This window comes from Lycium barbarum, chromosome 1 (assembly GCF_019175385.1).
Source record: "Lycium barbarum isolate Lr01 chromosome 1, ASM1917538v2, whole genome shotgun sequence".
NCBI classification, from domain to species: Eukaryota; Viridiplantae; Streptophyta; class Magnoliopsida; order Solanales; family Solanaceae; genus Lycium; species Lycium barbarum.
The window spans coordinates 157,571,380-157,643,468 of NC_083337.1; the positions used below are offsets into that span (position 1 = coordinate 157,571,380).

General features: G+C 33.8%; 4 protein-coding genes and 1 non-coding gene across 5 annotated transcripts; 2 read left to right on the plus strand and 3 right to left on the minus strand.

Annotated features, from left to right (window-relative positions):
- The first annotated feature begins 305 nt into the window (after nucleotides 1–305).
- TRNAD-GUC (transfer RNA aspartic acid (anticodon GUC)) lies at nucleotides 306–377 on the plus strand. The gene has a single exon. It is a non-coding gene; the product is annotated as a tRNA-Asp (tRNA).
- Nucleotides 378–747: 370 nt separating this feature from the next.
- LOC132600033 (protein ASPARTIC PROTEASE IN GUARD CELL 1-like) lies at nucleotides 748–2,962 on the minus strand. Its single transcript, XM_060313171.1, has 2 exons — nucleotides 2,013–2,962; nucleotides 748–1,394 (listed from the first exon to the last, which is right to left on the minus strand). The coding sequence occupies exons 1-2, from the start codon at nucleotides 2,922–2,924 to the stop codon at nucleotides 882–884; spliced, it is 1,425 nt and encodes a 474-aa protein (XP_060169154.1). The 5' UTR covers nucleotides 2,925–2,962; the 3' UTR covers nucleotides 748–881.
- A 3,108-nt stretch (nucleotides 2,963–6,070) lies between these two features.
- LOC132600044 (transcription factor SRM1-like) lies at nucleotides 6,071–8,227 on the minus strand. The gene is made up of 2 exons (XM_060313179.1): nucleotides 7,678–8,227; nucleotides 6,071–6,463 (listed from the first exon to the last, which is right to left on the minus strand). The coding sequence occupies exons 1-2, from the start codon at nucleotides 8,010–8,012 to the stop codon at nucleotides 6,286–6,288; spliced, it is 513 nt and encodes a 170-aa protein (XP_060169162.1). The 5' UTR covers nucleotides 8,013–8,227; the 3' UTR covers nucleotides 6,071–6,285.
- An 805-nt stretch (nucleotides 8,228–9,032) lies between these two features.
- LOC132600055 (DNA mismatch repair protein MSH2) lies at nucleotides 9,033–18,265 on the minus strand. The gene is made up of 13 exons (XM_060313190.1): nucleotides 18,114–18,265; nucleotides 17,882–17,931; nucleotides 17,746–17,778; nucleotides 15,342–16,415; nucleotides 14,625–15,179; nucleotides 14,427–14,537; nucleotides 14,246–14,335; nucleotides 14,090–14,161; nucleotides 13,690–13,800; nucleotides 13,098–13,224; nucleotides 11,402–11,598; nucleotides 10,010–10,159; nucleotides 9,033–9,430 (listed from the first exon to the last, which is right to left on the minus strand). The coding sequence occupies exons 1-13, from the start codon at nucleotides 18,160–18,162 to the stop codon at nucleotides 9,218–9,220; spliced, it is 2,832 nt and encodes a 943-aa protein (XP_060169173.1). The 5' UTR covers nucleotides 18,163–18,265; the 3' UTR covers nucleotides 9,033–9,217.
- A 25,258-nt stretch (nucleotides 18,266–43,523) lies between these two features.
- LOC132600066 (transcription factor DICHOTOMA-like) lies at nucleotides 43,524–45,516 on the plus strand. Its single transcript, XM_060313200.1, has 2 exons — nucleotides 43,524–45,190; nucleotides 45,289–45,516. The coding sequence occupies exons 1-2, from the start codon at nucleotides 44,153–44,155 to the stop codon at nucleotides 45,334–45,336; spliced, it is 1,086 nt and encodes a 361-aa protein (XP_060169183.1). The 5' UTR covers nucleotides 43,524–44,152; the 3' UTR covers nucleotides 45,337–45,516.
- The last annotated feature ends 26,573 nt before the right edge of the window (nucleotides 45,517–72,089 follow it).

The following is a 72,089-nucleotide window of genomic DNA, read 5'->3' on the forward strand; positions in this document are numbered from 1 at the left end:
TCCCAATGTATGGTTCTCCCAAAGTTCTTTCCAAGAGAAATTTCCATGGAACAAACACTCATATTTCATGCTACATGACATTTGATCGGATGTTGAGTTTAAGGTATTATTTGATAATAATAATAATAATAATAATAATAATAATAATAATAATAGTTGTCTAGTTTAATAGAGAAATTATGTCAAAATTAAAATATCAATCAGTGATTGTGGTTCTTGGAATTTAGAAGCTACTATACGGATTTTCGTTGTTGTCGGTCAAACTGAGTAATTTGTAGAAACACAACAGAAGTTTGAGCAAGCAAGTCGTTGTAGTATAGTGGTAAGTATTCCCGCCTGTCACGCGGGTGACCCGGGTTCGATCCCCGGCAACGGCGTTCTCTTTTTTTCCTTTTGCTTCTATTTTCGACGACTTCAACTATTCCAAGATTTATGAGGCTAATTAGTCAAAGGACCATTCCCTGCATCCAGCTTAACCCCTTCGCCTATCTTGGCTAACAATTACTGTCAATCAGCCATACATATACTCTCTCTATCTCAAATTATCCGTTTAATTCTCTTTTTTTACACATTCCTTAAGAAAAATTCATTAGTCGGAGTGACTATTTTACCCTAAGTTGTTGCATTCATTAGAAGAAGTTATAGAAGTCTCACATGTAATATACATTTTCCTACGCGTTGAAGTTCATCACACCATTCAGATGATAATAATTACTCCTACTACTCTATATAAACGAAAAATAACCATTATAGTAAATAAATTCATTATAGCATACCAATATTTTATTGGATCTGTTCTTTTCTATATAAAGTCTTTTTTAATTTAATGCAGCTAATGCCACTATAAATTTCATCTCCACTATAATCCTTCAAAATACAAACTAACATTTATCAGGACTAAATCCAACAAGGTTATTAGTCAAATCATAACTAACCCTTGTCCCCTGCTGTTGTGAATTCCCAATAATTGCTAGTGATCCATCCGTAGGAGCAAACGCTAAACAGAACTTCCCCTCCGAGTCTATCGGAACAAGTGTATTCTTCGGGTGCAATGACAACTTTTTATCACCTGAAAAATGAAATGCTACTGTCGGAACATTCGCTGTTTTCATCGACGATAAATCAAAGCAAGTATCGAATAACATAAATCCATCAGTTGACGGCAATTTATCCTGAGCGTATTTTACGAATGTGTCACGTAAAGAATTGTAAACGGTGGTTTGTAGACGAGTTACTGCTGTTCCTGAATCTACGATGATTCCTCCGTGTCCAGTTTCGTCTACCTGGAAAATGTTTGCTGGAATTGGTAACATCTCGCCGCCAACACTGATTCCTTCCAGACCCACGTAGAAAAAAGTGTTCCTCTTTGAGTTACGTAGCAATGGTGCAAATACCTGTTGAAAAAAAAAAATCAAAGTTGTAGGAAATTAGAATTAGTCAGTATTTGATATTTTAATTCCTGTCTAATTAGGATTTATAGCAAATTTATATAGGAATATGTTATAGTCAAATTTATATAGGAATAGATTTTCTTATTTTGAGAGTGTTTAACCAAACTTCTTAAATCAGTTTATTTTATAAAGATCTTTTTACAAAAGTACTTTTGGTGAGAAACAGTACCTGTTATTTTAAAAATCATTTTTGAGCAATAATTAGTGTTTGACAAATTTTAAAAAGTATTCTTGGGGAAAAACTATTTTTTTTTTAGTTTCTGAAAAATAATTTTGCTACTCACCAAAAAACTTATTTTCTCTCAAAAGCTTGACCAAATACCTCAAATTTTTAAAATAAGTAGTTTTGGCCTCCTAAAGCCTTGGCCAAGCAGGCTAAAATAGGTTTTCCCCAAAATAACTTTTTTTAAAAATTACTTTTGAGAAAACTCACTTAATAACACTTTTTAAAAATTTGATCAAATAATAATCGGTGCTCGAGTGTATTTTATAAACTAAATGGTCAAACACAAAGTGAAAATACTTTTCAGCTAAGTCTTAAAATCTTTTTCCTTTCATTACCGCGTCACTAGGTCCAGCAGAATTGAATTCCAACGTGGATGAAGAATCAGAATTCTTGTCCACAAGGCAGTACGAAAACGACGTTGCATTAATTTGAGATGGAAGAGATAACGAACCACCACCAAGACCCATCAATCCAGCTGAACCAACAAACAACCCTTCATTATCATGTCCACAACCTATAGCAACATTATTAAACGAACCAGAATTCCCAAACGACACCCTTTCAGTAGCTAATTCTCCAGCAGTAAACGACCCATCTCCATACGAGACCTGATACAGACACGTGTCGGACGTGGAACAATCCGAGACATCAAGGGATGAGCATTCGGATGAGTCACATGTGACCCGGTTGTATGTTGAGGATTCGGACGGGTTGAAAATCGGGTCGGTTTGTTGGTAACATTCGGAGCAAGGTTCACATTGAAGCCAGTTGATATCACTTCCAGTGTCTATAGCCATGTAGAATTCTTTAGCAGGTTGCCCTACACCTAGCTTAGCGAAATATTCGCCACTTCCTTGACTTATTCCAGATGTAATCGGGGTTTGAATTTCTTCGGGTCGGATCATGGTTCGACCCGGTTTGGTTAGTGAGGAAACTCGGGCAGAGTCACGAGCGAGTCTTGAGAGAGTGAGAGATGTGTAGTTATTGTGTTGGGGTTTTATAAGTGAAGAACGAGGGTATATTGCTACAGAGAATGTTGAAGGAGATGAAGGATAAAGGGTTTGTTGTTGGAGAGACTTGGAGTTTTGAGAGAGGACTTGAAGGGTGCTTTGAATGGATTTTGCAACGTTGAAGGTTTGTGAGTGTCGAAGTGAAGGAATTGGTGAGCGAGATAGAGAAAAAGGAAGGAAAGAAAGAGAGATGATGATGAGAATAAAGAAGAAATTGGAGAATGATGAGGTTGCCATTGTGTAAAGAGAAATGATGAATGGAAGAAGTGAAGGTGGGAGTGGGATATAAATAGGAGGTAGAAAAGAGAAATGGAAGGAGCTAACGTCAAGCTTGTAGTATAAGGTTTGAATAACAAACAATGCATTAATGGAGGGAAAGAAGCTTTCATACATAGCAGTATAGCACTCATCGGTAAATGTTTTATCTACTTTAATAAATGTTGGTATACCTACACTTCTATATCACTTAATTATTGGTCAATTAATGCCTTTTTTTACTTTATTAAATTATTTAATCATGATAAGTTTAAATTGATTTTATGTAAAAGATATGATGCAGCTAAGTATTTATCTCATTCTATATTTATGTGAGAGATTTGGAGTATGATGGTCAAAATACTTAATTTTAACCATAAATTTAGATATAGATTCTTTAAAAAAAATTAAAAAAAAAATAAACTGCACAAAAAGTACTATTATTCATTTTAACAAATCAAGATGGATTTATTATTTTCTTCTGATATTACCTTTATCATTAATTAGTAATTACGTAACATACTGCTAATCAAGCATAGGCTTCTAAAGCATAGTTAATATAGGTAATATTTGTAAAATAAACTCGCAATAAATAATTTCTTAAGATGAATGTCAAATCAATAGAGGACTAATAAAAGTGAATGGAAGGAGTTCAAGTCAACTTAGCTAATGATTCAAAATGTTTAAAAAAGTTTCAGAAAATTGTAGTTGTTTCACTTCCCAAGCAGTAACACATTCATATAAAATGAGATGAGGGTGTAATTAGCATTACACTACCTTCGAGCTCTAAAATTGACTACTAGTATTTAAATTAGTTTGGTCAATGATTACTTTATGTTTGGGTAAAGTTGAAAAGAAAATTAATTTCTCTCAATCTGCTAAAACGGACAAATAAATAGAAATTTATTTTTAATATATTTTACAAGTAAAAGAAAACGGAGGGAGTTATTGCTATCATTACCAGTAATTCTCCAGTAATTATTCATCTATGTAAATTCTTTTATCCATATTGCGGTGAAAATAGAATAAATGCAGATAAGAGTATGTCATTAACATTTGTTTGTAAGGGAGAAATGATGAATACTCTCTTAAAGCTAGTCAAAATTACACCAAATAATTCTATCTGTAATCATCTGCTCTAATATTTAGGGAAGAATTAATATTATGGTCTTCATCTTTGTTCATTCTTTATTATTATAAAAAGAATGATACTTTCATATATATTTTTTATAAAAAAATATATAGCCACATAAAGGTATGACATGTTTTAAGATCATAAATTTTAAAAAATGTATATTCATGTAAATGTTATGATCTATTTAAGATCATAAATTTCAAAAATCACCATTTCTTTATTAAAATTTGAGGTAAGTCGAACTTCAAACTATTTTCTTAATTCACATGACGAGTATTTTCTTCAATGTTTATTTGGTCTTGGCTCAATAAACGCTCTTAAACATCCATGACAAGAACAAGATAATCTGTTAATTTCCTACCTAATTTTCAACAAGGTGTATTAATGACCTTTTTTTCTGTTTAAGTCACGGACATTTCTATTTCAATCAGACATTTTCTTTTACTATGTACTCCTTAGTAGTTGTAAGATTTAATCGCGTTATTATATAATCCAGATTTTTTTTGTCACATAATCTTTTCTTCTCCTTTTGCTTTTCCTATCTTCTTTCTCGTCCACTATCTTTTCATTCACAAAGGGCATTTCTTGAGTTCAACTGTTCAAGAAAGGATCTTTTATTTTCCTGCCCTGTATTTACTCGTTGTTTTAAGACGAGTGGTGTCCAAGTAGACCAGCTTTAGTTATTGATTTACTGATTAATAGTAGGATGTAGTTCAATATAAAAAGGAGAAAAAGTTTAAAAAAACACACACATTTGACCCACCAATCAAACTTGTAAGAGTTCAGACAGATATATTTGTTTGGTTAGTTTGAGAATTAATTACCAGCCTATATATGGTATTGGTGGGTAGTTAGAGCAATAATGTAGATTTGAGCTGCACTTAAATTCTAATGGTTCCAGGTGCAACATATACTTAAATAACAGTAGAAAAATGACTTTCTTTTTTCTCTGTTTTCTTGTTTGTTTGTGTGAGTTCAATGTTTATCCATTTATTCAACTACCAGTCCAATTTATGTCCTCTCTATAATTGTTTTCAGAGAGGTTCTGTTCCAAGTATCAGAGTTTACCTTCCATATGCTTAAATTTTTGTGCAAACAAGAAAGGAGAAAAGAGGATTTTAAAAAATTTCTACATTAAATTGAAGATACCATCTCGAGTACTTATTACTCCATATGCTTCTATACAGACAAATTGATAATCAAGACTTTGGAATTTGCTTACCAAGTGCATAGTATTTGACCCAAATTGGCCATACATATCACATTGCATATATGTGTGCATGTGGCTTTCAGCATGCTAAATGTGTGCCTTCTGCAACTACATTGCACTTATTTTGGTTAATTATGAGAAGAGCTCAGTTGACCGTTCCAGTAGATAAGCAGTAAGCTAAAACTTTGAGTGTTCTCGAGAAGTGCAGGCATAGTTGGGTTTATATCGAATAGACAAGCAGTTAGGGACCGTTCCATTTCAATTGTCGTTTTAGCTGTTTTCATGTCCATTAAGAAAAACCATAAGTTCAAGGTTTACTTTACTATATTACCACTATTTACTAGCTATTTTTTAGAATTGAGTAACATTAAAGGACTACTTCTTTAATGTTAAAGGATCGGAAACAATTGTCAACTTTGGTCTTGCTTTTTTAAAGTGACACTTATTTTGTGGCAAATTTTTTAAGTTAAAGCAACCGTTAGAATGAGACTAAGGAAGTATTACTTTTATTATGTATATTTGTGTTGTGCTATAAGGTTCTGACATATTATCTGTCTTATAAGGTTCTTACATATTATCTGTCTTATAAGGTTTTTGCATACACTCCTTGAAGAGATATTATTTAATAGCGCCAATCATAAGAATATTTGTCAAAATATTTTCTCTCTCTCTTAAATATCTTAGGAGTATTTAAATAACACTTCACTAATCATAAGCTGTCTCATCTGATATTGGTCTATTTTGCTAGAGTTAGATGTGAATCACATCATGTGACAGATGTGATTGGATCGCAAACATTCTTGAGGCTAGCAATACAAAGACTTGATTCTTTTAGATTAAGAACACATGAGCTAAAAGTAGTAGGCGTGTCAAGCCTGAGTTTGGATTAAAAAAGAAAAGCTAAATTTTAACGTAAAAACCATGATCCTTTAACTTCAAGATGCTTTTTAATTTTATGTGAAGTCCAAAAAACATTTTCACAATAGATCTCCACTAATTTAAATAGTAATGTCATGGATGCTGGATCTTCTTCTACCGCTATTGTTGGAGTACAAACGGTTAAAGTACTTTTGGGCATGGCTAGCCACTTGGGATGGTGTCCTCGATATCACAAAGTTCCTTGAAATGCTTCTCCAATCTCCTTTTCCGTACGTGTTTAAACCAAGCAAGAATAACCTACAGTATAACAGTGTAAAAGTTAGGTCAATAGAGTAATTTTCCTTTCCCTTACACTTTCAGCAGGTAAATTCAACAATGCTACATGGTCTACCCCATGGAGGATTGAAGATGTTAAAGAAATTAGATATTTTTAGGAGTCATGTTATCTGACTATCTTCATCAGACACTGCTTTAGGGAGGCAAATTAAGTTACAAAAATGACCTCCTTAAGTCATAATTTTGACGAAATGCACATAGATACTCTTTTCAACAGGACTCTGCCAAAACATGTTAAAGGCCTTCTCAGCATGGATAGATGGCAATTACCCTTTTTCCAAGTTAAGAAGAGAAAATCAAGCTTGTTGGTTTTTGGACTAACTTGAACTCTCTTCTTTTTGTCAAATTTTTTTGCTTTTTTGTTAGATGAGATATGCAAATGCAATTCTCAAATTAGCAAACCTGCTAAGCAGTTTCTCTCTTTTTTGTACAAAGAAAGCTAGGTTATCCCCTCCTCCTTCAATGTGGTTTTTGCACCCATGATAATAAAATTGTGACTCAATTTAGAGAGAAAAAAATCCAACAAGCCGTGGTTTGATGAGAGCTAGTTAGCTAGTTCACCAAAACAACTGAAGTTACTCACTTTTGGCTTGGAATTAAGTATGAGTAACTTGTGCGCACTCAGATATAGTGGCAAGGTGCGAGGAGGGGGTGAGCGTTGTGTTGAGAACTGGGAAGAGACCGTCACTGTGGTAGACACTTATGAATTAGTTACCTCCATAAAAACTAAAAATTAGAAAATTGAAAAATATCTCTCATTCATACCAAACACATCCTTCATTGGTTATGCATATAGCTTAAGGAGCCTTTTGGTTAAAGACAAGTTATGCTGGGACAAAAATTATAATGCCGTATTAAAAATGCGAGGATCGTATAATGCATGATTAGTAATGTACGATTGTATACTGTGGAGATTACTTGTTAAATAGTTTGAGATATTAAACTATTCAAAGGATAATTTAAAATATTTCTTACCACTTTGACATTTTAATTCATGTATTACCTATATTTTTACTTCACATACTACCCCGCATATTTTGAGGAAAACACAAATAATAACCTCAAATATTGTATAATATACTGCTGGATTTTATGTGAGAATTAAATCTCAACCAAATGTTGTATAAATTAATGCTGAGTGATTTTTAATCCCCTAAAACTACTCTACTGGTTACCTGTGCTCTTCTTCAGTCCATGGCATCCCTTTTCGTCTCTCTTGGTACTGGGCTGTGCCTCCAAGCCCATTTCCGTTCGACTGCCAACCAGAAACTCTAGAATAGCCATGGCCTACAGTGTAATTGGGAATTGGAACATACCCATATTCAATGGCGGTTACATCATCCACTAACAATTGGTAATGTCTCTTCAGCTCTTCAGTGGTTTTACTTGGGACCATCAAAGCAATATTCTCCCATTGCTCTTTGGAGTCATCAATACAGTGCAAGGCAATGGCATTCTCAAAGGCTATTTCTTCCTCTTTGCTCCACACTACTGAAGTTAGGATTGACATGTTTTTTTGTGTAGATTTATAGTCTGTTTGGCCAAACTTCTAAAAATAGCTTATTTTAAAAAGTGTTTTTTTCAAAAAAGTATTTTTGGCTAAAAATAGTTTGTGTTTGGTCAATTAATTTAAAAGTACTTTTGAGCAGCAATTAGTGTTTGATCAAGCTTTTAAAAAGTATTTTATGTGTATTTTTTTCAAAAGTGCTTTTGAACAAAAGCTATTTTTTTTTAGCTTCTGAAAAACTATTTTTGCTACTCCTCAAAAGCACTTATTTTCCTTCAAAAGCTTGGCCAAACACCTCACTTTTTTTTAAATAAGCACTTATTGAAAAAATAAATATTAAAAAAATAAGTACTTTTAAGGGAAAAATAAACTTGATCAAATAGGCTATTAGGAGCACAGAAAAGAAAGGGGATAAGAGAGGTATTAGAGAGAAGAAAGAGTGCAATATATGAATGGGGTTCCAATATACAAATGGGCTGTCGTGTTTGTAGGACTAGTACTTATCCAACTGCTCGTATAATTCATGCTGCTACTGCGGACATTTCGGCATTACAACTCATTCATATGACTCTGGTACCTGTTTCAAAGAACTTAGTCGTACTAGGTGTCTTTTGATGTAGGACTTTCTCAAATTAACTTGTACCTAGTGCTAGTATGAGAAAAAAAAAATCACAAGGCATTTGGCTTTTAGTTCTCATTTTCTCGTAATTTCATCATCATCCCTTTGGTAAGAGGCTAATCCAAAAGAATTACGTTAAGCTAACAACATTGGCAGATTACATTGACACCACCCTCTAGGAAATAAAGGAAAAGGACCCAAAAAAGGATGAAATTTGTTTAAGGTATAGTTTGCAAATCATTTTTTTAAACCATGCTAATTCAATAGAACCAATACACACATTATTTTAACAAAGTGTAGTACAGAAAGGGAAGCTTTTGTGTTTTCTAGTTTTGCATTTAGGCTTTTGGGGGAGGGGAGAGGTTGTCATTGCAGAGGAACATTTCAATAGACTACTACCAGTGTTAGTCTGCTAGATGACCATAACATAACGTTTAATATAATCACAGGATGCATACAAAAATAATTACAGCGGATCATGTTCGGGGTAAGGATTTGAATGAAACTTCAAAATTTGGCCTAAGTTATATCCACAAAAAACCACCAGTGTCATTCTCCCACCCCAAGCTTCACAGAGTAGAAGATAGTTCTAATCTGAAGAACTAAAGAATTGCTGGAGCCACTGGCTGTCAACTGCATCCTTCTCCAGGTTGGTCTTCATTTTGCTCAACTGTTGCAAGGCCTGCTTTAGATCCATCTTATCCAGTGGCAGCTGAGTGAAATCCTGTAAGAATTGACGAGCTCGGGCAGTACCTCTAGACACATCATTGGGGTCAAATTCTCTCTTCCGTTTTGAAGCTGCCTGGAAGAATAACAAAATCATTTATATATCCACGATAACTAAAAGTTTGAGGGTAGTACTATCGAATGGTATTTGAGCTAAAATGTTCTGATTACATGTCCCCTCCCTCAAAGAATACGTGGGGAAGTCAACAAGCAGCGGGGTTAAGACAAGGGGAAAACAGAGTAGCAATGGCTGCTTCAATTACAGGTAACTTCGCGACTATATTGGTTTCTAAGAAGGCAGTAGAGCATGCAATTGCTAAGTGCACCCTAATACACACCCAGAAAGCAATAAGGAGCAGATCAAGATGTCAAAAAAATTTACCATATGACACCATTGACCATTCATAAGTATCAAATAGTATTTGAATGATTAAGATTACCCAACACTTAAATAACAAAACGTCCACTTTTACATTACAGCCTATAGCTAGACTCATTTAGTAATCTTGCATATGATTTTAAAACAAACGAGATTTTAACAATGCCTCCAGACGGTGTGCCAACTGCCAAACATGACCCTAAATTTAAAATGGAAGGAAGCAGAATTTTTAATGATACTTGTGATGAGCATAGGAAAGTAACCAAAGGAAAATACCTCTTTACAGTCATTTGGAATCATGGCATTAGGAGAGAAATCCTCCAATTCAGATGCCTTTTCTCTGGCCAGGGCCACAACACTCTGTGGAAAATTGGCAAACTCTGCGACGTGAATACCAAAACTTTGATCACAAGCACCTGGTTGAACCTGGAAAGGTACAATGGTTAGATGCTGAGCAACTGCTCACATTCTTTTTTTTTTTTTTGATGACATGGGAATCCGCAGCCGCTACCCTTCGGGTGCGCACAAGGTAAACCCAGCTCCTGTGTAATAGCTCGCAAACCACACGAGAGAGGTAACCCGCACTAGGCAAGCCCCGTGTGACGAGCTCGACCCAAAAGGCAAATCCCCTGCTGTCGTAGGCAGGAGGTTTCGAACCTGAGACCTCCATTATGAGAGGTCCATGCTCAACCAAGTGAGCCACCCTTGAGGGTAACTGCTCACATTCTAAAAAGCATAAGAAACTAGTTTTCCAGTCGGTGTTTACAAAGTTCAACAATTTTAGAACTTGTGAAATCAACTAATTCAAGTGATGTTTTGATTGATTGGTGCGCTCACCAAAATAAACTTCAGATTGCATGCGAAGCCCTAACTCATAAAACAGATTCTGACATAAATAGGATACTGCAATATACTAACTAAGCACTTAACAGGAAGTGCTCACTGATCACCATAAGATGAATTCAGTGAGCTTTTAAGCAGCATTGTCAGATCACATGTTAATAAAATGTCACAAGTGTTCTTTTTATCATTTTTCTGATCAATAATATCTGCACTTAAATATTATTGATATAATTTGTGTTAGTGTTGATTCATGATACCTAATTATGAGCATACAGGTAGATGATGCCAAAATAAAAGCACTATATTGCTCCCTAATACAAAGTCACCTGATTCTACCAGTATCGACAGAAACAATCATCCCTACTACCATCAGATATCAGTGTCAACCACACTGCCTGACTGCCATATCTATCCTAGTTAAATTTGAATTTCTTTAAGCTGAAGCATCCTGTCAACTAGTATATGTATTCTCTTCATTCTTGCTCTGTTTATCTGGAAAGTATCCAAGCACAGAAAGGCTCATATCATATCAGTGTACTTGGTTGTATCAGTCCAAGTACATGAGTGCATGTAAGATCGATCTTTCTGATATCCATATAAGCTGCCACTCCACTTATGTGAGTGGTACAAAAGTTCTCTTATTATATATTAATATCATCCTAAATAAAGATCAAACTTTCTCAAACCTGGCTGTTACAAGCTAATCAGGAATGAAACTGTTTTTACAAGTAAATTAGGAAATAAACTACTTATAGCACTTTAAAATTACTGGCAGATAACGAGAATGAGTCAGAAGTAGCCAGAAAGAGAGGAAGATAAGCATACCTTGTAAAGCATAGTTAGCTTGCGACTAGAAGAGTCAATGTGTGCACTGACATGAAAATTTGCTACACCAGCAATTTGCTTATGCCCATTGCTTGCATTCCCAGTGGCCAACGCAGTCAGCTCATGAAAGTGAGTGGCAAACAATGTTGGTGCTTTAATTTCTCCAACAATGTGCTCACAAATAGCCCAAGCTAAACCTGATAATGTGAGTAAAATACACGAAAACAGTTATGAAGTAGTGGAAAAACAACCAGATGACATAACAGAGTTGCCAAAGAAATAACTCTAGCTCAGCAAGGTTCACGCTCAAAAAGAGAACCCTCAAAAGTTAAAAAAAGACATAACATTCTTTCCAGTGCCTGCAAATATTTTAGGATGCAAACAAGGAGGGGTTTAGATTAGTATGGTTCCAAGCTGATTGTATAATATTTGAAACCCTAATCTCATACAGTGGAAAAAATGGAAGAGAACTAACTGCTCCATGGTAAAATGATTGAAAGGCTTAGGTCAACAATTTTTTCGGCACTTGAATATTTGACTAGCCCATTCTGCCTTCATTACACTCAAATAGTTTGCCATGACGCTGAGTTAAATCTGGCTTTTACAAGCCTGTGTAGGCCTAGGTTATGGAAGAATAGGCATCAAAATAATCATCATGCTTTATCACTAATTTCATTGATCTTGTTGGTAGTAGAGAGTACAATAGTTAATTCATACGCCATGACATAATACAATAAGCATGCCAACCGAAATAAATCATCCTATTTCATTTTCAATGATAGAAGGGTAATCTTATATCTAATAAAAAGGCAGACTTATGTGAAAGGTAGCATGGAATGGTTCATTCCGAGTCACGTGGGAAACAAAGGTATGAACCCACTTCCAGAGTGAAACTCGCTTGCAGAACCAGAGACCGAAATTAATCGTATATGAAGAAAAACAAAATGACAAGAACCCCAAAGACAAAAAATAAAGGTGATCATGTGAGGTCTTCATTCTGCTCATTAGCTTGTGCTTTCATTTTTTTTGCATTATCAAGTCTTTGAGCCCTTTACAAACACACCTTGCAGAAACATATATACTAGAATAAGGTGAAACTCTGAGCATTTGACTCCGTAGGAGTTTGTTTCCTACTTAGTTTAGATGTTTGCAAGACAATAAAGAGCAGAGCATAGCCTTTGCAGAGCTTATGACAATTGCCAGTTACTTTCATGTATACTCTGTTCACAGCAATCAGTAAATGTCAAATTTTCCTTAAGTAGTCCTACTATTTCAAATGTTTGCCTGCATTGCCTTTGCTAACATGCATTAGATAGCCCAAAATCACATTTTAGTATAACTCGCTTTAAACTTCATCAAATCACCAAATTATAGATTTAGCGAGAAACATCATGAGTAATACCGTTATTCCGTGACAAGAATATTTACCAGAAACCATATAAGGAGAAGGCACATATAACGGTTTTTTACTCTGCTAGTGTTTTCTTTCCTGTGTGGAAAAGAATGTTTGAACAAAAAATCTCACACCAATTAAATTAACTCAAGTATCAGCAGAAGCTTCAAATGGATTACATGACGGGTCCTGGACATCTATATTATGTAATGATGCAATACAAGAGAGCAAACCAAGTCAAGCAATCCGAGGATTGAAATTTTAAGAAAAGATATTTACATAAATTCACAAATCAAAACTTACCAAAGCCATCATAAGTCGATGTCCCACGGCCCAACTCATCAATTATAATCAATGATCTATCAGTGGCTCCTTTCAAGATCGATGCAGTCTCAAGCATCTCTTGCATAAAAGTAGAAACTCCCCTCAGCTGATTCAAAGAGGAGGAAGGAGAAACACAAGCCTCTTAGTTCCTTTCATTATTAAGGAAATCAACAGAACTAATAAATAAACAAACAATTTATTTGGGGCAAATGGCAGATTAGATGAAAACCAATTTCTAGCACACGATGAATAAGCCAGTAAGATGAAAGAAAACCAATTTCTAGCACACGATGAATAAGCCCAGTAAGATGAAACTTATTCAAGCTAATTTGACATGTACATTAACTATGTATCGGAAAATGAGACACTTACAGAAGTAAAAGGGGGTGGACTTTTACGACATCAGCATATAGTTATTTATAGGCTGGATCAATCAATCATGCTTCAATGCCAAACTAGTTGGATGAACCCCAAAAAATATGAAGGGCTAGCAAGTTATGTATCGACAGGCACCTTATTGAGCAATTAGATACTTAAATTCTAGATATGCAACAAGAATATGTTGTCTCACCTGGCAATCTCCAGCGCCAACACGAGCAAAAATGCAATCACGAATAGAAATGGTAGCATTGTCACACGGAACAAAGGAGCCAACTTGGGCCATCAGGACATTCACACCAACCTGTTAGTGCAAATTTGCCAAACAATTCAGACTTTTTTTAGAGAGACAGTTCTAATATAGGAATAATGCATGATTACAGGAAAATACTGGAATGCAAATAAAATCAGATCTTCAAGCAACTGATTATGAATTCTGTGAATAACTGAATATACAGGATCAGCCTCACAAGCAGGAATAGCCAAAAAGCAATTCTCAGTTACATTTATATGATAAGACATCTTGTCCCTCACATACCTAGTGAGATTGTAAACAAGGCAAGAATAACTTTCAGCAAAACAATAACTCACACCTGCCGAATGTAGGTCGATTTTCCACCCATGTTAGGGCCTGTAATAATCTGAAACCAACTCTCTCCCCTGACCTGGGAAGATCAAAGAGGTAGGTTATAAGCCCCTCCAGACAAAATATCAGAGACCAGAACGTTTCAACATTACAGAACACATACTAGTCTACAGTCATTAGGGATGAAGTTAACCCAGTCTTGAGCTTCCACACAAGGATGCCTACACCCTTCAAGTATAATATCTCCCGTATCCTATATGGCAACATCACCAAATTAGCTGTATATAATTTACTTAACATGACATCAGTAGCATGTTACACGAGAAGAGAAAAAATGTCCCTACTGGAGGAGTGATACTTGGTCTTGCATAGGCAGTTGGGCAACTGGAAGCCAAATCCGCAAAACTCAGTAGCACATCCAACTCAGAAAGTGAACCAGCTAGACCTTCAAACACCTGGAAAGCCAATACTTGGTAAACCCAAATAAATGGGCTAGGCAAGAAGAGGAGGCTCAACCAAAATATATCAAATAATATACATACCTCGGAGAAACTCACAACTGTTTGAACTACACGAGCTACCAGTTCTTTCTGACAGCTCTTATACTCTTCTACGATCTTCTGGTACCGATCTCCTAGTTTTTTGAGTTTTGTATTGGTAAATTTTACTCCATCCTTACGTGTTTCAAGAACAATGTAGTGAGAATTTAGCTGCTTCCTCACTTTTGGTTCTTCTTTCTTGGTAATTCTGAAGACATGTCCAAATTGTGTTCCTTTATCTAGTTTAAGAGACTTATCGATAGGTAGATCAAGATCATTGGCAGTTTGTTTGTGCAAATTATGAATCTGTCCCTCCAATGTCTCTTGCTCATCCTTCAGAGCAGATAAACTTGGGTCATATGCAGCAGAAATCATGTATTCTCCATTCTCAAGTTGATCAAGGTCAACAGCAGTTTCCACAAGAGCAATGAACTTATTCAGGTGATTATCATCACTCCATTTCTCAAGAGGATCAATATACCTTTCCCTGATAAGTGTGGCAAATTGCCCATCATAACGTTCCAAAACGCTTTTGATAAATGGTATTCTGATGCTTGACTGCACATGAAGAAAAGAAAAGTTAAGCCAGGACCAGTGTATTATTTAGCTAAGAAAGAAGGGATTAAAGTCAGTTGTACTTCTCAATGTATAGTTGATTGAAATCTACGGAGTCTAGGCTAAAAAGAGAGGGATAAGGGAAAAGGAGAAAAGAAAAAGAACCTGATAGAGTTTTACAACGTGCAGTAAACTGGCTCTTTTCCTCTCAAGATTGCGTGTCAGCCGCTCAATATCTGAAATTCTTTTCAGATGCTGCCTCAGATCTTGGCGAAGTGCAGCATCCTCCACAAATGCTTGAACTAAATCCAGTCTACAGTTAATCTCATCTACATCTAATAACGGCTGTTTCAGCCACATGTGCAATAACCTTTTACCCATACCAGCAGTACAGGTTCTATTCATGAGACCGAACAAGCTAAAGTTTTTGTTAGCATCTGATTTGCTCTCCATGACATTCAGTGCTCTCATAGCAGCAGAATCTAATCTCATGTAACTATTGAGGTTGTATTGTTTGACTCTGTAGTTTCCATAATTGCTCTCATCTGCAAGTAGTTCTGCATAGGAAAGTATGCACCCTAAAGCACCTGCTGCAAATTCGAAACCAGAGACTAAATCACGAACAGGTTCTACTGAACCCTTGACGAGCCTACCAAGATCCTGTACCAAATCCCTCCCTTTAAATTCAGTTTTCTTTCTTTCAGTTACCATCACGCCACATCTCGATATTGCATCATACAGAGGTCTGTATTCACTGGATTTCCCAGTCTCTGTTGGTACAAGACATTCTCTGCAACCAAGAGCAACCAAAGCAGACTCCAAATTGGTGAAGTGGCTATCGTCTAGAAATTCTGCTAAACCAAGGACTCTCTTAGTAATATCAACATAGCCTAACCCAACTGTACAGCCGTTCTGATCAAAGTTTGGAGCAAGAGCAACAATCGCCGGAGAATCTTGCATTTCATTATTAGCAAACAGAATATCCTCAAAACTTCCAAAATTTCCAGGAGTTCCACTTTTGACCAGTCTCCAGTTTGAGCCACTGCCCTCATATAATTCAAGAGTACGATCCATTCTCTCCAAGAGAATGTCACGAGCTATTGTTTCAAACATATTTCTACTCACACTAACACTGGAAAGAGCACCAACTCCATTACCCAACTGTCGTAAAGCAGTTGTTGTATGGTAATATGTCTTTGCAATGAAAGTTGCATCATCTCCATGAGCAGTATAATAGTCCTAAAAGGAGAGGAATAGAGGATACATTTAATACTCTACAAAAGAAGAGCTGCACGCTGGTACCAGAACAAAAAAGGATTTCTGGTCAAACCATGAAGGACCAATTGATCACAAATACATGAACTTTCAGACTTCAGAGAGCAGATTTCAAACTAATAGCACCCAATAACCAGACAAAAAATAAGACACAGAGACAGAAAGAAATTTCAACAGGCTATTCGACCAGCCAACAATAAGGTGCCGTTTGGCCATAAAAATTATTCACTTTTTTCTGGAATTTTTTTTCACTTTTTTTCGAAATCAGCGTTTGGCCATGAAAATTCCGAATACAACTTGAAGTTATATTCCGGAATACCAAAAACTCAAAAAACTTGTTTTTCATCACTTTTTTCACTTTTTTACAACTACATTTCACCAAAAACTACAATTTCAAAAACTATGGCCAAACACAACTCCAACTCCAACTCCAAAATTCCCAAAAAAAAAAAAAGTGAATTTTTTTTTGGTATCTATGGACAAACGGGGCCTAAATATAGGTGCGGGAAAGACAAAACGTCTGGCTCTGCTGCCCCACCTTAAAGGCAGCATGACAAACAAAATAAAAAGGAAATAACTATCAATTAATGGACTTCAGAGAAAAAACTGAGACCTACCTATTTCAGACAGAACTACAAGCTTAAACAAAAGGCGTAGTATGACAAGCATAAAAGAATGTAGTCATTCATTCAAGAATCTCAAATAGCACTTTAAAGAAAACAAAATAACTATCCATAAATGTAGCTGCGAAGACAAATAATAATGGCAAGTGCAAAGGCCCCCAAGATTGCGTTCCCGGGGTCAATAAAGTTGGAACAAAGACCACGAGAGACCAGGGTTAGAATCCCCACAGAGCCAAAAAAGAGCTAGGCATTTCATTTCATCTTCCTAAATCTTGGTGGGCAAAATAACCCGAACCTTGGACGTGCAAGTTGGTGCGGATACCACAGCTATTACAAAAAAAAAAAAAAATACTCCCTCCATCCATTTTTACTTCTCCATGTTTGACTTGGCACACCCCGTATGGAGCAATAATTAAAACAACATTTTTACTATATCACCCCTAATTATTATAAATCATCTAAATAATTGAAATCAATCAAACATACTTCAAAAGTTGTGCAGTCACCAACAATTCCTTTAAGTTTCCAATCCGATAATTAATGATAAGGGTGAAATAGTTATAAAATGATAAATTATCACTTGATTTTTCAAACTGAACAAGTAAAAGAGAACATGTATTTTTAGTATACTGGACAAGTAAAAATGGACAGAGGGAAAAGAGAATGCTCACCCGACGATCGAAGAGACGAACTGCCCTAGGGTCCTGCAACACAATAAAATTAAGCGAACCCTCTTAACATTTTTCACTATAAGTGTGGGTGAGCATACTATTTGAATAGAATAAGTTTTTTTAATGAATAGCTTACCTTGGGTAGGGTTTTGAAGAATGAGAGAAACCCTTGAGCTTGCCTAGCATCTAAAAGGAAACCATTCACAATTAACAAATATCAATTAATCGAACAAAACTAAATCCCAACCGCTAATATGTATACTCAATATCCATTTACTAAAATCTGATGAGAAAAAAACATAAAAAGTTAGAGGTAGCGAAAGACTTGTGAGAATAAAATAGAACATTTAATGGATTAGGGGTTTTACCAAGTTTAAGCTCGGGAAGCTTGCCTTGTTCCTCAAACTTTTCATCCATTTCTTCTTTCACCTTTTTTTTTTTTTTTTTTTTTTTGGACAAAGGACTACACACTGTAATGAGGAGATAGGGGATGTGGATTGGCGGGAAATATAATGGCGAGTATCTTGTATTCCTTTGAGATTCTTGATTCTTGTGCTAGGAGTATGTATGGGCCTATTGTATTGTGTCGAGGCCAGAGCTAGGAAGAGGGCCCCCAAATAATCGGTTGGACTGGACTTCCCTTTTCGCCTGGGCTGTAGTGTACATTTGGGACGAAGTGCACACACATCCGATTCAAGACCACCGTTTAAGTCATATCGCTTAAGAAATTGCATGTTTTGTCCACTTTTGAACAACTTCTATGCAGTGTTTAGGGTCATTTGCACTTTTGTCTCTATTTTTCGCTAGTCTTTAATTATTGTCTCTCATAATAAATAACTTTTTTGCGGCCGTAAGTTTTTATTTTTACATTATAATATTTCATAAGTTATGTTCCGTGCTCTTAAATAATTTATGCCCCGCTAGAAATAAGTTCAATTTTGAAGGACAAAAATTAAAGACCAGTTGATATGAAGGACAAACCATGCAATTTCGTGGTGTTTGAAATTAGGGTTGACAAAAGCCAATTTCAGACAAAACTCTGAAGTTGTGTATGGATGAATTTCAGGCACATAAGGCTAAAGTTTAATTATTTTTGCTTGAACTTCAGCCATGTGCAACTGAATTCAGTCATTTTTTTATCTAAAATTTCAGTCATTTTTGTCGAAGCCATGCACATATGACTGAAGTACATCAATTTTGCCTGAACTTCAGCCATATGAAATTTCATAAACTGCATGTATGAAATTGGTCCGAAGCAAATAGATGTACAAAAAGTTTTAAAATTTAAATATAAATTATATAGCGATGTTCAAATAGGATACCAGCCAAAGTCTTACGTGCATTTGGATGGAATTTGAGTTGAATTTGAAAACGGTGATTATTCGAATATCTTTCAATTTTCAGGGAAATAATGATTTTAGGAATAGTAATACACTCGTTTTTTGTAGAATTATTTAGTGATCATGGAATATTCACCTGATTTTATTGGCTTTCTTCCAATCAGCGAAGCCACATCGTAATTAATTATATATTAGCGAATTTTCCCGCTTGAACTTGCGACTAATCCTTTTCCATATTCAAATATTAAAACAAAAAAGGCAGATTGTTTATAAAAATAAGAAATGTTTGAGAATATTCCAACTTAAAATTAATATTAAATGTAGATTCTCATAAAAATTAAAAAAAAAATGAGAATATTTCGCCTTAAAATAAAAAAAAAAATAGCGCGGTCACATACTCAAGTACCTCTAATGAACGATGTACTTGTATTATTCTTTTATTAGTTTTTTTTTTTTATGTTCTATATGCTCTCTAAAAAATTTGTCCTTGACATATATTTGTATACATTAAAAGTATGGACTATTCAACTTCGCAGCATAAACTATACGCCTTCAACAAATTGATGAAATGGTCTTTTGTTATTAGTTAAAAGATAAGAGAGAAAATTAATACTAAAACCAAACAAAAACAAATATATAATATAAATTTAAAAAAAAAAAAAAAAAACTGGATTAAAGCATTACTTTTGTAGGCATACGATGGTGGATTCCTCACGGAGCAAACATGTAACATTCATTTGCCTACTATTCCTAATTAAAATTATTCATAAATATCAAGCAATCTCACTCAGATTATGCACAACAAACTTCTTAAGGCCATAAAACAGTGTCAAGTCTTTTTTTTTCAGAATTATAACTAATGTATATTCCACATTGTATCACATTCCTTGAACTTTCTTTTAACTCTCGAGTCACTACTCTTTTGTCTAGATATAAATACGTTGAAATATCAATTTGTAAAATCTTACACATGTAATTGAATCCCATGCATGTGACACTGTTACCTTATTATTCAAATATCTATTAAAGCATCAAATAGAAACTCTTTGTATGGTGAAATATAGCGATCAACGCATACAATCTAAATATAAAGAGTTTAGATTGTACTGCGTGAATCTTAAACCAAATACAGGATACGCTGTGGTACAATCTACAGAGTTTTCATTTGTGGAGTTCAAATAAAAACGACTTTTGAGTTGGTTTTAAGGGGGGGGGAGGGAGGGGGGAAGATGAAAACCCCCAAAACTTTAAAAGAAATGATAGATGCTATATATGGTAGTGTATGTCTTTAGATATATGAGTCAACTCTGCGGATTACGTGGATAAGCATCATCACGCCTTATGCACATATCTTTCATAAACATGATTAATATCCAAGAAAAAAAATCAAAATATACTAAATACAAAATACGGAACAAATTAGAGTCATTGTATTAAGGAATCATATATAATGTGTCAATCACCACATTGCAAATCTGCTTTTGTGTATGCAACTCAAGACTGGACGGTAATAACTAACATCTTTTTTCCTTTTCAGATAAAAAAAATCTAGCAAATAGTAATATCAAATAAGTTAAACCTTTTCTTTTTCCTAATTCTACACATAATAATAAAAGTTTTGTGTTATTACTAAATAATAAGGTTCAGATCAAAGCTTAAAATAAAAATGGGTCGTCTAAAAATAATACCTTCATAGAGATTTTATTGCGACGAAAAAATAAACTTTTTTCAAGAGATTTTAAGATTATTAGCTAAACATATTTATCGAAATAAAAAAGAGTCCGCTAAAAATGATAGGAAAATACTTTGACAAAGTTTCTTTGGTATTTTCTTTATAAAACCCACCATTATCACTCTATTGCACGCACCTTGATCTAACCATGGCAATTGAAGCGATTAAATGCACAGTAGTCACATTATAATTAATTTCTCAATATAGGCTATAGAAGTATATATCCACCAGAAAAGTTACACTTAACGACTTGCCATAAGAATGATTACTATAACGACTATATAATGCATGAACTAAAAAGTAAACAACATTTTCATGAAATAACACGATAATAATAAAAATAACTTATGATCATAGACATGAGTCTAATAATACAATATTCAATCCATTTATAGCAAAAAACGCATATCTCAGCTTTTAGAAAAAGGTTCTCTACTACACCTTACTCTCCTCTCGCTACCAGTCAAATCTCCATTTTTACTCATTTAATATTTTTTGCAAAATTCTCATAGTTCTGCAAAATCATGAAATAATAAAAAATTATTTTCTCTTCCTTGATTAGTTCCTCTTCTCGTTACTATATATAAAAAAAAGAAAATAATTGAATGACACCATATACACACCAGAGGATGTTTAAAGAAAACACGGAACCATATCCATGGATGGAAAGCCAGAGTACTGTTAAAAATCAACACACAAACTAATAATTAGGTTAACTAAAGAGCAAAAAACTTTGTATTGAGATATGAGTAAATGCCAAGGGAAATGGCAGCGTGATAGACCAAATGAAATCTTCAATATTGGAAGTAATAGACAATTAAAATGGATAAATATGAAACTGAAGTAATGGACAATGTAAATTAATGAATATGAAAGTAGCCAAGTATAATGACATTAAATGGAGAAGGAGAAAGGAACGTGTGAATAGGAACTAATGGAGATTAATTCATAACTACTCGGGAGAGAGAAAAGTAGAATTAAACGGAGAAGGCACAACCTTTGAAAACCTGTGCACAACTATTCCCGAACAGACATATAAAATTATTTTTTACTAATTAATTAATTCAATTAAAATACAAAATAAAAGCGAAAAATTGAGAATAAAGATAAATAAAGTTTCTGGTCTAGGAGAGTGCCACGTCAGCGGACCTATGTCTTGCTTATATACACATACACTAGTTTAGTGTACATGCGTTGCACGTGTCAATAAATTAAAAATTCTACGGAAAAAGAAAAAATTATATAAATAGCAATGGACATTAAAATATATAACATTCATTTAAATGTTAAAATTATATTATTACATTGACTTTGTTATTGAACCGTGCGTAATACACATCCAGATTTTCCTTCTCTTTGTTTTAAACACGTAATTTTGCGTAAATTTATTTTACTTTTAAACATTCAAGGAATGAACCTTTATTTTTTATATTTAAATATTTATGTTTTTGGTCGAAATTCTTTGATTGTTTAGATTAATCATAATACTTTTAAGCATTGTTATTACTTAATTTTATCTTAAAATTATTTCACAATAGAATTAGATACCCTTGCATTAACATATCCTTCTTCATACGCTGTTATTCCTACTGTGACATTTTAATTTGTTACACCAAGCATGTTAGCGAAATGTCGTTGGTCTTTTTTATCCTTGAAAAATAGATTTTTGAAAGCATATAATTGTCATTTAATTATTATCCTAATTTTTAGGAATTTGAAATCAATTAAAATTTAACTTATTGAATCCTTCCTTATTTAAATTAATAAAAAAGCTCATAATATTTAGGAACTTAAAGGAAACCACTCAAAGTTAAAGGAAACCACACAAAACGTGTCGTAATTTTTAGCAATTCTCGAGGTTAAACGAAAGAACATAAAATTTAGCAAAAAGAATGATACTTGAAGATTGTTTCGTTATTGTATATTGAGAATAAACTCCCTTTGTAAAATTACCATATACCGTTTGAATCAGAGGCGGATTCAAAAATTAAATTTTATGGGTTCAATCTTAAGATTCTTAGTGTTAAATTCATTATATTTTACAAGTTGTGGCCTCTTAAGATCGGTTGTCACATTTAACAAATATTTTGGTCGTTCAACATTTAGCGATTTAACATTCGTGTTTTTATATTATGCTAGTCCTAGCTTGCACATATAATCCACGTCAATTTTTGTCAAATATACATTAAAATGATAAACTACTTGTATGTAGTCACCTAGTATCTCAATTAAAGATAATTAGATATTATCCGAACCATAAATGATAAATAATTATATTAATTAGTTACATGTTTGTTGTTTCTGCTCCAGATTTCTAAATTGAATTTCATGTAACAAAGCATCCGTTTCTTTTCTCTACACGGATTTAATTTCTGAAGCTATTTGAAAAGATTGAGATTTTATGAATAAAGAATATGTCATATTGATAGTTGGTTCGCGGAACTTTTTGGCTAATTTTAGATATTTTACAGTGGTCCCACTTTTTGCATGAATTAATAAGCAAGTAGCCTATAATATTTTGTTAAAATTAGTATTGGCATTGACATTTATACATCGCCACTTAATAATTAATGACAAAATTTTAGCCAAAGATAAGATTTAGCCATTGAAATTCAAAAAAAAAAAAAAAAAAGTGGTAGAGAATAACCAAATCGCATCAAAGGGAGAAACATAGCTTCTGATTATTTTATGCTGTCAAATAGAAAAACTCACATACTTTAGCTTGATGGCTTGACAAGTATTCAAGAGAATTAATTATAAAAAAAATAATCATAATCGATCTCTTTCAATAATTGAAACTTAACAATTTCATCTCACCTATTAATATGAAAAAGATTATGCGATAATGAAACTGGACAAACACAACTCCTTCCGGAAAGATTAATAAAAATATAAAAATCAAAATAAATTTTAGAAGTAGATTGAACTCACATACCTTAACAGCTTGATGAGGATTCAAGAGGATTTGCCGTAAGTAACTGATATAAAAAGTTCCAAACTTGTCATTATTAACAAAATAATTCTGCAATAATGATACTGGACAAATACTACTCTTTTTAGAAAGATTAAAATATGAAAACCTAAAATAAATTTTGAAAGTAGGTGCAACGCACATACCTTAACGGCTTGATGAAGATTCAAGAGAATTATCAACTGCGAATCAATAAAAACTGGTCTCGCATTTGAATTAGAAAAAAGAACAGAAAAATCATAAAAGTTTGTACAATATCAGAATAAAATATATTTTAGATGAATCAAACCCACATTATTTGAGGAAAGTTAATGACAAACTGCAAAGTAAGATACATTCACGTTGATAGAGAACGAATAACTTCAGATAAAATAAACTCACATTATTTAAGGATAAACAACTTCAAATATCGAAAAAAGGAAGTAATAGCTCAATAATACATGTATATTATATGTGTAATGTGATGCTACTCATGTGATTTAATTGCAGGGAGAGAATATTCCTACTTACTGTTAATATAGGACTTGAGGTTGAGAAAGAAGCAAACGATATCAAATAACAATTTAGAGAGGACAAATCGAGATTCGTAGGCCAAAGGTATTTATTTATGGACACGGAATCATAGCTTAATTAGAATCAAATTTAAATTAGGTATCCAAAAAGGACTCGTATAATAATAAATGATAATTTTATCTATTGTAGAGTCTTTTAATGAAGTGCAAAAAATTCAATCAATATTTTTAAGGCACTTCGTGCTTTTAATAAAGTATAAATTATTCTTTTGGCAAAAATAAGGCATTTTTTTATTATTAAGGAAAAATAAGGCAGGGTTTCTAAGGGTTTTTATTTGAAATGTAGTTTGTCTTTTGCTAAAAATAAGAAGGTTTGTATTAGGAACCAAATTCATATGGTAGTCCATAGAGGTTTTGATTATTACAGTAATTTTCTTTTGCTAAAAATAAGGAAGGTTTATATTGGAGTTTTTATAGTGAAAGGAATTATTATATATTATTAGTGTTTAGTAATAATATATGTAAGAGGGGGCAGCGAAAAAGTTATTAGGAGGGAAATGCTCTCGGCGCACGATTAGTTAGGGTTGACTAACGTGCACCTAAGTCCATGGCTTAATCCAGCTTGGTAGTTGGATTCCAAGTTCGAGCACTTCAAACTCTAAGAAGATGGATAACGACCGCCGAAGTAGTGACCAACCTTTTAATTCGGTGGATACTACCAAGACACCGGCGATTGAGGACCAGCATACCTTGTTGGAGAATGCCACAGAACCTGATGTTAATACCCCTTCTATAGCTGAACAAGATGAGGCAATGATTGCTTCGGCTGCGGCTCGAAAGTTGGATTTCCCATCAGAGCCGCGACAGGATGTCCCAACACTAGCAGAGATTGTCAAAGGAAATAGACTTCAACAAAATGGTATGAAACTCCAATATTACCACCCTGTTATGAAGGATGGGTTGAAATTGGGGCGAGTAAACCCTATACAGGTAAAGGATCAATGCAAAAAACGGAGCACAACTCTAATAGGCTATGTTCTTGGTGGCACGCTGACCTTTAAGGAAATGTTGAAGTTTGTTTATGGTGTGTGGAGGGCAGTAGAGACTCCTAAGGTTTACCTTTATGATGATGGATACTTTATCTTTAAGTTTGATTCAGTAGAAGATAAGGAATTGGTATTGCAAAGTGGCCCTTACACCTTTGTCAACAGACCTATGATACTCAAACAGTGAGAACCAAATTTTCAATTCCAAAAGGGGTCTATGAGAGTGTTGCCAGTTTGGGTATTGTTCCCAGGCCTACCACTGCAGTATTGGACAGAGGAAAACTTAGGGAGAATTGCTAGCTCTCTTGGTAAACCCATTTGTGCTGATAAGTTGACTGCGAAAGAAGAAAGGGTATCTTACGCTAGAATTCTTATCGAAATGGACATTGCCCAACCCCTGCCTGATGAACTATTAATTGAAAAGCCTGATGGTAAAATTCACCAACAGGAGATTGATTATGAATGGAAGCCAAGCTTCTGCCAAGACTGTAACCAGTTTGGGCATGACACTGGTGGGTGTAAAAATGACCAGCAACAGGGTGAACAGGGGCCAGGTAAACAGGCTAAGAGGAGAAGGAGGAAGAAAATTCAACCAGCATGGCAAGCTAAAGCAGAGGAGGGCATTAGCAAGGAGAACTCCACAAATGTGATTGAACAATCTAGTACAATTATAGAAGCTCCTACTAGTGTTATTCCTAAGGAGACTAAGGATCAAGCTGTGATGACTGAGAACCCTTCCTTAATGCAGCTTGTTGCTCAGCCAATGGGTAAGCAGCCTGCAAGGGATGTCGTGGAGACTACTGAGCTGATGCAACCCGGCGAGGTACAAAGAATGCCTGAGAACAGAGGGAAGAAGGCTTTTGTGGTTCATGATGGAGTAGGTGGTGTTGACACAATGAAACTCCAAGAAATCAGAACAAAGAAACCGAACAGAGGGATCCCTACTGAACCTGAGTTAGCAGGTAAAGGACAACATGATCCAGGCCCTGCAAAAGGTCATGATCATAGTTTCCTGGAACATCAGAGGGCTTAACCAGCCCTTTAAACAAAATGAATTGAAAGAATTTTTGCAAAAGAATAAAGTCTCTATTATTGCAGTATTGGAGACTAGAGTAAAGATGAATAAAGCAGAAAAAATTCAGAAAAAATTGGTTTGGATTGGCAATTTGCAACAAACTATACTTTCGCTCCTAATGGCAGGATCTGGGTTGGATGGAGATCATCGCAAATGGATGTTTCAGTGCAAATGGTCACTAACCAACTCATGCATTGCCAAGTCCAGGATAAAAACTCTCCTTTTAATTGTTCTATTTCTTTTGTGTATGGATTGAACACTGTTGGGGAGAGAAGGGAACTATGGGATCAATTGAGAGGTGTCCATTCTACTTTATTAGGACCCTGGCTATTGATAGGTGATTTCAACACTTTGCTTTCATCTGAAGATAGACTTCAAGGGGCCCCTGTGCACCTCTCTGAGACTGTAGATTTCCAGAATTGCATCGATGATTTGGGTATAGGACCTATCACAAGAAGGGGTTGCCAATATTTGTGGTGTAACAAGAGAGATGCTGAGGATAGGGTATATAGCCATATCGACTGGGTGTTTGGGAATCCAGACTGGTTTCGAATATATAGAGGGCTTGAAGCTGATTTCAAGTATCCAGAATGTTCTTACCATTCCCCGGTTCTATTGAATACTGAGGTTGCTTTTGCAGAGTCAAGAGGCCTTATCGACTGCTTAATGTTTTATTGGAGCAGGAAGAATACAAACTAGTCGTGCATGAGGTATGGAGGCAATCTATCAGAGGGTGCCATATGTTTGTGATATGGAGAAAACTGAAGAGAATAGAGTTGGCCACCAGGAATATGACAAAGCAATACTCTAGCTTTGAACACAGACTTAACACGCTACATCAGAATCTCAGAGATACACAAGAGTTGATTGCTGAGGACCTGCTCAATCCGCAATTGATAGAGAAGGAAAGGGACACTATTGCCCAACTTAGGAGATGGGATGCCATACAAGAAAGAGTGCCGAGGCAAAAATCCAGGGCAATATGGATAGCAGCAGGAGACTCAAACTCTAAATTATTCCATGCCCACTTAAAAGCAAGACAAACACGGAATAGAGTGTCCAGTATTTACACAGAACAAGGGGTGAAGCTCACAAGTGCAGACCTGATTGAGAAGGAGTTTGTGGAATTCTTTAAGAAATTGCAAGGAGAAGTAGCTTCAGAACTTCCTTGTCTTGATGTCAATATTGCTAGAGATGGACCGTGCTTAACTTTAACTCAACAACAACAACTAATCACTCCAGTAACAGCAGGGGAGGTTTATGGGGCACTGAAAGAAATGCCAAATGATAAATCACCCGGAATTGACGAGTACCCTGTGGAATTTTTCAAAGAATTCTGGCCACTCATTGGTAAGGACATCATAGCAGCGGTGCTACAATTTTTCCATAATGGGAAACTATTGCAGGTCATCAACACTACTACAGTAACCTTAGTACCAAAAGTGCCTAATCCTACTTATGTGAAGGACTTCTGGCCCATTGCATGTTGTTCTACACTATATAAACTCATTGCTAAGGTTCTCACATCAAGACTGAAACTGATAGTTGACACTCTCGTGGGACAATCCCAATCAGCTTTCATTGAAGGCAGAAACATCTTGGATAATGTCATCATTGCACATGAAATCTTCAAATGTTATTCACAGAAGAGTGTATCTCCTAGATGTACTTGTTAAGGTGGATATCAGAAAGGCATACGACTCTATCGAATGGCCTTTCCTACAAATGGTCTTGCAAGAGTATAGGCTGCCGAATAAGATGGTGAAAATGATTATGGCATGTGTGTCAACTGTAAGGTACGCTCTGCTGCTCAATTGAGGACTCACCCCCAGTTTCCAAATCAAGAGAGGGCTAAGACAAGGGGACCCTATGTCCCCTTACCTATTTGTACTTGTCATGGAATACCTGCATAGATCTTTGAAGCAATTAAAGTTTGTGCCTAGCTTTAAGTATCACCCAAGATGTGCCAAAATGGACCTGTTCCGCATCTGCTTTGCTGACGATTTGCTCATGTGTTGCAAAATAGATAGCACTTCGGTGCAACTAATGCTACAAAGGTTTACTCATTTTTTCAGAAGTCTCTGGACTGAAGGCCAACATGGACAAGAGCTCATTATATGTTGTCGGGGTATCTACCGAACTCAGGGAGCAACTACTGAATGAGATGCATTTCTCTCTAGATACACTCCCATTTAAGTACCTCGGAGTCCCCCTGTCCTCAAACAAGCTTACTATCAATCAATGCCTACCACTAGTAGAAAATATCATAGCTAGAGTCAAATGCTGGACCTCAAAATTTTTGTCATATAGAGGAAGAGTTCAGCTTATCAAAAGTGTCCTTTTTGAAATGCAAACCTATTGGGCACAAGTGTTCCTACTACCTAAAAAGATCCTAGCTATGGTCACTAGTGTGTGTAGAAACGTTTTATGGACGGATAGCAATGAATATTCTAGGAAAGCACAAGTAGCTTGGGAAACTATGTGCCAACCTAAGTCCACTGGGGGGCTCAACTTTCTCAATTTCTACATTTGGAATAAAGCTTTAATATGCAAGCTTCTATGGGCAGCAGCAAAGAAGAAGGAAAGATGGTGGGTTGCGTGGATTCACACCTTTTATATAAAGGGCAGAGATATGGAAACACTAGCTACACCTAAGCAGGCTTGCTGGGTCGTTAGAAAAATACTTGAAGCTAGATGCTGGTGGAGCAGTACTGCGAGCTGGAAGCTGGAACTGGACAAAGCTGCTACAACATGTAAGTTTAGTATCAAAAAGATATACAGAGCAATGCTACCCCAATACCCAAAAGTGCAATGGAAATCCCTGGTCCAGGCAATAGGTATGTTGCCCAGACACCATTTTATTCTCTGGTTGAGCCTACACAATAGATTGGCAACTGTCGATAGGATCAGCAAATGGGGAATACAAGTTGATAAGGAATGTGTACTATGCCTATCAGACCGAGAGGAAACATATGCTCATTTGTTCTTTAAATGTCCTTATTCAAGATGTATGTGGAATTCTCTACTCTCTTGGCTGGGCATCACAAGGCAAATTGGTACTTGGAGTGAAGAAGTGAACTGGTTGTCATCACAAATCAGAGCCACAAAGCCTAAAACTATGATCATGGGGTCTCTCTTTGCTGCTACTATCTGCCATGTCTGGCTGGAAAGAAATAGCAGGCGGTTCCAACATGTGCACAGGGAAGCTATGAACAGAGTCAAGGAGATTGCACTGCAAATACATATTGTGGGACAGAGTCATAGCAAATGGTAGAACACTTTAGATAGATTAAATAGATTTCCAAGTTAGTTGTCACTCTTGTAATACAGGAGAGTAGCAGTAGGTTAGTGTAGTGGTTTCTTTAATTTCTGAGAACTAGCTCAAGAGTCAAAAAGAGCTAGCTGTACTTATTGACTACTTGGTTGAATAAAATTTGCTTCTATTTGACCAAAATAATAATAATAATATATGTAAGAAATTAGTAAATGACTATTTTGTTCTATTGCGGAGTCTTTTAATGAAGGGCAATAAGTTCAATCAATATTTCTAAGGCCCTTCACACTTTTAATATATATATATATATATATATATATATATATATATATATATATATATATATATATATATATATATATATATATATATATATGTAACAGAACCAAATAGTAATGCATGTTTCTTTTGTAAATGGTATCCTACTAGAGATAAACGAGCAAAATGTAAAAATTGTTATATAGAAGGATGTACAATGTGCATAGAAAAAGAATTTAAAACAAAAATACATAAAGAAGAGAGCCACAAGAAAATAGAGGACCCTACTATCAATCTAAGAATGCTAACATTAGAAACTAGATTATGTAAATTAGAAAAAGGAAAACAAAAAACAGATAGCGAAGACGAAGAAATAAGTTTACCTAGTACACAACCAATAATAAGGCCATTAAGAACGATACCGGAAGATTCTCAAGCAGAACTAATGAGTATAGAAGATCATGAACCACTAGTATGTAATGAAGATAAAAAATTAGGAACAATAAAAATACTTGCAAGAATTAAAATAGATGATTATGAAATAGAGACATTAGCATTAGTAGATTCAGGATGCACGAAGTGTATAATAAATAAAAGAATAGTTCCACCTAATTTAATAAAAATCTTAGAAAAAATCAGTTGCAGCCATGCAAATGGATAAAACTCATAACATATATAGACATTATGTTCATAAGGCATACATCGGCTTTATAAATACATGTTCAGAATTTTATAAACCCAGATATAAAATGGATAAGATATGGGTAAGAGACCTTAACATAATAATGACAGTTGCATGATTATAAGAGATGGAGTAATTTTCTTAAAAAATATTACTCATACGCCTGTATAAGCTCTTAAAACTGAAACTAGAATCCGACACAAGAAGATCCCTACCACAGACCAAATGAACCTGCAAAGAAAAGAAGAGAGTTGTTGTAAAGACTGTCAAAAAAATAACACATGTTGTAAAGATCAAATAGAAACAAAGAATTTAATTATAGAGGGAGAAGAAATACCATAAGACGATTTTTTTTTAGAAAAAGATTATACTTTAATAGATATAGAAACATAATTATATAATTTTAAAATAGGAATATAAAGAATAAGAGTAATAAAAAATTAAAAATATCTAGATAATATAATAAAGATACTAGATGAAATAGAAATCATAGGAGAAACGCCTTTAAAACATTGGAAAAATAACAAAATTGTATGTAAATTAGATATAATAAACTCATAGTATGTAATTAAAACAGCCTCAATTGAAGCAAATAACCAAGATGTAGAAAATTTTAAAGTACAAATAAAGGAACTATTAGATTTAGGAGTAATACGGAGATCTACTTCTAAACATAGATCTGTAGCATTTATGGTAAGGAATCATAGTGAGATAGTAAGAGGAAAGCTAGAATGGTAATAAATTACAAAAGACTTAATGATAATACTAGAACATGTGGATATAAGTTACCAGATAAAACAGAGCTAATAAATAGAATACAAGGAAAGAAAATATTTAGTAAATTTGATTGTAAATCAGGATACTGGCAGGTACGAATGCATGAAGAAAGTATAGAATGGATTGCAATTACCTGTCCTGAAGGACATTTCGAATGGTTAGTAATGTCATTTGGACTAAAAACAGCTCCATCAATTTTTCAAAGAAAAATGGATAGTATATTTAGAGAATATAAAAAGTTTGTGTTAGTATATGTAGACGATATACTAGTATTTAGTAGAGATATTAAAGAACACTTACGACACCTACAAACAGTATTTAGATTATTTGTAGAAAATGAAATAATAACCAGTAAGAAAAAGATGAAATTGTGTAAAAATTATATAAACTTTTTAGGAGTAATACTAGGAGAGGGTAAAATAAAGTTACAACCTCATATAGCTAAAAAAGCTTTGAAAATGCCAGATAAGTTAGACGATGTTAAAGAATTAAAAAAATTCTTAGGAATAGTAAACTATGCTAGGAATTTTATAAAAGACTTAGGAAAAATAGCAGGACCATTGTATTCAAAGACGGGGTCTAATAGTCAAAAACATTTTAATACTGAAGACATTAAATTAGTACAAAAAATTAAATAAAAAATAAAAATATTCCTGACTTAAATGTGCCACTAGAAACAGACTATTTAATTATAGAAACAGATGGTAATTTTGAAGGATGGGGAGCAGTATTAAAAACAAGACCAAATAAATATAGTAATAAAAGTGAAGAAAAAATATGTGCCTATCAAAGTGGTAAGTACAGAGAAAAAGGGAATATGAGTAGCATAGATGCAGAAATTTTAGCTGTAATAGATGGATTAAATAGCTTTAGACTATATATCTTGAACAAACCAGAAATATTAATTAGAACAGACTGCGAAGCTATAGTTAAATTCTATCAAAAGATAAATGATAAAAATAGTAGTAGAAGGAGATGACTATTTCAAATCTAAAAATTGAACACATAAAAGGGAAAGATAATAATATAGCAGACCAATTAAGCAGACTAAAGATTACTACTAACTAATTGTCTATTTGAATAGCATGAGACCATCCAGTTCTCAGATAGCAGACAACGGGAAAGACATAGCCTCAACCCAAGACACTTACAGACAGACAGTATTAGGTAATCTTCATTTTAAACCTACATCTTCATTAGAAAGAAATACTCCATAAAGAACACAATTCGGAGTCAACAATCTAGTAACTTTCCCGCCATCAAATTGGACTTTTAAAGTATTATCAGAATATGTAATAGACAGACAACAGAGATGTTTAGTAGATAATTAATGGATTTCACATAATAAAAAGGATTCAAAACACTTTGTAGCTACTTTAAATTCTCTTTGTCAATATTTCACAGACAAAAAATTTAAGTTTTATGTTGTAGTTCATGGTAAAACTAATGGTGTTTTTCAAACTTGGATAGAAGTTTTAAACTCTATTAAAGACATAAGAAAACCTCTTTTAAAAGGATTTAATGATTTTACTGAGGCATTACATTATGTTAGAGGAATGTTGGGTCCAAATTATTATATTTCTCTAGCTCTTAAACAAAACCCAGACAAAATCCCTCAGTACAACATACAAAAAGACATAGACAAAGTGATTTTTTGTGATCATTGTTGCACTATGACTGAAGTCGTCAAGAGACTAAACCAGCAGAAAGAGACACTAGTCCGAGAAAAAATGAAACTCTTGGAACAAGTAAAAATATTAGACCAGAGACTACAAGCTGTTAAGTTTGAGTTAGCACAATCTCAGAGTTTTCCATCTCAGACAAAAATGCATGAGACGGGGGTGCATTCCCCAATGAATGCAGTTAGATCCACTGTATCGGATAATGATACAACTAGTCCAATTCAAACGGTAGCCGGTTAAGACTCATCAAATCTGTTGATGGCTGTCACTTTGCCAAAAAGTGAAGATGAGGGATGTTCATCTCTCCAGACAAGACGACAACTACTAAAGACACTTACGCAAGGAGCAACTTCTACAAAGAAAAGTACACTTGCAAAAAAAAAAAAAAAATGAAAAAAAAGAAAGTATAGTTAAAGAGACGTTGGAAAGATTTTTTCAGACAAAACAAGAACAAGACAGACACATATTTAAGAATCCTAGTCCAGAATTATCTCCAAGTCCATGAATGTCACCAGTCCGTAGTTCAGATGAAGGAGATATGGTAAATTTTAAGAACAGTGCATTTCAGGACTGTCAAGATCCAAACGACAACGATTCAGGGATGGGTTTTGATTATATCGCACTGCATAACCTAGACACATAAAAAAAAAAAATATAATATATATATCTTAGTGTAGGAAGTAATCAGACAAAGACAGAAGACGAAAAGCTTCATTGAACAAAGCAACGGTTAGAAGACATTTTCAGAAAAAGAGACTTTAATAAAGTAGCAGCAGTAAGTGGACAGTTCAACAAACGGAGAAGAATATAAAGCTTCTTTTTAAAAAAGTTTCACGTGACGATGGGGCCCAAAAAGCACCCAGCTGAACTCAAAAGATTCTTTAATATTTTGAAATTCGGATTTGAAGTCTGCCGGACACCTATAAATACCAACATTTGAGGAGAAGCAGAGGCATCCCAACAAGAGCACCAACAACATCTCTCAAGAAAAACTCCATGTTCCCCTTCTCTTTCAAATGCCTCAATCCCTTTCCCAGTCCAAAACCTTTGTAAAATAAATTTCCATGTAAAATAATTCATCTCTTTCTCTTAACCTTTGTTCTTAATATCCTTCTTCTTTAACCACACCCTGGTTATCACGGACAACACAGTCCTTTATCATCTTTTGGACATTAAAACGGCCTCTCAACACCTAGGAATTTACAGGTTAATCCATCGAGTTTATTAAGAAATTAAGAGAATAACCATATACTAAGAGTAACAGATGATTCATAATAACAAGTAAGTAATTACTCAAACATAATATTTATATAAACATGGAATAATTTACATAATAGAGAGAGTAGTACAGAAACATAATTAAAAAACTTACATGACTTGAAGATGGAGAGAGGTTTTCCTTTTGGAGAACCCAAAAACTACTGCACACTAAGATTTTGTCCGTAGTCGAGAAACACATAAACTTTAAAATTTCGACACATTCTCTGATTACTATAATAAACGTGTATTAAGAAAATACCCAATCAATCACACACATCATAGAGGAGAAAAAAGATCGACACAAAATATAGGAGGTATGACAAATATATCAGTATATTTCGGGCAAGATAAAGAAAAAGCTCACAGTATTGAAAGAAAGCCAATAAAATCAGGTGAATATTCCATAAACAACAAATAAAAATACAAATGAACTTTTGGATCTAATGATAATTCGAGCCTATCCAAAACAAGTCACATTATTAAAAGGGCTATTAGCTAGATTCAGCATGTTTAATTGACTTCTTGTCATTATGCTGCAAATTATTATTCTGGATCAAAAAGAAGAAAAAAACAGGGATAATATAATCATTCTTGATCAAGATGTCTGTTAGCAAAAGGTCTTTTTCTGAAGTACCCACAGCACTATAAAACAAAATAAAAGGTTGTTATAAAATGAACAACTGCTTTCTTTATATACAGTAGTGATGATTTGATGCATATGTTGGCGGACAAACTAATTCATATTGCTTTTTAGTGGTCGTTTGGTAGGAGGGATAAGTTATTCCGTATAAATGAGATTGTGTGAGATTAAATGGGATAACTAATCTCACCTTCTATAAGGGATTACTAATCCCACCTTTTATCCCATATAGATGGGATTGAGTGAGATAACAAAGGAGTTATCCCACCAACCAAACATGAGATAATTTCAATCCCATGGGACCAGTAGTGATGATTTTATGCATATGTTGGCGGACAAACTAATCCATATTGCTTTTTAGTGATCGTTTGGTAGGAGGGATAAGTTATCCCATATAGATGGGATTGCGTGGGATTAGATGTGATAACTAATCTCACCTTCTATAAGGGATTACTAATCCCACCTTTTATCCCATATAGATGAGATTGGGTGAGATAACAAAGGAGTTATCCCACCAACCAAACATGGGATAATTTCAATCCCATGGGACTAGTAGTGATGATTTGATGCATATGTTGGCGGACAAACTAATCCATATTGCTTTTTAGTGGTCGTTTGGTAGGAGGGATAAGTTATCCCATATAAATGGGATTGCGTGAGATTAGATGGGATAACTAATCTCACCTTCTATAAGGGATTACTAATCCCACATTTTATCCCATATAGATGAAATTGAGTGAGATAACAAAGGAGTTATCCCACCAACCAAACATGGGATAATTTCAATTCCATGGGACTAACAATCCAATCCCATCCTATCCCTCCTACCAAACGACCCCTTATTTTCTTCTTTGTTTCTTTTAGGAGTACTTTTCTTTCTTCTGGGATGGCCTTAAAGACCCGTTTGGCCATAAAAATTATTCACTTTTTTTTTTCTTCAAAATTTAGTGTTTGGCTATGAAAATTCCAAATACAGCTTGAAGTTGTATTTGAAATTTAAAAAACAAAAAAAAACTTATTTTTTCAAGTTTTTCACAACCAAAATAAGCATATTTCAACAAAAAAATACAATTTCAAAAATTATGGCCAAACACAACTCCAACTCCAAAATTCCAAAAAACGTGAAAAAGTTTTTAGTTTCTATGGCCAAACACCTACTTAATGATTTACTCTCTCATTCCCTTATCGTCTCTATTTCTTTCTCCTTTAACAGATGTAGCCAAACTCAAAATAACAATTCAAATATTTATTAGAATATCATAAGGTAAAGACACAACGAATTGAAAATTCTTATAAGAAAAATCTGACTGGAATTTATAAAAAATAAGTACTATTTGCTTACCAATTACCTCTTCATGTCTTTCATCTCGAGAACCTCCTTATTCATCTGAAGGAAAATTTGACTTTTGATTATGAGTTATGACACAAACGTTGAAAAGGACGAAAACACCACTTAAATGATATTGAAACCACTATTACGAATAGTTGTTGAAACTTAAGATTTTGTAAACTTTTTTGGTAATAGGTGGAAGCATTTGAATATTTCTATTATCTTCTTAATTTTGAGTGTCAAGCTCTAGAATTACAAAAAATCGTACTGTGAACAATAATTCTTGCCTTTTTCTTGCATTTTTAAAATTTAAAAGCTTTAAAATCGCAGGGAAGGGAAAGAGGAGTACTTTACATATTTTTATATAAAATGTACATTAACCATTTTTTTTTTTTGTACATTAACTTCTCTTCGTCATATGAGAGGGTTGCTCCTCAAGCACTTCATAAAACTACAAACAATGCAGTGTTTCATTTTCATATACATTTATTTCAATTTTTCTTATATGTATATCTTACATTAGATATTTGTTTATCTTTATTTACTTATTTACTTTTCTTTGTCTATGGTATAATGAAAATTGTTTCTCTTCTATCTCAACTAAGTTTCAAGAAAATCATTTGGTATGTGCGCGCACACACACATATATATATATATATATATATATATGTGTGACACCTCTCAATGACCAGATTTATATTTCTCTCTTTTTTTTTTGGCATTTTATCATCTTTTTATTGCATTTTTTGGAAACCTATGGAATAATAAAAGCCTAAGCCGAAACAAACCTAATATAAAAATGTAATGGTAGGAATAATGGGGGCAATTAAAACTGCCGCATATAATTTTCCTAAATCATAACTTATGAAACGGTTACGATAATAATAAGGTTAACAAGTAAGGTTGCAATTGATGCAATCAATTCATTCATTTATTTGCCAATATTCATTGTGAATTTTAAAAGGCAATAGCATGACAACTTATTAAATCTTGGTAGCAAACATTGTTAGAACCGTGAAGATGTGTGTACCACCGGGAAGAAAAGAGGATAAAAACATTGTCTAGAAGTGAACATTTGGATTTGGGTTTGGAAGTTAGTATCAGTTTCCCAATATTTGCAATTGGTATACTATGACATCCACTATTCACAATGGAGGTGCTATATGCTGTGTAAACATAAATAGTATACTTGGTTGTTACTTTCTTATCATTCTTATACGAATATTTACAATGTTAATTTTATAAAAGGGATGTAATACTTATTTACTATTTCATTTGAATTATGCTTGAGTATATTTTCATATAAACGCTAGATATGTTAAATTGTATTTGCCTTTTCTTCCTATTTTCTTTTAGTTATGCTCTCATATTTGTTATTGCTCATTTATTTATTATTCTAATTTTTTATTATTTATTAATGCAGATAAGGATTCCCCGAATCTCAATTATTATTGTTCTATTTTTTTCTATTCTTAAATATTCTTTCTTGTGCTTAAAGGGTTGTAATTTTCTGGTTTTCTAATCTTTTATGTTTTTGATTTCAGATAAACGCCCTTGGTGAGAGATTCTAAGGCTACAAACAGCGTGATTTAATTTGTTTCTATTTCCCTCTAATTTTTCTTTTTCTTTGTTACCTCTAAATCCTTCCCTTATCCGGTAAATTTAAGGCTTTGATTTATCAACATTAAAAATTACTACTCTCTCCGTTTCAATTTATGTGAACCCAATTGACTGGACACGACATTTAAGAAAGAGTGAAGACTATTGAAACTTGTGGTTTAAAATAAGTCTTAAATATTTATGTGTCTGTAAATCACTTCATAAAGTGAATTTGTTTTCAAATTAGGAAAGAAGTCATTCATTTTGACACTGATTAAAAAGAAATAGGTTCACATAAATTGAAACAGAGGGAGTATAATTTTTCCATTTAATATATGTGGTCAAAGTTCGTATCATTTTTAGGTTGAAACCAATTCCTTAAGCTGAATCTATGAATAACTTGATTACATAAAGACCTTAAATAGGATAAAAAATGCCGATACTAATGAATAGATAATTTGTCCAAAAAAAAAAAAAACCTCGAAGCAAATGTTTAGACTACATTCCTAAAAGTTTAAAATGTACTACAATAAAATAATTCCTGCTACTCTAACATAAAACTAATAGATAAGCTGCAAACAAATGTTCATACAACTTCTCTATTATTAATACAACTAGTTAATCAAACCGCGCTATGCGGGGTCATTCATTTTTTCTATAAAGAAAAAAATTATTATACAAAAAATAAAAAATGTACATGTGATGTAAAACATGCATACGAAGAAATAAATATCTAATGTATGACAAAAATATACATATGAAAAAATCGAATGCAAACGTAAAATTAATAAATAAAGCATTGACTACTTTATTATAATTTTATAATTACAGAGTTCAAAGAACACTTTTCTCATTTCAAAGGTCAATTAATGCCCATTTAATAAAGAAAACTTTATCATGTACTAAAAAGGGTCAATGATCTTTTCACCATCCAATGATACACTACGGTTGTTAATAGTTGTAATTATTAATTTTATTGGAAGTTGGAATAGGTTGTCTACTGTAAAATCAAGAGGCAACGTGTAGTTGTTGCTTTGTAATTTTTTCAATTAAGGGAAGAAAAATGAGCTAAATGAAGTTTACAAAAATCTTGTGATTTAGAAATTGAATGAAAAGTGCAACAACTATTGGGCAGCACATTTTATAAAATTAATTAAAAGAATACACTTCTTAAAAAATAGCTACTGTACAACAAATCTTTCTACAACTTTACTTTCATATTTTAGCCACTAAATATGGAAAGGTATTATAAGAAAACCAACATACCATGATACCATAATGGTTAGGGGCAGAGGGAGGAAGGACCAATGGGTTCATCCGAACCCCCTTCAATGGAAAATTACATTGTTTATTATATGATTTAAATTATTTTTTATGTATATACAGTAGATATTGAATTCCTTTTGACTTCTTCATGTATTTACTTCTTTATATTTCGAACGCTCTTATTGAAAATCCTAGCTCCGTCACTGATAATAGTTGTGCCTACCGGAAGACATCAAGACCCTTGCCAAAAGGGACACATATAATGCCCTTTGATGAATAACAAAATGGCTTCTCAATATCAATATTTATTTCTCGTGCTATTTTATGGCATTAAAACAAGACATAATTGCTTATTAACAGTCCAGATTACTATTAGAATTGTTCTATATATGCCATAACAAAATAGGAGCTTCTAGAATTCCGATTAACACATGCATTCTAAGAGAAGAGAGAATCGATCGAAAGAAATGAAAAATCGACTAAAATCAATTATTTTAAGGAGAAAAAAAAAGAGAATTTAAAATACAGAGAAATATTTCTTTACGTGCCAATTTTACATAAGATTACATCTCATTCTGGGGTGTTCCAATTTGACGCTATTTTACTAATAGCTTTCTTTATCTAATAATAACTTCAATTACGTCCAACAATAAATTTATTTAACTATTCAAATTTTAGAGTTTGATGTAGTTTCTCTTTATTTATAATTTAATTTTACATAATTACTTATAAATACCAACTTAATTACTACAACTAACATATAATAGCCTAAACTCCATATATATCCACACAAAATTTTCATATGAAAAGCATAGAGGTGTAATTCTAAATTCAAGGGAGGAAGTGGAAACCATATTCGATCCACATCTACTAATCAACTTTTTGTAGAAAAATTAAACCACCTTTTCTTCCGAGAATGAAAAACTGAACAGAGAAGGGGCTAACTGAAAATGAATAATTGTTTTTGCCTAATAAAAAGCAAATTCACAGAGGTTATGGAGAGAATGTTGAAAGCCTTTATAATGTGTAAATATATAATAGTATTATCTAAAACATTGTGTTGGAGAACAATCCATGAGTCATTTGAGCAAAAGAAGATTGTCCTTTATATAACTTTTGCATCACTTACATTTTTTTGGCCCTTTGATTTTTGTAATTAATGTGAGCTTTATGGGACCATTAGTAGGAATACCAAGGGAATCACAAATCACTACGTGCATATGAGTTTTGATTTTCAATAAAGAATATGAATAATGAGATAATAAATGACAATAATTGAGACTTTTATTCTTAACTAAAATAAAATAATAAGATAAGATAAATGAAAAAAATAGGAAAAAATTCAATTTTTTTTTTTTAAAAAGATAAATGCCAATGGAGGCCATAAAGAGAGATGTCACATATGATTGATTGTCTATGCCTAGCTTTATACTATATATAGAAATGTTAAAAGGCATGGAAAATGAAACAATAAAAAAGATTACTACAACAAGATAATATGAAAACATAACTGATACTATATGATTTTAATAAGGAATCTTTTTTGGGATTTGAAAATTAAAGAGGATCCTTAAAATATTTATAGTTTTGAATATCATATAAGTATTAGTTCATGATTTGAATAAGGTATTTTAGGACCGCAGCAAATTTATTAGTTTAATAAATAATTAGAGTAGATTTTTGCAACTACACTACTCAATAATTATTATTTTCTCACTGAAAAATATTTAGTGGCTATTTTCACGGAATGTCGATGCGAAAAATCTAAATAGTTGTATGTTCACACGAAAAAATCAGGAAGTTTTCTACCATTTCAATGACAATCCGTTTCCTACCACGTGTTTTTCCAATGATGGTGAGAATGAGGTGGAAAGAGGGTTGGGAAACGATATCCCTTTCATTAGGGGAATGAAATGGGATTGACTCTATTTTATAACACAAATTTCTCGCTAATGACGGTGTTCCTGGTAGTGCCAGTTCCTACTTTTTGGTGCAGGCCCACATGTATTAATTAGGGCACTAGGCAGCAAGGGATAGGACATAAAGATAGAGTAGAGCCGTAGACGTATGTTTTAAAGGGTACTGATTCTACACCTAACATCTCTGGCTTTTGGTAGAATCCAAGAGCAAAAAAAAGGTATTAGTAAATTTAAAAGAATAAGGCTATTTTAAGTTTCTCTTTGTCCACGGAAATGATAGCACTTCACTATATAGGTTTATATGCTCTTGTAGTCACACCAGGCCGTGACTCAAATGGTACATTTCATCTTCCCGATTTTTGGTTCACAGTCATCTCAATTTTTTTGAAAGAAACAGCAGAATAACAACCCCACACCGCAGCTTACATCACGATTTCCTGTGTGGTCCCATAATTGCTGCTACATATAAAGTCCAAATTATAAAATTGGACAAACTCCTTCCGCTGGTCTGGCTATTTAGGGCTTGTGAATGAGGGTTGAAAAAGTGGTAGAGCATTTTACAAATGCAGCATGCATATATGGAAAGTAGTGTTAGTGCCGTGCAAACCGGATTCTTACACTTCTGGAAAAGGACTATCACCATTTTCAAAAGTAGTTCTCCTGGCATGAAAATGAAGGTTGATGGAGAAAAGGAGTTCTTGTGAACATCTGTGGCAAGTACAAGCACAAAGCTAATTTCCATTGACTAATAAAAATGAACAAAGGAAAAAGTCTAGAGATGTGTGGAGAGCTTCTTTTTTATTTTTTATTTTTTATGTGTGGAGAGCTTCTTTTTTTCTTTTTACGTGTGGGGAGTTGGGCTGTGGAGGATCCAAGGAATTTAAATGCTGATGTTGTGGATTATGAGTTCTGAAATATATATTTAACTAAGTTTATTTATATCTTTTGCATATATACACACTAGAAGTAATCGGTTCAGCATAATCTAGTAATTTGGACTCAAATTTGTATATATGCTAAAAATCTATTCCATTAAACATGTAAAGTACTAAAATTTGAATTCAACAACTCCAGTGATCCGTAAGTTTAGTGACATCCCCAACCCATAAAATTCAAATTCTGAATTTCCTCCTGCCTGCAAAGCTGTGGCTAGATTCGTTACTGATGGTGGGTGCACGGGTGGAGCTAGAAACTGCAAAGGAGTTCATCTAAACTCCTTCATCAAAAAGTTATATCGTATGTACAAAATCAAAATTATGTTATATATATATATACACACACATGTTCGAACCTCCTTGACTTTTTAACTAGTCTTTCATTTCTTTATATTTTGAATGTTATAGTAATGATAATTCCTTCGCCACTGGGTGTGTGGGTGGGTGAGGAGGCCGGGGTTGGGGAATATGGTATACTGTATATCTAAAAGCTATTTTGGCTCTACGCATCGAAATCCATCTCTATCAGTGATCACTCACTTCACAATACAATAAATAGACTGCCAAAGTCGTGTTTGATTAAATGATATAGTACGGATGAATGGAGAAAAGGTAAGGGAAGAGACAAGCGGATAAGTGGGGGGAAGAGATAGGGTTCTCTTTTTACTGAAAGCGACATGTGCTGAGAACCCTAGCCAGGTCAAAAGTTGCATTTGCAATTTAGTCCTTCATTTCCACTAATATCAGTACTAATATATACTCTAGGTTTCATTAATTCATCAAGCTGGGTTTTATGATCTCTCCACAAGTGAAATAAATAATTGTCCTTGTCGAGTTTAGACAAAGGCACGCGTTGTTAATTTCAAACGCAGTAACCCATTATTATCCTCTTTCCTTTACAGTCGAGATTCAAAGCCAGGAAAGGTCGCATGCAAGCTGTTTTTTTATTTGCTTTGATTACGACTGCTTCTTTTTATTTATTTATTTATTTATATTTATGTATCAATCCTTTTTTAATTTAAGTTTTGTGCAATAGCTAGCAAGTTCATGATATGCAATAACAAATTAAATAGGAGTGACTTTTAATCCCAATTTTGATACGATAACCAGAAAAATAATAGAATAACCTAATATATCAAGTTAATTAAATTACATTAATATTATATTTCTCAAACCACACGAGAGATGTAAACTGCATTAGGTAAGCTTGATGCGACAAGCTCCTAACTAAGAAGTGAATCGATTTCAGGTGTGGCACGTAAAAAATCACTCGCTTAGCCAACCCTTGTGCGCTGTATTGTTGTCAAACATAATATAAGCGGGGGGGGGGGGGGGGAGAGGCGTAGGGGTAGGGTGTGGAGGTGACTGGTCTAGGGTTAATGTTGAAGGGAGGTGGGGGAGAGAATGGTTTTTCTCTATCTGTCAGCTGATATCACGTGAAGGGGCACAATATCAAGTCATTCATATCCATTCACTTCCAAAGATACCGCCACACTCTCTTGCTACGAGCACTTGTTTTGCTATTTCCATTTCCTTTCCCTTTCCAACTTTTGCTTTAATTGCTATAAAGATGGAGGGGAATTGTGGCTCTTGTTATCTGGTAAAATTATATTCTTCCTACAGCTCTCTTCCACAATATAGCCACATGCCTTTCTCAAGCTCCAGTTGTAGCTAGACACACACACACAGGGCTACATCTCTATATATATATATAGATATATTCATAATTAGTACTCACATATCAAAAACCAAACTTACATTTTGACAAGCCGTCGTTCTCAAGCAGAAAAAAATGATAAGGTCAATCACATAGTTCAAGTCTTTGCTCCTCTCTCTTATTACTGTATAAGTAGAGCCACGAGGACATAGAACTAGGAAAATAAAAGGGGAAAAATCAACATCTACTAAGTGAATGATGATTAGTCTCTCTCAATATTCTTAATACCCTTTTCCTTCTTGTTTTAGCTTTGCTTAATTAGCCAAATCAAAAGAGGTTTTACTGTGTTTATTCCAGTCAAGCTTTCTCAAGATCTAGTCCCACCACATAGCCTCTCAAGCTACAGCTACTGATAATTTTCCAGGTGCTGTAAAATATCTACTCCTAGAAAAATGTATCCTCCAAGCAACAATAACTGCAGTTACAGCCCCATTTTGTCGTCTATATACCACAATATCCCTTCTCCGATTCAATATGAACTCGAACTATTCTTTCAAAGTTATCACGACCACTTCCAACAAGAAGCTCCCTTGATGGAAGATCAAAGTCTTGACATCTTATTAGTTGACAACACCGACACTGTTACCAATCCTTCAAATTGCACTGGTAGTGTAAAAATTCCTTACAATACTGAAACTGCTACTACTAGCAATCATATAGTAGAAGGCGGCGAAAACAAAGGAGGAGTTGACATGATGAGTAGCACAATTAGTAAAAGGATCCCCAAAAACAAGAGAGGTTCAAATAGAGATAGGCACAGCAAAATCAACACCGCTCGTGGCCCGAGAGATCGAAGGATGAGACTTTCCATTGATGCAGCTCGCAGGTTTTTTGCTTTGCAAGACTTGTTGGGGTTCGATAAGGCCAGCAAAACCGTAGAATGGTTGCTTAATAAGTCAGAGTCCGCAATCGAAGAGCTGACCAAAGTCAATGGAGGAGCCCTTTCTCATATTAACAAACAAAGCTGTAGTACTACTGCTGGAGTTGGTGCAATTTGTGCATCTAATTCTATTTCTGAGTGTGAAGTTATATCAGGAACTGATGAAACTTCTTCTAATAATATTAATGACAAAAAGAAGGAAACTGCTAACAAGGAGCAGAAGATCAAGGAGAAGGCTAATAAAACCGCTTGTAGAGCTGCATTTGATCGTCTTACAAGGGAATCAAGGAATCAAGCAAGAGCCAGAGCTAGAGAGAGAACAAAAAATAAAAAAAATAGCCTAATTGGTAAATCCAAAGCCAATATGGTTAATTGGAGGCCCTTCAAAGATGGGAACATGAATAGTTCTCCATATGTAGTTGCAGATGAAATTGAAGAACTCAGCTCCCATCAAGAGAAGCAGCTTAACGACTCTAATTTGGTGGTTAATGAAAATTGGAACTCATTTCCCAACTTCAGCTATCAACAAAATGCCGGAATTTCCCATGAGGTGGGTTTCAGACTTTGTTATAATTAAACGACATGACATAGAGATTATTTAAATTTGAAGGTTGTTGTTTTATACTCATTTACTTATTTCTCCTGCAGCATCAATTAACAGACTTCCAATTTGGTGCAAAGCTCTGGGAAACCTAACTAGGGCAAGAAATTCGAAATTTTAAGCAGACAAAGTTCCTTCTTCAATTTTGTGCTACTCGGCCCAGAAGAATGTCACCTCTTTCTGTTGGTAATGTAACATAGATTTGTACTTTAAATTGTGCATAGATTTGTACTTTAAATTGTGCATTTCTTTTATGAAATAACTTTCTTTGCACATAGCGCTGTGTCTCTTTTTTTTCATTTTCGCTTTAAATAAAACTACCACAAAGTGGCGGAGTTCATAAGCAGATAAGCATACAAAAACATAGGGAAAGCTAGGCCAAATCCCCAGTGGGTCAAATTTGGAGAACTGAGATCAGATCGCCTCAATTCATTTTACATTGATAGACTAGATCCAATACACTAAATTTGAATCCAACAAAGTCAATTTCATTTTTCTGTTGGGACTAGCTTGATAACCTTTTTTCTTGTTCAGATAAGAGTTCAAATACATGTACTCTTGGCACTACTTGTTTATATTTTGGTCTCTTTGTCCTTTAATCTTCTCGTCAAATATCCTTATCAAATTATCTTCATTCGAAAAGAGTCCAAAGACCTTTCATTGAAGTCATCTTCAGCAGCCATGTTATTTGGACACAAGTATGAATGCATCAAAAAGATATGACACAATTTGGGGAGAAATAGACTCCCTGCTGCTTGCAAATTTTATAAGTGGGGAATGGAATCCACCTTGGAGGATAGACAAAGTTACCAGAGAGATTAAAAAGCTAGTTGAAGAACTTGGATTTAAAATTAACCATTGCTACATAGAAACCAATCTGCTGAAAAAACTTGCATCCCCTAGCCATATGATTTAGAGGAACTAAATATCTTCAACTCCTTCCTTGAACTCGCTAGACAAGTTATTAGAGGCGTTGTAAATATGGAAAGATGGAGCCTACCATCGTCTAAATACAAACTAACCAAACCTTCTAACAGCCTTAGAATCATAGGTATTCTGAGCTCTCACTTTTGGGTAGGGCAAAGGTCAAAGAATAGTAGATTCATCTCAATGATCATATAAAAAGTTTGGCATGCCAAACTCAAAATTTTTTCCACATCGATGAGCAATGGATAACACTTTTGATTAAAAGAAAAAGCAATTTTGGTCAAGTACTCATCATGTCAATGGAAGAGTGGTGTTCATTTAAGGAAAAAAAAAACTTCACCTGTTATCCCACTTTGAACAATGTATGAAAATATAGGATTACTTACACAGAAAATAAAAATATATGTAATCAACCAAATGGAGTATGAGATAATACCAAGGATTATAATCAAATTTATTTTCATGTAATCCAAGTCACTAAAAGAGCCCTACCAGCTTAATTTCACTAAAAACATAAACAAAATAATTAAAACAATATATAATAAAGAGAGAAAATCAGACTATTATGCTCCTCCCTATATATGTTTTATTGTTTGGTTTGCTTCTTGGAAATGGCAGAACAGCTTTCTACTTCTTTTTCCTTGTTTTGGGCCCGATTTAACATGCCTGCGAAAACCCTTGCTAATTCATATATTTTATAAGAGATGCGTTTAGTATTTGCATAGCTATTGAGTATTGACAACAAACATACAAGTCAAAAGAGGTTTTAGGACAACCTTTATAATTAAATCCATCAGAAAAGCTTATTTGCAGCCTCTTAAGTTTTTCGTTTTTCCTAGTCTCAATAATTTAAGGCATAAAAATGCTACTTCTTGTCACTCTATATGCAGTACAATGAAGGATACGATGAACAAAAAATTACAAAGAGCTCGAATGAAAGACATCCTTGAACAATTAATGCTTTCAATAGGTTCTTATTGTTTACGTATAATTCTGAACAATTCTAGACCACATAAAGGGTAAAGAAACTAAAGTGGGAGCTCAAATGATCGTCTTGTGATTTTAAATCAGTAGCTTGAATATAAGCAAGATTTTGTATCAGTATGTTTTGGCCTTCAAATGGCATATCAAACGGAAAAAGATGGCAGCTGTCTTTATAACTAGGACTTCTTAGTTTCTTTACTCCTTATGACTAAATTCACTTGTTCTAGCTTGTTCGTGCGTGGAAGTATAAATGATTACCCCTTAGTATTAATTCAGAGCAATAAGTCAAAGACAAAATTTCGAATAGTTGAATCTGACCAGTGTCTGATGAAGGGTCATGAATATGGCAGCTAATTTGTACCCCACTAAATTTTAATCAAGCCCTTTACTGATTTAATTTTAACGTATATATAATCGGTCTTTGTGCTACTTGAGCAAAATTTTCTGAAATTAAATGAAAGTTTGACAGAAGATAATGCTTGTTATATAGAAGAGAGATAGTATCTCAGATGGTCACACAATTATAAGTGTTTCACTTAGAAAGTCATTTAGCTTTTAATCTAAAATTATAAGAAATAAACAAGTAACCATTTAAATCATTTTATTGGCCCGACCCACTAATGGGTCAATTACATATGACGATTATTTGAAATTTTCGATAAAATGTTTTCATTTGAACTCGCAGAATTGCATTTTGCCATTATTAACAGCTAATGGAACAATCTTAAGATAAAAATTGTATCCCAGTTTATGTGACACTTTATTTTTTAGTTTATCCCACAAAAAATGATATATTTCTGTATTTTAGAAATAATTTAATTTAAAACATCCCCTTTTACCCTTAATGAAATGATATACAACCAGTTTTAGACCACAAGTTTTGAAAGTCTTTATTTTTTTCTTAACGTCTAGTCAAACTATATCACATAAATTGGGATGGAGAGATTAATTAGCTTAGCTTAAGATGATTATTGCAACTTATCTGTTTATGCGGAATCAAGGGTAGCACACTCAGTGAATTGCCCGTACCTCCACCAAGTTGGTAGATGTTATATTCCCATGTAATAATTCCCTTCCTCATTTCCTTTTAATTCTCCTTTTAATTCTATCTACATAGATAGAGTATATTTTTCTTTTCGAGAAATTTTAGCGATAATTAATCTTGTGGGAAAAGTTCAAAATGGTCCTTTATCTTTGGCTTTAGATTCAAAGTCATCCTTTAACTTTCACATGGATCATTAATATATAGTCCTCCATGTTTGAAATATTAGAATACCTTCTTCTTGAAGCCTTGTTGTAATTGGTCTTTCTCCAAGTCAATTTGCTTAGAGAATCAGTCTTAGGAGTCACAAAATTAAGAAATCTTAGGCAGCACAAATAATAACATATATAACAGCACACCTTCAGGTGTGGCTGAGTTGGTTTGAGGGGAGGCCTCCCTAAGGGAGGTCGTGGATTCGAACCCCCCTAATGCCTTCTCAGTCGAGCCTGTCGCATAGGGCTTGCCTAGTGCGATTTACATCCCTTGTGGGGTTTGCAGGCTATTCCACAGTGGGGGTTTACCCAGTGCGCATCCGAAGAGTAGCGGCGGCGAGTTTTTCTGGAGTTTCCGAAAAGAAAAGAAAAACATATATAACAGCATTAGTTCTGTAGCTGTAATGAAACAAGACAGGAAAAATAGCACTCACAAAAGCAAGAAGTGAGAATAAATTTGGCGGGCCTCCAGAACCAAGGAACAATAGTATCGGCAAAATGATTGCTTAATGAGAGTGGTAATAAAGCTTGAAGAAGGGGCGAGATGAAATGAAAGGAGAAAGGCAATGTATTGGGCAGGTTAAATGAACCATGACGAATAAATATAAAAGTGGGGAGCAAGAAATGAACATATCCCACACATGTCTTGGAGATAAAAAAAAATTTGGTAGCTAATGTGGATGATAGAATAGATATGTGGGTCTGTGTACTGTTGTTGTTTTTTTTTTTTTTTTTTTTTTTAAAAAAACATTATGCCCTCCCAACATAAGTCAGTGTAATATTTATAGAGGTTCTTTTTAATCTTTTGAAATTGAATATTTTCTTCCTAGGCAAAAGTTCTCCAGAAATTAAGATATGGAGCATAAGTTGTGTAATATTTCTAGAATTTATTATAGTGATCAAAAACTGAAGTTCAGTGCTTGTTGGGGCATAGTTCTATTCTTGTTGAGTTACGTGCCTATTTTTGTGGAGTTTGATATGTTTTTGGCCATTTTTTGTGTTAGTTTTGAAAGTTTTGCCGTATCCGGCATAACTTGTGAGATATTATGATGCGTAAATATAAACTTATGCCCTGCGAAAGGTTGTTTGTTATTTCGGTGTCAGAGATACTTTCGTCCTCTTATTTGTTACTTAAAGTGCTGAAGGATAAAAATTAAAGACCACAAATTTGAGGGGAAAAATTAAAGACCACCCCAAAATAGGGGCATTTGTGTGAATGATCCCCAAGTCATTCCAATTTAGCTCAGATCAACCCAATTTCTAGATGGGTTGGGTTGGATGCCCGAATTGACCTGTCTCGAAAATAAGTCCTGCCCAATGTACATTTTTTTTTTTTTGTGTGGATTACCCTTCAAAGGCATTGGTCTTTAATTTTTGACCCTCAATTGGTGGTCTTTGATTTTTGGCCTTCGCCTAATATTTCAAGGTTCTGGGTTCGAAACCCAGCTCAGTTTAAGAAAAAAAAATCGCACGGCAGAGGTTTTTGAATGCAAAACTCTACCTTAGGCAGACTTTTGCATGCAAAACTCAACCTTAAGGTAGATATTTGAAACTCTGCCTCAGCTAGAGTTTTACATTCAAAACTCTACTTTGCGATTTTTTTTTAAAATTTTTTTGACTGACCGGTGATTCGAACTCGAAACCAATTTTTTTTTAACTAAGGATAAAAATTTAAGACCACCAATTTAAAGGGCAAAAATTAAAGACCACTGCCTTTGAAGGACAATCGTGCAAATGAACCCCAATGTATACAAGTATTTGAACACGTTGAACGGAATATTTTATGGGCTAATTTGTAGCCCCATGCCGATCCATAAGAAATCACTACTCATTCGGAGGTTAATGTTTCTTAGCTAAGTATAAATCCTAAATTTAATAGTTATGAATCGCTTTAAATTTTGGGAAAGTCACACAAATATAACTTTTTAATTTGTAATTAAAAAGATTACAACTACATTAAAAAAATTACATAAATACAACTTATTCAAAAATTTAACTTCTTAATTACAAAAATATAACTTTTTACATTCCTAAAATATCAATAATACTTAATTTTAGGAGTTACTAACATTAATGGATATCCACTTTTTACTTTCTCTTTTTTTCAAAATCATTAGAATGTAATTTTTCAAATAAACATAACAAAATCAACTTTAAATACCATATTCTATCTAACGTTTTAAGAAGACTTTTTTTTCCTTTTGTTTCCTCCTTTTTATTCTTCTTTTTTTAATTTCACTTGATGATGATTCAATTATTTTTTTGTGACTAAAAGAAATTATTTAAATATATTAATATTAAAAAAAGTACATGAAAAGATATGATATATGGAAATATGGTATAAGAAATGTACATGAAAATATACCTTAGAAAGTATATGGTATATTCAAATTGGTAGATTAAACTGAAAAGATGATAACAAAATGTTTGTGAATATAATAGCAGAAATTAGTATATTTAAGTTTGTATATTAAATATAGTACATAATATAATAATATTACTTGTGTATATAGTGTATAATATTACGATATACTTAATATATGAATATATTACTGTATGTGTCAACCAATTGTACTTTACAATAACATATAAGTCTACAATATACAATATATAGATAGAATAATATAATTACTTATGGATTACCACTAAAATAGGATCTTAATTAATAATTGACACCCCATCCCATTAAACTTGGTTTCCTTTCTGCCATCACATATTTACTATTTAATTTTTTCTCTCTCTTCCATGAAATAGGAAAATTAACTCAATTAAATTTATATTTGTATTTATTTAATATAGTAAACGATATATGCCTAATATATACAATAATTTATGTGGTCAAAGAAATTATTATATATAAACATAAGAAATTATTTTATATATAGTATATACTAGTTAATATACATAAAAAATAATATTATATATAAACAGTAGTATACTATTTTTGGATTAATGCTAGCTGAGCGTATTGGGATGTTTAGAAAAGTAATTAATGTGTTTTGACATGTATTTATTTTGGTTATCACTAATATAGAAAACTCCTTATTATTAGCCTTTTATTCATAGCAACATTTTTTATTTATGGTTTAAAATTATACATATACCCTAAATATAGAGTATATATTGTAGATTATGTAATTTAGTTAACAGTTGTAGATTATAAAATATTTTACTTATTTACTTGTATTTATGTAACTTCCCCTTAAATTTTTCTAGCTTCTAAACATGAATTCGCTGAGTTCCCTTATTTAATTTTCTCCAAATATTGCGTTTATAGCAGTAATTTTGACCAGCAGGACACGAACAAGAGCTTTTTTTCCCAGAGCAAAGAAAGCTTTAGAGACATGAAAACGAGTTAGCTAATGTCAATGCTTTGCCTTATTTGGAGTTCATATAATTTTGGGATAACTGCTTTGGTCTATCGGTTTTCAAATAAATTCTAATTTGATTATCGAGATACTTGGTTAATAGTCTAACACATTAAACATATAAGTAACTGCAATGCATGCTTTTGATATTGCTCTTACGTACTTCTGCAAGTTTATCAATTACTAACTGTTGAATATTGTGACCATCATGTTCCATATTGAACAAACAACCAGAAGAAACTAATAATGTTACAAAATATTCTTTAAGAAATTAAAGCTGGGACATTTATCAAATGTAATCTAGACTTTTCCAAAATTTTAAATACTTACCACAGAGACATGATCAGATAACACATTATACAATCGCGCACTTTAGATATTTTCTGAAGGATGGATGGAACGGAGTCAATATAGCTTATTTCGGGTAAACCGATATTTATACACTTGGAAAAGTATATATAATAAAGTGGCCACAACATAAAACATTAATTTCCTGACACATTAATGAACATATGGAAGAGAAGATATTTGCAAACGTGATATTTCAGCAAAGACCACCAAGCCCAGTACCAACCAGTCCTTCATGGTCCCCATTGTCCTTAGATGGAAGCAGCCATTATTAGGGTTTTTGACCTATGGATTTTTCCCAAGAGTTTTGGACTAAAATTATCCCTTATTTATGGTAGTAGGTTCATTTTGATCCCTCAATTATAATCCCGAGCATATTTGATCCCTTATCTATAGGAGTAGGTTCATTTTGGTCCCTCAAGTATAACCCCGAGTATATTTGATCCCTTACATATGAGAGTAGGTTCATTTTGGTCTCTCAAATATAACGCTACGCATATTTAATTGCTTAACTATGCTAAAATGGAGAAATTTTAGTTTCCGTAATAGAACCCGTTTAAAAATAGCGGTGCCAAACTCTTATGACACTCACTTGACTCGTGAGAGGCTAAATCCATCGGACAAAATGCAAAGCTGTCATTTCTCTAAAAAAATGCAACTCATACAATATATTTTTTGATAAGGTAACAAATCTCATATAAAATATTAGCAAAGCAACTCGTAATATTTGGTTCATATGGTTGGTAAACAACTCTTAAACAGTAATCTGGCAGCACACATGGAACCAATCCACCTATTTTGGAAGCCGGTGAATATAACTTTTTTTTTTTGTTAAATATTTTTAAAAAAATCAATTTTTTTTTAACAACTGGTATAAATCATCTTAATTGGTGGAATCGGTCCAATTTTTTTGGGAAGCATGTGAATTTAAATTTCAATATATTAGATAAAGTTTTTGCCTGTTTTAAAAAATCTGCTTCTTCTTTTTCCAGCCAATTGAAGCTTTCAACAGAGAGGCTAGGGCTTTTTCTGGTGAAGTGTTTCTTCATATGAAGTTGGGCGTAAAGGCAAATGAATTTAGTATTTTTGTTCGATGGGTTTAGCTTCTTGCAAGTCACGTCAGTGTCACATGAGTTTAGCACCGTTACTTTTTAAACGGGTTCTGTTAGGGAGACCAAAAGTGCTCCACTTTAGCATTGTTAACGGATTAAATACATTTTTTTGCGCGGATTGTCCTTCATTTGGGATGATCTTTAATTTTTGTCCTTCAAATTAGTGGTCTTTAAGTTTTGCCCTACGCCTAATACCCCGAGATTGTGAGTTCGAACTCCAGCTCAATAAAAAAAATAAAAAAAATCTAGCCATGCACATTCTTTTTGTTAAATTTGCCTCAAGGCAGAATTTTGCAAATTTTTCCTTAAGGCAAAACTCTACCTTGCGAATCCAAAAATTCTACCTTGCAATTTTTTTAAAATTTTTTGAATGAGAAGGGGTTCGAACCAGAAACCAAGGGATTTTTAGCAAAGGGAAAAAGTTAAAGACTACCAATTTGAGGGACAAAAATTAAAGACCACCCTCAGCGACGACAATCCTGCAAATTGCCTAATTAAATATGCTAAGCATTATATTCGAGGGACCAAAATAAACTTATTTCCATAAATAAGGAATTAAATATGTTTAGAATTATATCTGAGGGACCAAACCTACTCCTATAGATAAAGCATACTATTAGCCCAAAACTCAATTTTTCCCACTAAGTTACTGTACACAAACGTGCGCATTGTTTTAAAAGAAGTATAATATATTATTCATTGATCATTTTACGTGACCCTTTTTTTTAATTTGTTCAAAAAATAGTTGCATTTTTTAAAATTTTGAAATAATGCAACTTAAACTTCTCTTCATTTATTAATGAGATTGCTTATAGTTACAAATGTGTATAATTTATTTTAGATCACAAATTAAATTTAAAATTTTTTCCTTTTAAAATTATGTGTATAATCAAACACCAACACATAATGGGAAAGAGCAAGTATTACAAGACTAATTTGTACGAACTAATTTGAGCACATGAGTTTCCCAAACGGGTTAAATTAGCACAAATTTTGGCCGATACGGTCTAACGCCAGTTGTTGGCTAAATAGCCGTCAATAGAGTGGCATATAAGTGTCAATCTTCTTAAGTTCTCATAATTGTATTTGGGCTTCACAGACTGCCAATTTGGCACAAACCATGTGCTAATAGCCAGAGGGCAGAATTGCCCCTCATATTTAAAATTTTTAAATTTTGCCCATCGGCTAAAATTCATGGGTTCTAGGTTCGAATCCCCACACAATCAAAATTTTTAAAAAAATTCGCAAGGCAGAGTTTAAATTTCGTTATGCCCCCACCGGCATACACTTGTGAAGGAATTATCAAAGTTATGCCGGACCCGGCATACTTATGCCTTATGGGCAGACTTGGCATAAGTATGCCGGGTCCGACATAACTTTGGTAATTCCTTTACAAGTTTATGCCGGGTCCGGCATAAAAATTTGCCCATTAAAAGTATGCCCCCACCGGCATAAACTTGTTAAGGAATTACCAAAGTTATGCCGGACCCGGCATACTTATGCCAAGTCTGCCCATAACGCATGAGTATGCCGGGTCCGGCATAAATTTGGTAATTCCTTAACAAGAGTATGCTGGGTCCGGCAAACACCCGACCCAAACCTTGTCTTGCAATTTTTTTATTTTTTTTTAATTTATGCTTGAGCGGGGGTTCGAACTCAGAACCTCATGATTTCTGCGTGAGCGCTTAGAGTTGCAATGCAAAGGGCAAAAATTAAAGACCAGCAATATGAGGGGCATAATTTAAAGACCACAAATATGAGGGGCAAAATTTAAAGACCACCCCAAAAGAAGGGCAATCCGCGCAAAAAAATGATAGCCAGACCCGCCAAATAATTTATGTATAGCCCAAATCCCTCAAACTTAGGCAGGTTAAGCGGATCATATTTCTATTGGTTAAATTTTTTGGTTAAATTTTACAGTTTTTTGCGCGGATTGCCTTTCAAAGGCAATGTCTTTAATTTTTGCCCCTCAAATTGTTGGTCTTTATTTTTTCCCTTCGCCTAAAAAAGTGATAAAAAATACTCCAAAATTATGGGTTTGAACCCTAGCTCAGTAAATAAAAAAAAATCGCAAGGCAAGATTTCGCGAAAGTCCTGCCTTATAAGGCAGAATTTAATTATACCTTATAAGGCAGAATGCCTTAAGGCAAAGGTTATGCTTTAATCTGTAGTTCTAAGTTATGCCTAAACTAAGTCCTATCTTATAAGGCATAACCTTTGCCTAAGTTATTCTTAAACTTTGCCTCGCAGATTTTTTTTTTTTTGAGAAAATTACACTGTATGTTAATTGGTACAACAATGCTATCAAAATTGACCTTTTTTTTAATTCTTACAAAAAATGACCCAAACTTTTCTCTCTCACTCTTTCTCTTTCTTTGCCTTCTTATATGTTTGTATATATTGATATAAGTGTCTATATATGTCTGTATATATCAGTATATTTTGAGTGATTTTTTGTAATGTATGTTTTGGGCTATTTTTTGCAATGTAAGTGACCAACATGTATATTTCTGAATTTTTTTCCTTTTATTTTTGACTGAGCTGGGGTTAGAACCCAAAACCTCAAGATATTTTCGGCCACTTTTTTAATCGAAGCACAAAATTTAAAGACAACCCCAAAATAGGGACAATCATATCCCATTTTATACATACATCATTCTAGCAAGCACCATGGTGGACATTGTTAATGTACGTAGTGCCTTCTACTTTTGGTGCCAAATATCACCAAATAATTTCACTGCGGAGGGTGCAACTCGAACATGATCCTTAGTGTAAGAATTAGGAATAGGATATATCTTAAAAATAGGTAATTAGGAGAACTCGATTTTCTGTGATGGGCCTGCATCCCAAAGAGTAAGTAAAGCCCAAGTCTATGTTTGGTCCACTGCAGGCCCGATAGTATACAGCAGTTGTTTTAACGGAAAATGACCTAATAATACTATTTAAGACAATATATTACAACATATAAGGATACTTTTCCTTATTTACAAAAAATAACAACTTAATTACAAAACATACCAGATCTGAAATAAAATAAAAAGCCCACCCTACCTTCCTCTTTTCTCTATTCTCTGTTTCATCCGAAACAGAGCATGCGCCCCACCCCTGCCATCGCCTTCTCTCCCTGTTCTACTCAACCATGGCTTCAGATCTGCTATGTTGATGGATTGATGGCTATTTTGGGGTGTTTCACGATGGTTACAGGATGGAGATGTGGTGCGGAAACTGAGAAAAATGGGGTGTTCTAATGTGATAAACGGTGGCAGCTGACGACGACGTTCGTTGGTGGGGCGAAATTCTTTTGCTGTAGAACTTCCGCCAGCCCCAACCCATGATTCTAACTGTGTTTCATGATTTATTTATGAAACCCTGCTAAGTAAATTTGGATGCAAATCGTCACTGCAAATGACATGAGAATTGCAAATCATCACTGCTAGCCACAAGTTTCGCCTCTGAAATCTCCATTAACAACTTTGCAAGAAAACAAGAAGTGCAAGCACATTATGTATCTTCAAAAATGGATACCAGTAAAAGTAAACTCCTACAATGAAATTTTGTATTAAATTTGTATTAATATTTTATGAAAGCTGTTGCAATGCTATTGTAGTTGCATTAAATTTCATCCGATATTCCAAGCGAGATTCAAATTGTATGAAAGTTGTATACAATGTTGTTCTAGTTATATTAAACTTACAAATACCAAATATGAACTTTATCCAAAGTTATACAATTATAGACATATTTCATACCTTTTTATACAATTTTCATATACAAAAAATGTGAGACTTCTAAGCCTTGAGCGATATATACATATTTCATACACAAAATATTGAGCCAAATTTGTAAGCCTTGAGCGAGATATACATATTTCATACAATTTTCATACCCAAAATATTGAGCGAAAATTTTAAGTTTTGAGCGAAAATTTTCATATATATTTTGTAAGAAATCTATTGATATGTTTTGTAAACTGAAAAGTAGTGTCATATTTTATGAATATACCCTATTCTTATGTATATATACATCATTCCCCCTTGTTTTAAGGGATTAAAATCCAATAGAACTAAAGAGTGCAAAAACTAGGGGAAAGAATGCACGTGCCCTCTCAAATAAAAAAAACTACCCGCTCATACTCTCATTGCTTTCGTAACCCTAGGAAAAATCAAATCTATTTACCAGAGATGCCTCCAAAATTATGATACCAACATGGTATATAAATATACTGAGATGGTATCATGAAAGACTGTTTCAGTCCTCCTCTTAGTCTTCTGTGATACCATCATGGTATATAAAAATAGTGAGATGGTATTATGGATGATCATGTTCATTTTTATTCAAAAAGATACATTTTTCTTGGAAAAAAACCTCTATAATACCATCGTCTTATATATATATATATATATATATATATATATATATATATATATATATATATACATACTGTGGTGGTATTGTTGACACCCAATTTTGTCCCGCCTCTCCTCCAAAATACCTATTTACGCTTCTAATATTTTTAGAAAATTAAAAAATGCATATATTTTTTTTTTACTATAATTATTAGCCTTTTATCAATACCGGCACTTCATTATTCTGTTACGGTTACTATTATTATTATTATCATTATTATTATTATTATTATTATTATTATTATTATTATTATTATTATTTATTACTATTATTATAATTCACAATTTTTATCATTTCGATAGTTTACCAGCTTACGCATGCGCATCGCATTTATCTTTGCATAATTAAATAATAGTATTTATTTTACTGTGGATTTTCAAAAAATATTATTGCATGGCTATTATAACACCATATAATTTTATTACCCGAGTCCTAATAATCACACATTTTGTATTAAACAATATTTTGTCACCCTCGGTATATCGTTAATTAAAATGGGTCTTTTATTTAAATTTAGAAGCCAAACTATTACTTGCACTCAGTCCGTATTTTGATTTATCGGATTCAAAATCAAAGTCCAGTCAACTCATAAATATTTTTTACCAGCCCATATTTTGATCTCAATTTTTTAAAACAGTCCGTGTTTTAATTCGCTAGCCCATTCTTTTAATACCCGGTCTAAAATTGACCCAGTCCACAAATGGACCGGGTCTGACCCATTATATTCAAAATAAGGGTTTCCCCTCATTTTCCTTCTCACCTCCGCGCCTTCGTCTCCCTTCCCCCCTTTCCTCTTCCTATCCGCCGTCTCCTCCACCTCCCCATCGTCGCCTCCACTACACCATCGCCTCCACTACACCACCGTCTCCCCATCCCCTTCTCTGCCACTCCCTTTCCCTTTACCCCTAAACCCTAGCCGCCGCACACACACACCCCACTGTTTTTCTCTATCCCACGCGTCTGACACCTCCACTACACCACGTTACCTCTGCCACCTCCACTTCCCACTACACCACGTTACCCTCACTGTCACCCCCCATTTAGTTTTGTCCCCCACGCCTGCCCTTCGTTTGCCCCCCCCCCCCCCCCCCCCCCCCCCCCGCTCCTCTCTCCTTCTTCAACACAAAAACCTAAAAAAAAAGCTATAAGTAGTGGGGGAGTGGGATCAAGAAAGGGGGATTTTTGGATTCACAAAGTTTCCCAAGAACAAATTTTGTTTAGCTGTAGAAATCCCCTAAAGTTTTGAGTTTCTTTTAATCGCTTCAAATTCACGTCTAAAATTATCAAGTCTTCATAAGTTTTTAATATCGTTTGGATATTCATTCGAAAACAAAAGATTATTCTGATTCCTTTTTGTTCCTTGCAACTGATTCGAGTCCGAGTAAATTTGAAACCAGAGTCTCAAGTGTTTCGAGGTGAATCGAAGACCCCCGTACCCACTTCGCTGCACCCGAAGAAGGTCCTTAAATTTTTTGACTCTTTTAATTTTTCTGTAGTTTTTATGTAGTGGTTAGATGTTAGTTATGCGACTAGCTTAGATTGATTCTGTGTTTATTATTCTGCCTTAGTTGAATGTGTGATATGTTATATGATGATAGGTAGTTGCATTAATATTGTTAGCCTCAAGTGGTATAATCAATTTTTTTTGGTTTTGTTGAATAGCCTATTGTTTTAAATCTGATTATGTGTTTAGTTTGTTAATTATATGATCAGCATGTATGTTAGTTAAATCTTTAGTCAAGTATATGTTCAGTTACATGCTACTTTAATGCTATGTTTAGTCTTTAAATACTTGTTGTATGGCTTAAATAGGATTGAGGTACTGTCTGTAATCGACATTTATGTATGGTTTATAGTCCTGCTTCTTAAATTACCTGGATTTATCCACATAATTGATTAATTTAGTGATATCAATGAGCCAAACTCAGCATGTATATGTCAAGTGTATGTGGATTTGTATGTTGTATAAGCTCAGAAATGTGTGAGAGAGCATACTTTTCCTGTTTCTTCATGGGGTACTGTCCCTTCAGAATTTGTCTAGCTATGGGAATGAGTAGTTTGATGAATCTTGTGCCAACCTTGGTATCCTGTTCAGTTAAAACTGCTGAAAAACACTTAGATATTCAAATAACATGTTCGATAATTTGATCTGTATAAGTTATTATAATGCTTTGTCTTGTTTTACTTTGATTAGTATACCTTGAGTCCAGGGCTTAATTGATGTTGCTGAGATTACAATGTTATTTTGATTTGAATTCTGAACAACATTTTTTTGTGTTAGTTTATCACGGTGCCTCTCGGCCTATATCTATTAGAGTACTTCATTCTTTATGACAGCGAAGGTTTTGGTTGGTTTAAACCATATTAAGATGCATAGTAGATGGTCTGGCCCTATTTAAGTGTGATCTTTGCAAAACATTTTGGTTCTTTTCTGGTCTGGCTCTGATCATTACACCTCCTATCCTGCTATGTTGAGAAGTATCTGGTCAATTTAGATTTGCTAGTTTGATTATATAGCTACACTATGACTGTGTTTTAGCATCTTTTGTAAAAAAACTAATCATTAGTCCATGCTAATAGATGTTGCCAGGCAACTTTGATATGGGTATCAACTTACAATCTTGTTTCATCTGTTGCCAATCTACTTTTAATGTCCTGCTGCCTATCCTTCGTGTTAAAATGAATCATTCAATCTCTATTTTTGGTAAATTCTTGGGATGTAACTATGAGATCTGAATTACGCCATATATTACCTCTTGTCTGGACTGCCTATATCCATTCGTGTATATGCCAGTTGTGAAAATCTTAAACTCTGTGTTGTCTGTCCTACTCGAACCATGTTTAAAAAATCTTGCATTAGGTAGCTGTTGAGGTCCACGATCCCTATCTAAGTGTAGAATTTTCTTCAATGATTAGTGTTATTCCTTTAAGTGTATAAACTTCTGAAATAAGCAAAAAGGGGTTGCTACCTTACCGTTGAGTTTGCTAATTTGCTGCTGGTACAGTTTAAGCTGCTGTGGTGTTTCTGAATTGTATTAAAAAGTAGTGAAAGAATAAAGGGCTCAGACATGTATGAATGTTGTGATGATTATGTGCTTGTTTAAATTCTTATACGTTTGTGCATTTGCAAGTGTGGGTTGTTTGATCATATATTATATACGTATGTACATAATATAAACATATATACACATCTAAATCAGTCGTCTGTTGAGATTGCTTTACTATATTAGCGTGTGAAGGTCCTGCTCATGTTTATTGTTTATGTGACGATTTATTTCGTTCCGATTACTTGTTTCTTTCAGCGTGTCTTGCATATCTTCACTATATTAATCCTTTTTTTTTTTTTTTTATGTATGAACATCGCATACGAGTCCGGGAGACTCGTTCTTCCTCCGCATTCGATGTTGGGCTGAAAGCCCAACGAGAACTTCTCTCGGTCCATCTCCGTCCGCAACAAAATGATCCATAAAACTTTTGGGCCAAAGCCCAATACGCAGGAACAGCAACAGCAGCCACGGATCCGTAGCAGCGCATAAAAGAAATCTGCTGGGCCGAAGCCTAACAGTAAATAGTTTCCAGCAGTCCCAAAAACGGGCTGGACCCTTTTATAGTATCTGCTCTTTTATTTTGTTTTCTGCATTTAATTCATATTATGTAACTGACTCTTTGTTTGCTTTGTTTATTAACTTAGATGAACCTTAATGAATTAATAGATCTAGTTTAGTAATGGGTAGTTAATTTAAAGAAGACTAATAATTAAACCCATAAGTTTCATTTTCTTCTTTTTCACATCAAAATCGTTTATAGAACTTATAATATTTACTTCTAGAATAATTGATAGCATAAATTAATATTTTTAGTCAAAGGAATCACACTCTATTTCTTGTTATCTTAATTTCAAAACACCGCTAATACGCAAATATAAATTCAAGCATATTTTATAACTAACCCTTCAAGTTCGAATCAATCATGCATATTTTTCAGTTAAAGCATAACTAAATAAAGAGAAAGAAAACTTACTTCCTTTTGCTTTTCCATTTAAAGAATAGTCTAGATTTTCTATATATTCCTATTCATATCACGCTATTCAAAGTTCAAATTTTGCGAAATTTTCTATTAAAACTATTATTCATATGCAATTTTTTTTTTTTACAGGTTTTATTTTAAAATAGTATTAGTATTTAAAATTATATCAACATTATTTTGAAGTGTTATTTAGCATTTGAAACCTTCTTTGCTAAACGGCATTTGAAATTTCCCTTATATAAATTATCATATTTTTTCTATTCGTCTTATTCTGGCTAATATTTATCATTCAAAACCTTAGCAATATCTATAAACATTATTTTAAATAACATTATTATATTTTTATCCTTTTTAAACCTTAGTAATAATTTACAAAAAATTGTTTTTTTTCTTAAATATTATATTCGTATTTAATCTACATTAATTAACCTAAGTTTGGTCGGATAACCGTAAGTTAACGGATCCTAAAGGATGCCTAACCCTCTTCCCTTTAGGATAATATAGAGCCCTTACCTAGAATCACACTGGTTAAGCAGACTATTAATTGAGGTTTAGTTTAACTTTCCCTTAGTTAATATTTAGGTGTCCTAATTCACCATTAAATTAATTAGGTGGCGACTCCTCAAATAAAATAAATAGGAATCACCAATACGTCATATCCTAAATCCAACCCAACTCAAAATGGGGTGTGACAGGTATCATGGAGGATTGTTTCAGTTCTTTAATGAGACACTCCTTAAGACCATGGTACCATCGTGGTATATAAATATACTGAAATGATATCATGTAGGACTGTTTCGGTCTTTTTCTTAGTCCTCCATGATACTATCATGATATATAAATATACTGTGATGGTATCATGAAGAAAAGGATTTAGGCAAGGGGGTATGTCGGGTATATGTTTTCGGCCGGCTAGGATAAAAATGAAATTACTTGATGAGGGGCCACGAGGCTAGTAAATATTTTATGTTTTAAGGGTATTTGGTGTTGTTTTCCCTACAAACTGTGAGTAACACAAAAATCTAGATTAACACACATGAATTTGGCTGAAGAATGTTTCATTCTCATTTCTCATTTTACGGGTGATGGACTGTTTAATTAAATGGGCCTCAGGCTAAGGCATAGCCAAACATAATAGAGATTTTTACACGATAAATCACTTCTCTAAGAATATTATCCTAAATGGTAGTGTCACGCCCCGAGCCATAGCCTGGGCGAAACACGGCACTCGGTGCCTTACTGCATGTGACTGAGCGAACCACATGGCTTGCTGAATCATCATGAGGCATAACATGAGCGGAATATAATGTGAATGCATGATGAGCCTTTATAAAATGCAATAAGTCATAATACTTAATCAAAATATTTGTTTAAACATGAGTGCGGAAATAACATAAATGAGCCAAAATGGCTATGCGACTCCGAAAGTGTGACATGACATAACTGACTTGTCTAGTCTATGAAACCTCTATCATGAGTCTGACCGGAAAACATGCTTGCTGGGACAAGACCCCCAGCATACCTTAGATGCATAACTAATTATAAAACAAAGAGTTGACTAAACCCCGAATGAGATGGGACTCACCAATAAGCTGATACGAGTGCTGTAGGGCTGCATATCGGTCGGTTCGGTTCGGGTTTCAAAATTATCGGTTTAACTTATTGGTTATCAGTTTGTAGACATGTTAAACCGTTAAAGAACCGTTAAAATATCGGTTAATGGGTTATCGGTTAATCGGTTGTTGTATGTTATCGGTTCGGTTATCGGTTTAACCGTTAAGATTTCACACAACAAAAAAATGGCTTGACCACTTTGTACAAGCAAAATCATGCACAGAGAACTACTTCTTGTACCAAGATCTCAGAATAATCTTAAATTGCATTTACTACTACAAGAAATTTAATGATTTGTTACTGCTCTATCATACTCAAAACATTGCTGCATCGTGTGGGCACTAGGCAGCAGCGACAAAGGCAAAACCATCAATGGAGCTTGCATAATTAAATTTGCATAATGACCCAAACTGTTAGGTGATGTGTCAATTATATCTTTGTAAATTGAAGTGCATATTTCATTCAGATTAGGGGTTTGCTTCCTCTTGTTTGAGTACTCTAATGGTTCCTGTTGTAATTGAATGGGTAAGACGTAAGAGAGGCTTGAGACTTAAAGAGAGGCAGAGAGACTGTTTTATGAAATGAAAGGAAGTAACCCTAATTGTAGTGTAAGTGACTTAATATCTATGAAAGGGTAGAAGTGTAATTAATTAAATTGTTATCGGGTTATCGGGTAACCCGTTAACAAAAATGGTCAACCCGCGACCCGACCCAATAAGCCAATAACCCAAAAACACCACCCGGTACCCGAACCGGTAATCCATTAACCCGAACCATTAACCCAATAACCTAATAATCGGTTCGGGTTATTGGTTTAACCGTTAACATGCACAGCCCTAGAGTGCTGTCCTACTGAGCACATACGTCGTCTTGTAAATCAGTACCTGCATCATGAAATGCAGGCCCCCAGGCAATAGAAAGTGGACGTCAGCATTTTGAATGTACTGGTATGTAAAGCAACTGAATGAAATAACATGGGACATAAAATAATAACGATAAGAACTGAAAGTGAAACTGAAACCTGGTCATGAACATGAGTACACACATATATATAACATGGTAAAAATATCATAAGTAGGGAGAGCAATAACTTATAACCGATCCATGGTCTGGTGCATATGTCCCGCCAGTAGAACACTTAGTCCTTGCCAGGGAACATGAGATTTAATAAAATATGAAAGGATCCAGTCATTATGAGAGATCGTCCGGGACAAGGGTGGAGCGATCCTTATCCTATGGTGGCCACGTAGTTTCAGGCTATCTGAAGCCTTCCTCGGTAATTAAAGCAACTCCCAAAATCATGAACATGTAAAATAAGTGGCACTTGCTGCCCATGGTTTTCATGAATATAACTTGCTTGTACATGGATATCATAAATTATAGCTTGCTTGCATGAACTTGTAAACATGTATAGTCTTTTCTTGAAAATAGCATAATATATCATAAACTAGCATGCATGAACCCATGGAATAAGATATATGGATTCTTCATAGATTACAGACAGATTCTTAATAATCATAAAGAAATATTAAGAACTCAATAATGGAATTATAACAATTCATACATAATATAATCATGGACATGGACCTAGGGTTATCATGAGCATGGTATAGAAGCCCTAGTTTTCGTAAAGAATCATAATTTATGGATTATGAGGCGTGGGGAAGAACAATGATGTTCCCACACGTAGATAGTAACTCGACATACCTGGTAATGCTCCAAACTTGAATTAAAGATTTTAACTTTGAAGAAGATTTCCAAAATCTTGAATTCTTGAACCTTGAGATGGGTTTTCTTGAAAACCCTAGTTTAGGAAAAATAATTTCTTGCTTATATTATTAGAATATATGTTAGAATTGAGTTGGAAGGGTTTGGATTAACTTACCTTGATGTTTTGGATTGTTGCTAGGGCTTGGAATTGTGAATAATGAAATAAAAGAACTCAAGGCTTGAATTTATACAAAAGTGAGGCGGAAATTATATGGACATATTATACGGTCCGTATAAAGTTACACGGTCCGTATAATATGACCATATTTTATCATGGCACTAAATAGAATGTCGGGTTGAGGTTTCGTGAAGTACGGATGACTTATACGGCCCGTATAAAATTATATGGGCCGTATAAGTAGTTCGTATAACATGACTAGTGAACGGACTGCTCTGTACTCTTTCAGTAAAATGGCCATAACTTTTTGTATAGATGTCTCCTTGACCCCTATAATATACAGTTGGAAAGATATTTCAAAGGGCTACAACTTTCAATAAGGAAGTTTTCACAAATTCCTAACGCAAGTACCAGAAAACAGGTCATAAGTACAAACTGTCCTAGACTTACACAAATTTAGAAGGCTTTAAGAACTTCACTTTTTGGTTTGACTTCAAAACGACTGTTTATCACCCGAGTTCATCCCAAATAGATTCGTATAGCTAAAATATCACCTTTATACTAGATTCATACATTCATACCTAATTCGGATTTGCGTGATGTTACAGGTAGTACTTTCTATTTATTCCTAAAATGACAGATCTTTTTACGAATTTAGCATATTTTAACTCTTAAGATAACTCATGAATAAAGAAGGACCACTAATTAAGGAATTCATTTAAATCCTGATTAATACATACCATTTTCTCTTTCATCATCATCTTTTTCACTAATTAAAAAATTAGTATACGACTAATAATCCTAATTCTTTCATTTTCATCATTATTTTCTCCAATATTTAAGCAATCTGTTTATCATTAATGATCTTTGTATTATGTTTGGTTATAAGCAGTACTATATGTTATACCATATATATTTTTGTTATACATATACATGGTATAATAAAAATATATGGTATAACATATAAATACATATGTGGTATAATAAAATATGCATGGTACAACATATATAACCATACGGTATAATAAGGATATACACGATATAACATATAAATACCTACGTTTATAATAAAATATGCATGGTATAACATATATAACCATAGGTATAAAATAGATATACATGGTCTGTGTATATAAAATAAATAATAATAATTAGCAGTTGTGTATTGTACTTAATATATATCACTAATACATGTTTTGTTATATATAATTATTGAAATAGAAAATATGCAATTACCACCAATTAAAGTTATAACATGTTAAAATAAAATGTTAATATTTAAAGAAAGGAAAAAAAGGAAGAATTTGCATGTATAAAAAGAAAATAAGAAAGAAAGACACGAGAAAAGGAAATGACAAAAAAGATGGAATAATTGTTGTGGGAGATAAAACTTTGATCGAAAAAATAGGATCCAACTGTAAATTGGGGATTTTTATTTAGTTGACATGGAATGTTAACTAACTAATGCTACTATTATTATGAAAATATTTTTTAAATACTGCCTAATAATGTTTTTTCCCCAACATAATATAGTGGCCTGGTCTCCATTATGATATGCGCAAAATGAGTAACAGAAAAAAAAAAAAAAATCCTAGCGCAAAGAAAAGTCCATGCATTATGGTTTATGCATAGCTAAGCACAGTATAATTCAGCATCACAAGATTTGATTCCAGGTTTTTGAGAACAAAATCAGAAGTAAAAGTTGTACTGAATTCCCATTTTTACTTTGTTTTTTTGGTGGGCAAGGAGTAATACTCCAGATTCAGACAACGAAAAAACAGAAATGTACCTAAAATAGCAGAAAATTTTGAAAAAGCTAGTGAGATGAGACTGACCTGAAACCACAATTATATATCCTTTTTTCTCTCTTGAAAGGAGAAGTTCTAAATTTTATAGGCATCTCCTTTTTCCTTCTTCAGTAATTCTGCTGCGACCTTTTGGTCCATCATCCAAAATTCGAGACAATTATGAGGAATGAATTCGAAATGATTAAATGAATTGAGATTACAGTCACATTCCATGGAAGATGTGAGAGCAAATCATAAATGAAGTAAGTTGACATAAAGAATGCAATAAGAACAGAGCAAGAAGCTCTCTAGCTGAAAAGGAACAATAATGTAAAGGTCCGTACTAGGAAAAAAATGAAGTTGTTCTTTGATTTAAGAATAGCAAAAACTTTATTATACGTCTCATATATACTAGTTGTGACACTTCTATTTATCTTACAAGTTGATGGATCTGAACATTACACTTTTGGGTCTATTAAGTTATGAGTCAAAAATAAGTCTCATAAGATTGTAATACTCTAAGGGCTCGTTTGGCTAGAAAACAAGTTATTCCGGGATTCTTATCCCACCCTCAATATGAGATAAAAATACATTACAATCCTGGGATAATCCATTCCAAAATTTTATTCCAACCAAACATGAGATAAGGCGGCACTAAATTTTTATCCCAGGACTATATTTGCTTATCCATCGTACCAATCGACCCCTAATAGATGAAAGGAACATAATATGTAGTACTTCCTTCTAGGGTTGGGCATAAATACCGAAAATCGAAAAATCGGACCGAACTTCAAAAAACCGAACTGAACTAGTTTGGTTCGGTGTTTGGTGTCCACCTTCAAAAAACCGAAACCGAAATAGCCGAACCGAAGTTTGATAAAACCGAACCGAAGAATCGAACTCCCACCGAAATTTAATACATTATCCAAAAAATTAAAATAGTTCACGCCCATTAAGTTTAAGCTAAAAAAAAATCCAATTGTAACAAGCACTCATTTGCTTTTGTATCCCTAATTTTCCACTTCAGTTGAGAAAATCAAATATCCTTAACAAAGGAAGGTGACTAGGATGTGTCTTTAGGATTAATGTATGTCCTTTATGTGTTTTCTTAATTATTCTTACGGTATGTATATAACACCGAGTAATCCTATATCATGGTTATGGTTTTTTGTTTTTGTGTATCCTGTTTGTTTGATTTTGATTTCAATTTATCAGTTTTATGTTTTATTGCTTTTGAGAATATGAATTAGTGTAAATGGAATCGCTTCTAATATCATATCAGAAAATCGAAACTTAACCGAACCAAACTTCAAAAAACTGAAACCGAAAGAACCGAACCGAACTAGTTTGGTTTGGTGTTTGGTGTCCACCTTCAAAAAACCGAAACCGAAATAGCCGAACCGAAATTTGATAAAATCAAACCGAACGCCCACCCCTGCTTCCTTCATCCCAAAGTTCCTAAAGGAGTAACATCATTTTATATTTAGTCGCTAACACTTCAATTTTAAACTTATAATTTTATCTTTAATTAGATCATTTAAAATTACGCAATGACTTGTTTTGGACTAAAAGTTTCAAAAATTGTATTTTCATTTTTAAACCCGGTCTTCAATCAAATGCTTCACGTAAATTGGAATAGAAGCAGTGGCGGAGTCAGAATTTCCGCCGAGGGGGTTCAAAATATAAAAAAGTAAACATACAAAGAAGCCTAAAGGAGTTCAACATCTACTATATATACATAAAAAATAATTTTAACCTTATAAAAATAGTGTTTTTTTCTACCGAGGGAGTTCGGATGAACACCTCGACTCTATGTGGCTCCGCCATTGAATAGAAGAAGTAATGGAGAAGAATCAATTCATATGATATGAAAGAAGTAGCTAGGGACGTAATTGACGTGCGGGACGAAAGGGATAAATCCCCAAGAGGAAGATTACATCAATCAGCTTTCTACATCAGTCCCTCTGCTGCCAACCTGCTACCAGATATTTTCCTAAAATGTACTCACATATACTTGCTTCTTTTGAATATCAAATTTATCCATCTTGATGCGTCTATTGTCTTTCTCCAATATCGTGGCAAAGATGAAATAGAGATAGTACTCGATCAAACAATTACTAATTCCAAAATTGTGTTAAAAAAATGATCATTTATTATAGTACTTTGGCAGGCTGAGTGATCAAGGGAACTCTTTAATGTAATAGAAATACTTACTATTTATGATCATCTAACTTAATTAAGATGGAGTCGCAAGAGGAGGCGTAGTCTTATTTTCAACATTTGAACAAGGTGATTGCGAGCTAGAATCCTCTAAGCTTTCCTTTGACTAGGAAAAGAGGAAATGATACCTGCGGGGTCGTTTGGTGCGCTGACTAAATTATCTCGAAATTATATTCTTTGGACTAATTTATCTCATCTAGAGGTGAGATAAAATAATCCCAAATTTGATAGGATAAAGTGGGATATCTCATGATTAATTTTATACTCTGTTTGGTAGAAGGTATAAATTACTCCCAGAATAAATTTATATATTCGACCGAGTATAAAATTAATTTCAAACTGCTAAGCGCTAATACCTCAACAAAATACTTATTTTCCACTATTTAGACCAAACTAATAAATACATGATAAATATCTTACATATAAGCTTGTATCACATAGTCATGGTTAGGTAATGACATATTTTCACATTAATTTGTGACTCTTAAATTACTTGATTAGACGCAAGAATAGAAAGAAAGACTTAAACAAATACTCCCTCCGTTTCAATTTATGTGAACCCATTTGACTGGGCACGGAGTTTAAGAAAGTAGAGAAGACTTTTAAACTTGTGACGTTAAATGAGTCACATATACTTTATGTGGCTATAAATCATTGCATAAAGGTAAATTGTTTCCAAATATAAAAAGATGTTATTCTTTTTGGCACGGACTAATAAGAAAATAGGTTCACATAAATTGAAACAGAGAGAGTACATTACATGCTAAGTCACATTTTGTGTTATAGTATTTGGCCGACATTACATACTAAATGGTTATCTATTATACTTGCTAGTAGCAACGCTAGAAGTAAATATCGAGGTAATGTCGAAAAGTCAGTTTGATGGACAAAAAGTTAATTCTTGGAGATAATTGCATTTTACTTCAGTAACTGATATAATGCAAAGGAATTAATAATAATCACATAAAATTACAAATGACTTTTTTCCGACAAAAAAAAAAAGAAAAGAAGAAAAGATGGAGCTATTTAGATTTGGGACACTTACTCATATGTCCCGCCAAAACAAACAGTTTATAATGAGCACCTCCCAACAAATTTTTATATTTAGAGTAGCTACCATTTTACAGTGAATTTCATGAAGCCAAATATAATTTAATTTTTTTAACCTTCTTCCCCGAATTACCATAGAACCCTCTTCAATTTTTCTCCTTTTCATTTTGAAATCTGTATAATACATTATATACACATCCTTATACACAGGGCCGACCCAAGGTTAGGTTAGAGAAGCCTTTGCTTTAGGCCCCCAAAAATTTGAACCCCAATTTTTTAAATTTAATTTATGTTTAGACAAAATTGTAGTTTGTAAGAAAATAAAAAGTAAAAAATATTTATAAAACATAAAAAGAAAAACTGCCTATTTTTATAGTAGAAATATTTTAGAAGTTTGAATTAGACTATCACATCTCCACATAAGTAAATAAAATTTATACAACAACATCCAACAGGTTGTATTGCAAACACATGTTTAACATCTTATTGACTTAAATTAATTCTTACTAATATAAATAATTGCAATAATTTGAAATATTGGTGCACTTTTAATCCTTTCCCAAATGGATGTCTATTATTTAACAGACTTACATCTACACTTGTGAATCACATGACCCTTTTTTTAAGTCCACAAGAGTTCATGCTAAGCTCCTACTAAGCTACACACAACATGTCAATTCTCAACAGTAAATCATATTGGATCTTAAGTCTTGAATGCTCAAACCATATTAAACCATCTTACTACTTATTCAACACAACAGCTGTTAAAGAAATAGTTTGACAATTGATCAAAGTTATATAATAACCACTGAATTCCCTAGCCCTGCTTGCTCAATTGTTTGGGCTGGGTCAATGAGAATTTTAGGAGGAAATGCTGTTTAGAGTTGAAAGTCCTTGGTGTCACTTGGCCTCGAAGCATCAATGAAAGCACGGATGTCAACAACAGTCTGACGGAAGTTGAAGTTCGCAACTATGCGAGTAACATCTGTCAATCTAACTTGAAGTAAGGTTGACGGCAATTCCGGAACACTTGTAGAAGGTGTTGGCGCTATACTTATGGGAACAGAAGCACATGGCTCAGAAATTGTTGGAACAGAAGAGTTGCTTGCGAGTCTTCTTCCAATTCCCTAAAACGAAGCTTGGCGATTCTGTGGTTCCAGGAGATTCTCTAGCAAAGGAGGAAAATTGCGTTGTTATTGATTTCAACATCCTCAACCTGGAGATTCTCTACCACAGGAGGAACAATTGTGTTGTTTTTTATTTCAACATCCTGAACCTGGAGATTCTCTAGCACAGGAGGAACAATTGCGTTGTTGTGCAATTCAACTTCCTGAACCATGCGATTACAATTGGTGTTTGAACTAGGCGTCGAGTGCTGAGATGAATCGATTCCCTTAGGTCAAAACCATCGCGGAACTCATTGTCCTCAATATCGTGGAACTCGTCTTGCTGCTCATCGTCGAAAGCATGGCTCCTCATTGCAGGTCGTCTCTGCCGTCGGCATCATCACCGGCGGAAGCATTTGCCGTCTAGAAACACATTTGTACACCTTCTGAGTAGCAAACTAAGCAAAACAAGTATTCTCGACATACATCAGATCCCAAACCTCGTGACCAATATTAGAATTGGTACAAGTATATACTAGTATGAACGTTATTACTATGAGTTTGATGTTTGAAATCATACTTGCAGCGCTATGAAAAGACTCGGGGCGAAAAAATGGGTGAAATGAACACCACCTGACCCATTTGATTATGTCCTCTTATATATAGTGATCCTAAACTTTCATTCGAGCAACTCATTTATCATATCGAGTATGTATTTGTTCCCCTGCCCTTGGTCCTCTTATTCAGCATAACCACG

Bases quoted from the DNA above. Each gene is read 5' to 3' on its own strand.
- LOC132600044 (XM_060313179.1), bottom strand. From the start codon at position 8,012: ATGTCAATCCTAACTTCAGTAGTGTGGAGCAAAGAGGAAGAAATAGCC. The intron at 6,464-7,677 runs GTAACCAGTAGA...GTTATACTGTAG, and splicing joins TGGACTGAAGAAGAGCACAG to GTTATTCTTGCTTGGTTTAA.
- LOC132600033 (XM_060313171.1), bottom strand. From the start codon at position 2,924: ATGGCAACCTCATCATTCTCCAATTTCTTCTTTATTCTCATCATCATC. The intron at 1,395-2,012 runs GTAATGAAAGGA...TTTTTTCAACAG, and splicing joins CTGCTGGACCTAGTGACGCG to GTATTTGCACCATTGCTACG.
- LOC132600055 (XM_060313190.1), bottom strand. From the start codon at position 18,162: ATGGATGAAAAGTTTGAGGAACAAGGCAAGCTTCCCGAGCTTAAACTT. The intron at 14,538-14,624 runs GTATGTATATTA...TTGGCTTTCCAG, and splicing joins CAGTTGTGAGTTTCTCCGAG to GTGTTTGAAGGTCTAGCTGG. The intron at 14,336-14,426 runs GTAGGGACATTT...GTTGCCATATAG, and splicing joins GACCAAGTATCACTCCTCCA to GATACGGGAGATATTATACT.
- LOC132600066 (XM_060313200.1), top strand. From the start codon at position 44,153: ATGTATCCTCCAAGCAACAATAACTGCAGTTACAGCCCCATTTTGTCG. The intron at 45,191-45,288 runs GTGGGTTTCAGA...TTTCTCCTGCAG, and splicing joins ATGCCGGAATTTCCCATGAG to CATCAATTAACAGACTTCCA.